General features: G+C 40.6%; 2 protein-coding genes across 6 annotated transcripts; one reads left to right on the plus strand and one right to left on the minus strand.

Moving 5' to 3' along the window:
• Window positions 1-2,515: 2,515 nt before the first annotated feature.
• GINM1 (glycoprotein integral membrane 1) lies at window positions 2,516-21,811 on the plus strand. 2 transcript variants are annotated; one of them, XM_034990989.1, is made up of 8 exons: window positions 2,516-2,684; window positions 7,584-7,643; window positions 7,813-7,909; window positions 15,909-16,060; window positions 16,740-16,896; window positions 17,468-17,601; window positions 18,960-19,123; window positions 21,108-21,811. In XM_034990989.1, exons 1-8 carry the CDS (start codon window positions 2,565-2,567, stop codon window positions 21,217-21,219), a joined length of 996 nt encoding a protein of 331 aa, XP_034846880.1. In that variant the 5' UTR covers window positions 2,516-2,564; the 3' UTR covers window positions 21,220-21,811. The 2 variants fall into 2 exon arrangements, with proteins under 2 accessions (XP_034846880.1, XP_034846881.1); XM_034990990.1 differs by having other exon boundaries at window positions 17,471-17,601.
• A 1,408-nt stretch (window positions 21,812-23,219) lies between these two features.
• KATNA1 (katanin catalytic subunit A1) lies at window positions 23,220-56,914 on the minus strand. Of its 4 annotated transcripts, none has more exons than XM_034990984.1 (12): window positions 56,632-56,701; window positions 55,121-55,179; window positions 46,770-46,944; window positions 43,875-44,032; window positions 37,952-38,132; window positions 31,999-32,120; window positions 30,634-30,739; window positions 29,395-29,553; window positions 26,189-26,315; window positions 25,536-25,670; window positions 24,906-25,032; window positions 23,220-23,575 (listed from the first exon to the last, which is right to left on the minus strand). In XM_034990984.1, the coding sequence occupies exons 3-12, from the start codon at window positions 46,929-46,931 to the stop codon at window positions 23,377-23,379; spliced, it is 1,476 nt and encodes a 491-aa protein (XP_034846875.1). In that variant the 5' UTR covers window positions 46,932-46,944; window positions 55,121-55,179; window positions 56,632-56,701; the 3' UTR covers window positions 23,220-23,376. The 4 variants fall into 4 exon arrangements, with proteins under 4 accessions (XP_034846875.1, XP_034846876.1, XP_034846879.1 ...); XM_034990985.1 differs by lacking the exon at window positions 56,632-56,701 and adding an exon at window positions 56,230-56,571; XM_034990988.1 differs by lacking the exon at window positions 55,121-55,179 and having other exon boundaries at window positions 56,632-56,914.
• Between the last annotated feature and the right edge of the window lie 7,180 nt (window positions 56,915-64,094).

The following is a 64,094-nucleotide window of genomic DNA, read 5'->3' on the forward strand; positions in this document are numbered from 1 at the left end:
ACACTTAACCAACTGAGCCACCCAGGCGCCGCCTCTTTTTGTTTTTTTTAAAGTAAGTTCTAGGCCCAATATGGGGCTTGAACTCACAACCCCAAGATTGAAAGTTACATGCTCTACCAAATGAACCAGTCAGGCACCCGTAATATTGCTCTTTGACTCTGTCTCTGACACAGAGCTTCTGAAACCCTTGTGATTTCCTGGGTGATAAGAGTGTCTTTTGTTCTACTGTGGTAACTCTGGGTGGGCTTCTGGCTGGCTCCTGGATGAGGGCTGGTCACCAGAAAGACCAAGATGTGACTAGAAGCTTAGAATTTTCAGCCCTGCCCCTCATACTCTTGAAATGGGACAAGGGCTGAAAATGGAGTTAATGATTGATGATGCCTCCATTAAAATCCCATAAGTACACGGTTCAGAGAGCTTCAAGGTTGGTGAACAGGGGGAGGTGCTAGGAATATGGTGTCCCTGGGGAGGGCATGGAAGCTCTGCCCCTTCCCACATACCTTACCCTATGCATCTCTTTCCATCTGGCTGTTCTATCTTTTATTATATCTATCTATAACAAACTGGCAAATATAAGTAAGTGTTTCCCTGAGTTCTATGAGTTGCTCTAGCAAATTAATCCAATCCAAGGAGGGGGTTATTGGAACCTATGCTCTGTAGCTGATTGGTCAAAAGCACAGGTAATAACCCGGGCTTGCAATTGGCATCTGAAGTGTGTGTGGGTGAGAGTAGGCGGGGGCTGTCTCAGGGGACTGATCCCTTATCCTGTGGGATCTGATGCAATCTCTAGGTAGATAATATCAGAATTGAATTAAATTGTGGGACACTTAGTTGGTGTGGCAGACAATTGCCTGTTGGTGTGTTCCTAAACTTCCAACAAACTCCAACTCTAGCAAGCTTCTTTACTGTTTTTTGTCCACAGCCTTCCTGGAGCTCAGAGCTAGCTATGGAGACAAAACACGTGGACGGATAATGGATAGTCAGACTATGGGGAGTGATCTGTTGGGAAACAGGCTACTTCACTTTCCCTGTCTACTTTTTCATATAAATGTACTTTAAAATCTTATACATATATTACTAATTCAAATTATGCAGATCCACATGTCATGTGTTCTGATCTCCAGATTCGTTTTTAATCCCAGAAGTCTGAAATAGAGTGAAAAACCAAGTGGTTGTAGTTGGAACCCAAGAGTGGTTGGGACTGCAGAAACCACGTGCAAGTTAATAATGTTGTTACATATCTCACAGTAGGCAAGGAGTTAGTTGAATGATTTTGTAGTACACCCTACAAAGATTTTATAATTACCCTAGCTAGAAAAGTATCCACGGGGAGAGGGGTTGATAAAGAAGAAGGGCTAAGAGAGAGACTTGTGTTCTTTCCATGTCCAAAGTTTTATTTTAAAAAAAGGTTAAATGTTTCTTATTCTGCCTTGAATGGCAATGTCCCCAAGTTCTCAATCAATATTCAATCCTATTAATCTGAAATGCCTGAATTTCTTGGCATTCTCTGCTTTAGATAGTTTCATAAAATATTTTTTAAAAAATATTAAAGGGGTGGGGCGCCTGGGTGGCTCAGTCGGTTAAGCGTCTGCCTTCGGCTCAGGTCATGATCCTGGAGTCCCGGGATCGAGTCCCGCATCGGGCTCCCTGCTCGGCAGGGAGTCTGCTTCGTCCTCTGACCCTATCCCCTCTCACGTGTTCTCTCTCTCTCATTCTCTCTCTCTCAAATAAATAAATAAAATCTTTAAAAAAAAAATATTAAAGGGGTAAGAAAAGTCTACCATCTTCATTTTGTAGATTAAGGAACTGACTAGAAAAGCCCCCAGAGCCCAGGTGGAGTGGTTTCCTGTTGAGTGTTGTTCCCATGGCGTCTCACAGTGATCCCCTGAATGTTGAACATTTGATGCGTGGTTGATCCTCAACCCTGGCACAGTAAATCACTTGGGGAACCACCGATGCCGAACAGCAGCCCAGACTAAATCAGACACTCGGGTGTCCCGTAAGACCCCAGAGTCAGTAATTTTTAAAACTGCCCAGGCAATTCCCATGCGCAGTCATGGGTGAGAACTACCGATTTAATAAAATTCCCCCTCTAAACGTGACATATTCTGTTTATAATGTATAGTTTTCTGCGATATTACCATTATTTTCATTTTATACATATGTAAAATATGTACACACAGAGATATAGCTATGTGCATACGTATACATACTAGTCTCCTTAGCGTATATACTGATTTTAAAAATAATGTCAATGAAAACATTTTCACTCCTTCGGATTGGCACTTCTCTCCAATCCAGACCGCCAGTCTAATGACCAAAGCCGACCTTCCCCCGCTTGACTCCACCCCCCGACGTTTCGCGGCGGCGCGCATGCGCAACCCGCTTTCCCCGGAGCCCCAGCCGTCCGCTGCCACCGGCTCCTTCCCGGGCCCGTCTCGCCTCCGCCCCGCCCCGTCCCCCAGGGTCCCACCCCCCGGTAGCCTAGCCCCGCCCCTGACACCGCCCCTCGGGCTGGCTCGGCCCTCAGCTCCCGGCTGTCTGCCGCCGCTGGCCTGTCCAAAATGGAGGGCTCTCCACCGGCACCGTTTGCCCTCCGGCTGCTCCTGCTCGCGGCGCTGCCGGCCGCCGGGTGGCTGATGACGGTTACCAATGAGCTGCCATTGCCGCCCCAAGCCCCGAAGGTAGGGCAAGGCGGGCGCGGCTCGGCCGCTCCTTCGCACGGACCCTCCCGGGAGGCCCGGGCCGGAGCCGTGGGACTTTGGCGTCCGCATCGACGCCTCTTGCCACCGGCCGGCGGGCCAGGGGCAGGGGTCCGGGTGCCCAAGAGAGGAGTGGGGCGAAGCATCCAAGGAAATGGGGGCAGCCTGGGAGAAGGCGGCGAGAGAGCGAAAAGGGTTACTTAATGTGTGGTTAAGCCTAGTGCGGCGAAACTTAGGGATTCTTAGGGCACTCCCAGCTGTTGCCAGCCGGAGGGGGTTTTGCCGTCGAAAGTACGCGATCACAAGTGCTCTCAGGCTTTTGTAATGGCGCCTTCCTGGGGTAGAGCCGGCACTGGGGCCAGGCAGCGTTCGGGAAAGGTGGAAGTGGCTGGGTGAAGAACAAGAGCGATTCCAGGCCACCTGTCTGCTCCCGCGGCGGCGGGAAGCGCTGCCTTCCCCACGGCGTGCAGGGCTCGGGGTGCGCCAACGCCGGGTCGTCGGGGCGGGAGAAGGAGAAGGGCTGGAGACCCGACACTTAACCCTGACGTCGTGCCTGTCTTTGGTGCATGTTAGGAGGAGTGGATCTTTAAGCGTGGCGGGACCAGCCTCGCCAGCATCCACTGGGAACCGGCTGGAAACGCACAAATCCGATGCCCTGGGGGTGGGGCCCAAAAATTTGTGTCAGCAAGCCCTCCAGGTGATTCTGAAGCTAGCTAAAGTTGGATAACCACTGCGCCCTTGTACTAGAGGGTATTTGGTTCTTCTCGCTTTTGCCGGGGAGTCATGCTTAAATAAACCAGTATTTGCCGTTCATCGATTGAATGTATGGTTGGGAAAAGTTTGAGGATTTTAAAAGAGGAGTTTTCCCAGAATGAAAAGAAACAATACAGGTATACTTTTTCTTACTGGTCAAGACTTGAATACTCTAAATTCAGGGGTGACTTACACCAAAAAAACACTTTAAAAAACCTTTTTTTTTTTTTTTTTTTTACTTTTAATGACATGACTCTCTCTGAGAACAAAAATAACGAGGATATCTCACTTTCAATTCTGCTGGGACATTTCAAGAAGGCACAACAATGCAAGCCATAAGAACCACTTGTATCTGAAATTTTATGGACCACAGTGCAACTGGTCAAAAATATGAATGTGATTGGTGAGCGCCAAGAGACCAAATAAAAATGAAATGATTCTTAAAGTTCTGGAACTCCATTGTTTTCCAAATTTTAAAGATTCATCATAATCACTTGTGAATCCAAGGATACTTAAATCTATAGTCTGAGAAAAATGCATTTTGACTGCAAGCTGAAAGTATACTGCGCTGTGAACTTAGCTCATCATTTCAGTTCTCCCTTTTTATGCCCTCCTTCCACTTTTGGAAAGTCCAGATCTAAACTCAGAATTTCATAGATGAAAGAAAGCTGAGCAGGGAGAGGGAGACTCTCATTCCTTGGAAATGGTTATATGGGAAGCTGAAGCCTCTTGATCTAAATTGTTCAGTGTTTTTTTTAAATTTTCCTTTCTTTTCTTTTCCTTTCTTTTTTTTAATGTTTAAGCCCCAGTTGGGGACTTGAACTCAAGACCCTGAGATCAAGACCTTAGCTGAGATCAGCAGTTGGACGCTTAACTGACTGAGCCACCCAAGTACCCCTATTTTGAAAATTTTCAAATGTACAGAACATTTGAAAGAATGTTATGGTGGTCACCACATTAGATGAGTGCCATCTAGTAGACTTTGGTGTAGTGATGGTGTTTGCTCTGTCCATTACGGTAGCCATCGGACTGCTGTGGTTAGTGAGTGCTTGAAATGTGGCTGACTAGGGAGACTGAGGAACTGGTTTTTAAACTTTTATTTATTTAATTTTAATTAATTTAAATGCAAATAACCACATGTGGTTATTGGATACCATATTGAATAGTGCAAACTTAGACCACCATTAATATTTTACTGTACTTACTTTATGCTTTTATCACCTATCTGTTCATGTGTTCATTTTTGTATCTAACCTGATCTGAATGTAAGAAAACAAAGTCAGGAAAATTCTCTCAGTGATGCAGATCTACTGGATTATAGGCATTTTTCTGTTTTGTTTACATGTGCAGTTGTTAGAAGTCAAGGTTACCCAGATTGTAAAATAATGCAAATTTTTATAGTACATTCTTCTAATATTAAAATAATTTGGTCACCAAAGAGAGGCATCCAGAGGACACATATTTGTAAATATTTATTTCATATATTTCCCTGAGACTTAATTCATTTATTATTATTATTTTTTAAGATTTTTATTTATTTAACAGAGAGAGAGAGAGATTGAGCACAAGTAGGCAGAGCGGCAGACAGAGGGAGAGGGAGAAGCAGGCTCTCTGCCGAACAGGGAGCCCGATGCGGGGCTCGATCCCAGGAGCCTGGGATCATGACCTGAGCCAAAGGCAGCCGCTTAACCGACTGAGCCACCCAGGCTCCCCGACTTTATTTATTTATTTTAAACGCGGTATCTATTACCTTTGTCCTTAGGAAGCCATGTGAACCAGCTGGGCATCTTGTGAGTGAAGGAGTTAGAGGAAAAATTGAAAATGGGTGGGTAGAAACTTCAGTTCTGCCACCCACTCTTTAAGTATCTGTCGTCCTGGCTCACAATCTTGAACTTCCAGTTCTGGTGGAGGTTCTCAGGTAGAGCAAGAAATATGACCTATCTCCGAACTTGGCCCCAGGAGGCAGTAAGGGATTAGGGTCTCCTCTGAAATGAAATCATTTCGAAAGAGCAAAAAAATTAATTGAATTTGGTTCCTGCAAAATACAGCAGGATAATATCTGTTAATTGTCTTTTACAAACCCCAGATTTTACTAGGCAAGTGATATATGTAAGTGCAGTAAATTACTAACAATATAGTGTATGTTCACTACTGAAATGCAGAAGCTAGGGAAAAGTTTCTTAGAATACGATCATTGGAGGGTTATCTCTGGCTGTTAGAAGAACAATAGAGTGTATAGTTAACAGATCCTCTAGTTTGAAAAGAGGAATTCTTGGCTGGAATTAGAACACAAAAAAAATATAACCACCAGTTTGATGACTTACTGAATGTTGGTTTGTTCTAGAGATGAGTGTACTGGTTCTAGCCTATGCTTAGTTCTAGATTAGGATGGACCAGGCTGATTCTTTTTTTTTTTTTTTAAAGATTTTATTTATTTATTTGACAGAGAGATAGCGAGAGCAGGAACACAAGCGGGGAGTGGGAGAGGGAGAAGCAGGGAGCCCGATGTGGGACCCGATCCTAGGACTCTGGGATCATGACCTGAGCCGAAGGCAGACGCGTAACGACTGAGCCACCCAGGCACCCGGACCAGGCTGATTCTGAAGCTTCATAGGCCCCCATGCAAGTTGGCAAGTGTCCCAAATGTATGGTATAGGCTTTCCATGCTTAGGGTCCTGTTCCTTGAGTAGAATCACTTCAACCTCATAAAATCACTTCAGTCTTATTCTCTCATTTGTTGGAAATATATAAAGTATTAGAGATAGTCACAGTGCCAAGAGATACACTTGTATATTATTTTGACTATGAATAATTTTCCTATTTTCTAAGTTAAGAATACCCCCCAGGAAAAAAAATATTTTTTTTATTCTAGGATAACAGTGTCTAACTGTGAATAAACATAGGGAAGGATTTGCTTTACAAATGACAAATTGTAATTCCTGTGAGTATTGGTGAATACTTCTTAAAATTGTGCTTTCTTCTCTTTAGAAAGCAGGTCATTAATAAACTTAAATATTTGAGTAACTGCTTTTGAGCATACCTTGAGAGGCACTAAAGCGGACCTGTGCACAGTATATACTTGTCCACAGACATTAGGGGACATATTTAAGAAGAAGGGTTAGAGCAGGGATGCCTGGCTGGCTCAGTTGGAGGAACATGCAGCTCTTGAGTTCGAGCCTTACACTGGGTGTAGAGATTACTAGGAAAAATAGAAAAATTTTAGGGGCACCTGGGTGGCTCAGTTGGTTAAGCGACTGCCTTTGGCTCAGGTCATGATCCTGGAGTCCCTGGATCGAGTCCCGCATCGGGCTCCCTGCTCGGCGGGGAGCCTGCTTCTCCCTCTAACCCTCCCCTCGTCATGTACTCTCTCTCTCTCTCTCATTCTCACTCTCTCAAATAAATAAATAAATCTTAAAAAAAAAAAAAAGAAAAAAGAAGAAGAAGAAGGGTTAGAGCAGTTTTGTTTATGAAAACAAAAAAATTGGAAAAGACTCAAATGTCCTTTGATAGTGGAACACATAAGTAAATTGGTAATCATTTGATGGGCTTTTATACAGCACTGTAAATAAATGTCTTTACCTGCAGGCATCAACAGTTTTAAATAAAAGAAGTTCTAGAAGAATACATACAAAATTGTATTATGTAAAGCTTAGAAACAGAGAAAACTAAACAACATATTGTTTAGAGAGAGACAAGCACGGTAAAATTATAAAGAAAAGCAAGAAATGATTAACGTGGAAGACAATATAGGGATTCCTTCTGAGGGGAGGGAGGGGAACAGGACAAAGAGGGTCACGCGGGGGACTTGTGAGGTGTAGACGATACTCAAGTTTTTAACCTAGGTAGTAGGTACGTGAGTGTTATTTTTTTTTAAACTACATTTGCATATTATATGCTCGTAAATGTGAAATATTTCATAATTAAGTGGAAGAAATACAGATTATGAAAAGTTGGAATTGTGAGGACCTAAAAAAGGCTGTAAAAATAAAAATGCTGGCTTTTAAAAAAATGTTCTTTAGATGTTATAAGCGGTTATACAATAAATATAGTTGAGGGGAAAAGAAAAAGAACTGAGCTGTTTTTACTTTGTGAAATGCATTACCTATCCACTTTATATATGTTTTGCAGGACAGCATCAGAATTAATGTAACTACCCTGAAAGGTGTTGGGGAAGTATCTAAAGAACAGGTTTGTCTGTTTTTGATTATGTTTTAATATATCACTTAGCGAAGTAGTAGGCAGCCTATGTTATTTTTCCCTGCACATCTAATTTAGTTAGATAATGTATTTTTGACATGAAGAATTTGTCATCATTTACAAACCATTGGAATTAATGTATATGCTGCTTTATTTTAAGGTTGTTCTTAACATAACCTATGAGAGTGGACAGGTATATGTAAATGACTTCCCTGTAAATAGTGGTGTAACCCGAATAAGCTGTCAGACTTTGATAGGTGAGTACTACTAAATTATTTCCATAATTGTTCCGTTTTTAGTAATACTAAACTCATGAAACACGGTTCTTTGATGTGATGTATTTCCATTTTAAAATAATAATGTACATCATTACTGGAATGTATAATAAAACTAATGTGTTTAAAGTTCAAATCCTACTTTATATTGGTTATTCCTGGCATATTCACATTTCTTTCTCATGAGATTGTCATTGACTGGAGCTGCATTTCTGGTAGGTTGATATCAATGTAAGAATGTACGGAGAGGTAATAAGTGGAGATTTACAAGTACGAGGCAAAATCTTGGAGGAGTGCTTATCACAGCTGTAAGAAAATAGAAAAATAAATTGTTGCTCTAATTCTCTAGTTTTCTGTTTCTTCTACCCTTATGTCCAGATAACATTTTTTTAACCTTTTAAAATCTTGAGTTGTTTAAAGACAAGCAAATATGTTATATGTTATGTTGTATCACAGTATTTGGAGGAAATAAAGAATATGAGAAATATGTATAGTATTCTTGTAACATATGCATTGAAGGCAGTAAATTTTTCTCTAAACAATTGTATTTTGTGCTTGATTTGTTACGTACTTTCATTGTCATTCAGTTCACAGTGTTTTCCAGTTATTTGTCTTGATAGTCTCTTGTCCTGTGGGTCATTTAGAAGTTAAGGTGCTTAATTTCCAAACATTTTGAAACTTCTGTTTTTATTGTTTCCACCTCTGTCATCAGAGGTGCACTGTGTGTAATTTTAACCCCTGAAATTAGAGACTTGCTTTGTGGCTTAGCAGATGGTCAGTTTTTTGTTTTTTTTTTTTTTTTTTAAGATTTTATTTATTTGATAGAGAGAGACACAGCGAGAGCAGGAACACAAGCAGGGGGAGTGGGAGGGGGAGAAGCAGGCTCCCCGCAGAGCAGGGAGTCCGATGCGGGGCTCGATCCCAGGACCCCGGGATCATGACCTGAGCCGAAGGCAGACGCTCAACGACTGAGCCACCCAGGCGCCCCCAGATGGTCAGTTTTAAGAAATGGTGATGTCCTTGTGTCCTTGAAAAGAAAGTACATCATATAATTACTTGGATATGATGTTCTATATATATCCAGTAAAATTTTTTGTTAATCATGTTGTTCAGTCTGTTAGAGAAGTACTCCTTTTCCTGTTTGTTTGCTTGTTCTATCAGTTATTGAGAATGGTATGTTAAATCTCTACTCTCTAGATTTGTCTGTTCTCCCGGCTTTGTCAATTTTTGCTTTCTATATTTTGACATAATATTACCAAATTCGTACAGATTTGAACTATTATGTCTTCCTTGTAGATTGATTTTTTTATCATTGTAATATGGCCTTCTTTATCTCTAGTGATATTTTTGCCTTAAAGTCAGCTTTATCTATATTATATTTTAACAGTAATTGCTTTTTGGCCAGGCACAAGTGGGAGGGAGGTGGACTGTTGTGTGGTATCTTTCCATTTTCTTTCAATCTTTCTGAGTCCTTATAATTAAGGTGAATCTGTTATAAGCAGCATATACTGGTGGGTCTTATTTTAAATCAGTCTGTCAATCTGTCTTTCATTTTGGATTTTGATTTATTTATATTAAATCTTTAATCTGAATCATTTGTTTCCTATTTGTGTCCCACCCCCCATTCCGTGTCCCTTTTTCTTCTCCTTTTGGCCCTCTTCTAGGTTATTTTTTCTTTCATCATTAGCCTCTATCTTGTTGGTTTTTATATTATTTTCCTATTTTTTTTTTTAAGATTTTATTTATTTATTTGACAGAGAGAGACACAGCGAGAGAGGGAACACAAGCAGGGGGAGTGGGAGAGGGAGAAGCAGGCTTCCCGCTAAGCAGAGAGCCCGATGCGGGGCTCGAACCCAGGACCCTGGGATCACGACCCGAGCTGAAGGCAGATGCTTAACGACTGAGCCACCCAGGCGCCCCTTTTCCTATTCTCTTAATGGTTACCTCTGAGATCAATAAACTAGTATTTTTATCACTTCCCAAACAAAGCAGGAACCTCAGAACATGAAAACTCCATTTATTCCCTTCCTACTTTTGTGTTGTTACTGTCCTACATTTTAACTCTCTGTGTTCTTAAATTCTAATATTACGTACATGCCTGTAATTATGTAACATAATTGTTCTTACTATATTGTGTAATCCAGTACTCATTTATGTTTACCTTAATGGTTGCCCTTTCCATCGCTCTTCATTCCTTTCTGAATGAAGAAATAAATTTAGGGGAACAAGAACCACAAAACCCACATCTGTCTAGAGGCACATAGACACTGAATGAACGTGTATGTGTGTGTTTCTTGTTCCCCTTGGGGCTTATCTTCCCCCTGCCTAAAAAATTCCCCTTAGTAGGGGATCAAGAAATCCATTTAGTGCAGATTTGTTAGCTGTGAAGTATGTGAGCTTTTGTTTAAAAACATCTTTACTTTGCCTTCATTTTAGGAGGATCTTTTTATTGGGTAGGGAAACAGGTTAGTACTTCCTAGGTTAGCATTTTTTTTTTTTTTTTTAAGATTTTATTTATTTGACAGAGAGAGAGAGACAGTGAGAGAGGGAACACAAGCCGGGGGAGTGGGAGAGGGAGAAGCAGGCTTCCCGTGGAGCAGGGAGCCCGATGCGGGGCTTGATCCCAGGGCCCTGGGATCATGACCTGAGCCGAAGGCAGACGCTTAATGACTGAGCCACCCAGGCGCCCCTAGGTTAGCATTTTAAAGACCAATTTCATGATCTTCTCACTTCTGTGGTTTCTTTTTGAGAGAGAGAGAGAGCACATGAGAAGGGGGAGGGTCAGAGGGAGAAGCAGACTCCCTGCTGAGCAGGGAGCCCGATGTGGGCCTCGATCCCGGGACTCCAGAACCATGACCTGAGCCGAAGGCAGTTGCTCAACCAACTGAGCCACCCAGGCGCCCCACTTCTGTGGTTTCTGTTGCGAGTCAGCGTCAGGCTTGTTGCTCCAGGGAGGATAAATTAAGGTTGGGTTTTTGTTTTTGTTTTTTTCGGTTGCCCTTAATATTTTTTTCTTAGTTTTTGGTTTTCAGTAGTTTCACTGTGATGTGCCCAGGTGTAGGGTTCTTTCATCTGTGACTTGATGCCTTCCTGGAAAAATTTTTGACCATTGTCTTTTCAAAAAGTGCCACAAGTCCTCTTTCTTATTCCCTTCTTGCTTTTCATTTACATGTATGTTTTCACAGGGTTCCATATAGATTTTACACTGTTTTCCGTTTTTTTTTTTTCTATCCTTTTTTTCTTTTCATCCTCCCCACACACGAATTCATCAGCTCTGCCTAACTGAGTTAATTTCATTTACTGGACTTTACTTCTAGGATGTCCATTTTATCTTCTAAAAAATTTTTTTTGAAGATTTCATTTATTTATTTGACAGAGAGATAGAGAGAGAGCACAGGTAGGCAGAGCGGCAGGCAGAGGGAGAAGCAGGCCTCCCGCCAAGCGGGGAGCCCAACGTGGGGCTCAATCCCAGGACCACGGGACCACAACCCAAGCCGAAGGCAGCCACCCAGGTGCCCCTCTTTTTTCTTTATTTTCCATCTTCTGCTCAGGCCCTGGATACTGGCCCAACTCTTTTTTATTTTATATTTTTAATTTTGATTTTAATAGCTTACACTTATCTGGTGAAATTCTCCATTTTATCATCTATTTTCTTTTTTTTAAGATTTATTTATTTATTTTAGAGAGAGCATGAACAGGGTGGGGGCAGAGGGAAGAGGGAGAGAATCTCAAACACACTCTGCACTGTGCATAAGCCCAGCAGTGGGGTGTTTGGTCCCACGGCCATGAGATCACCACCTGAGCCGAAACCAAGAGTCAGATACCCAACAGACTGCATCACCCAGGTGCCCCAATTTTTTTCTTTTTCTTTTTTTTTTTAGATTTTGTTTATTTGAGAGAGAGCATGAGCAGGGGACGGGGCAGAGGGAGAAGCAGACTCCCTACTGAGTGGGGAGCCTGACGTGGGGCTCGATCCCAGGACCCTGAGATCATTACCTGAGCCAAAGGCAGACACTTAACTGACTGAGCCATGCAGGTGCCCCATCATCTATTTGTCTTGAACCTATTACTTTCAGTAAATTTAAAGTTCATGTCTGCCCAGTCTAATTTTTTGAGCCCCTCTGGATCTGTTTTGTTTTGATTCTTCTCCTTCAATATATTATTTTTGAAATTGTGTATGAAAAGTTATAAAGTCTCTGGATAATATTACCTTACTCCAAAGAGGATTTACTTTATTTTAACCCCTGGCAGGCATGATAATAAGGGGCAGAATACCTTAATTTTTAAATCAAGGATTGGGCTGATTGAAGGCTGGATTCTCATCTTTGTAAAGCTTAGTCTATTTCTTATTAACTGTTATTCCTCAGATGTAGCTCATCATAGGTCCCAAGTGAAAACTTGGGGGTGTTTATGAGGGCCCCTCCTTTTGTGGTTCCCACAATCCCACTGTCATGAGCCTGCCAGAGGTTCTGCTTAACTTCTTCTTAGTGTCTTAGGTATAGGGTCAGTTTCTCAGCCTAGCCTGACTTACTAATCAGCGCATGTTTCGGGGCGGGGGATGGGGGGGGAAGATTGCATAGAATGTTCACTTCTATTCTTCCCTTCTCTCTAGGATCTTGTCACAAGTCCTAGATACCTTTGTAGCCATAATCTTTATTGTATGCCCCTCTACGTGGGACTGCCAAAATCTGCCCATTTAGCTCTGTTTAGCTTCTCTGCCTCTGAGGCATTACTTTCTATTGAGCTCTCCAGCTTCTCTACCTGTTCCGCTTGGGAATCAGTAAATGCCTTGGGAGGGCTCTGGCTGACTTTTTAGCTCTCCGCTGCCTCTAGACAGATGTGGGTTTTGAGTGTATATGTGTGTGTTTCTTTTTTTACATCTTTTCTAGTGGCTCTCGGCGAGAAGGTTGGTATACAACAAGCTAATTGTTCATAGCTAGGAAAAGAAGTGCCGTTATTGGTTTAAGTAATGATTCCATTGATGGCATATTCATTAGGAATTTGCCACGGAGTGTGACCTGGCTGCCCTCTGTATTACTGTATGTCAGTCACCTTGCTGGTCATCCCAGTTGTTGCATTGAGTTTCTTTGATGGCTGAAGTAAATGCCCATCCTATCAGTTACAACAATCTTCAAAACAAATACAACAACATGAAGTCTTCTTCTTAATGCTTTTAAAAACTTCTTCTTCTTTTTTTTTAAAGATTTTATTTATTTATTTGAGACAGAGAGAATGAGAGAGAGAGAGAGCATGAGAGGGGGAGGGTCAGAGGGAGAAGCAGACTCCCCGCCGAGCAGGGAGCCCGATGCGGGACTCGATCCCGGGACTCCAGGATCGTGACCTGAGCCGAAGGCAGTCGCTTAACCAACTGAGCCACCCAGGCGCCCTAAAAACTTCTTCTTTGTTAGGTGTATTAGTTAGTTGTTGCTATGTAACAGTTTAATTCTAAACTTAGTAGCTGACACCAGTATTATCTCATGGCTCCTGTAGATCAAGAACCCGAGCTTGGCTTAGCTGGGGAAGATCTGCTTCCTAGCTCAATCATGGTTGTTGACAGGATTTAGTTCTTGTGAACTGTTGGACTGAGGCCTCCATTCCTCGCAAGAGGTTGGCCGCAGGGCTCCCTCATTCCCTGGCCGCATGGACCTCTCTGGGGGCGTCTCACAACATGGCAGCCGGCGGTATCAGCGAGAGGGCGAGGGAGACTGCCGGTAGGAGCGAATACTCACAAGACAGGAGGCACAGCCTTTCTAATCTGATCACAGAAGTGACTTTCCATCACTTTCACTTTATTCTGTTTGTCAGGAATAAGTCACGAGGTCCAGCCCACACTTAGTGGGAGGGAATCACGCAAGGACATGAATTGCCGGAGTCAGGGGTCCTGGAGAGCCATTTTGAAAGCTGCCTACCGCAGTCAGGAAAGTCAGAATATCAAGGGCTTTTTTGGTTTTAATTTTATTTTATTCTCCATCAGGGGTGCCTGATTTGGGGGCTGAAGAGTCACCACTTTGATGTCTTTATATGACTGCATTTTCCCATCCGTTGAATCTCTTGTGGCCTAGTGCGCCAGCCTTTGGACAGACAGATAAGCTGACGAGGAGCCTACTGGTCTGTGAGCAAGACCAGTGGGCAACCAGGGAAAACGCTGAGCTGGACCACGGGAGAGGGGAAGTTTTACAGTTCGGAGCCGTAGAGGATGGGAGGGAGGTTAGGCAGACCGGAGAGAGAAGAGCAGCAAGTCCCCCCAGAAGGAGCCTGAAGAAGGAGCATTCAGAGAACTAGCCGATAAGTCAGAGGGATGCTGCTTGAAGGTGTTTGAGCAAGGCGGCTGTATCATCAGAACTCGGTTGCAGAAGACTAATCTGGCACCGTTACATGAATGCTGTGAAGGGGAGGGACTAAAGAAGGGAACAGTTAGGTAACTGTTATGATGGCAAGTAGATGATGAGCTACATATTGGATGGGGAGGTAGCGGGGACATGGAAATGACAAATACAAGAGAAGCTGGACTTGGAATGGCCCAAAGGAAGCAACTAACTGGATACAGGAAATGAGGGTGAAGAAATCAAATGTAACCTTGCAAGTCTGGAGAAGGGTGGATTCATTTACAGAAGCAAGGACGTCAAGGAGGAACGGTTTTGTGAAGACTTAGGTTGAACTAAAATGTTAGGTCACTTGGTTCTCAATGGAAATGTCTGTACCTGTTTACAAAGTTAGAAATGGTAGTCTGTACCCCCCAGAGATTTTGATTTATTGAGATTGAGATGAGGCTCTGGCCCCTGTACCATTCCCCAGCTGATTCTGACGCATTGGTCGGATTTAGAACCACTAGACCGGTGTTTGAATAGTACTGATAACTTCTGATGGCATATTTTTTTAAATTATGCATTTATAATTCTGGGCGGAATCACTACTGAACAAAAGGCATAGAACAGTAAACCCGATGCATACTGTCAAGGGGACGCCGCCTAGTCAAGGAGACAGGCTTATAAACAAAGAGCTACACTGCAAGAAAGTTAGTGCTTAAAAAAAGGCATGAACTCAGCGATATAGGGGTACAATAGCTAGAACTACTTAAGTAGGAGTTTATTAAAAATGGATGAGGAGCGAGTGAGTAGTAGAGAACATTCCAGATAAAGGGGAATAGCCCTATAAAGGCACAGAATCCATTTAAACAGCTGGATCTGTATGCAGAATATCCATCTGGGTTCCTTTTTGGCTAACAATCCTTATACGATAACATTTGAGGGACTAACGTTTGAGAAACTAAATGTTCCTTTTGCACTAGTTTCATTGATTTATCTTTTTGCGTAGTGTTTTCTGCCTCTGTAGGGTAGTCGCTGGCTCTGTGGATCAGCTGCACTGTCACACCCCTCCTCCACTGCTGGGTTTGGGGGGGATTCTTCGCTAGAGAGGGGTATGACCAGCAGCTAATCCTGCCCTGTTGTCCCTTAGTGGGGAGTGATTACAGGGCTGTCCCATCCTCTTCCCCATTCCTGCCCTCTCCAACAGCAACAGGTCACTTCCTGGAGAAAGAATTGAGAAAACAACTCCGTGTCCTTACTGCTTGGGCCCCTTGTATCCCTGGATTTTGTGAATGAGTGAAGGGATGAATGAATGGACTTACTTTACTATAACATGGGATTAGCTGTGTCTTCTGGCCTGCTTCTAGGTAGTTATGCCTTGTTCGTTCCTCCTTGACAAACTATCTAAAAGAATAGGAATGATGTTGCTAGCGTGGTAGTCTAAAGACCATCAAGCGTTTTTCCCTTTTCAAATGACCGTAAACATTGTGAAGATTTGTCAAGTTGTCTTTATTTTCATAAATTCTGTAACATCAGTGAAGTCGGAGATTAAGAAAGGCAAAGAAATTATTAACACAACTGTCTTGTTCCATGTAAATGTCATCAAAATAATCAAATTCAGTAATAGATTTGGTGGCATTTGTTTTGTTCAAAGCTGTCCCTTCTTTTTTTTATAGTGAAGAATGAAAATCTGGAAAATGTGGAGGAAAAAGAATATTTTGGAATTGTCAGTGTAAGGATTTTAGTTCATGAGTGGCCTATGACATCTGGTTCCAGTTTGCAACTAATTGTCATTCAAGAAGAGGTAGTAGAGATTGATGGAAAACAGGTAAGATAATATGATTATTAGTTGGGAATTAAACTCTAAAGATTTATGCTGGGTATTATGCATGTGTTATATTATTATATTATTTATTTCTGGCTTGATAAGGAAAAATGGTACCCTAATGTTGCCTGTATACAATCATTTAGAATTTTTTTTTTTTAAAGATTTTATTTATTTATTCATGAGAGACAGAGAGAGAGACAGAGGCAGAGGGAGAAGCAGGCTCCCCGCGGAGCAGGGAGCCCGATGCGGGACTCGATCCCAGGACCCTGGGATCATGACCTGAGCCAAAGGCAGACGCTTAACCGACTGAGCCACCCAGGCGTCCCAATCATTTAGAATTTTTTACTTGTTTTAACATTTGTTTAGCATTTGAATTCTTAATTTTTAAAAAAAACTGATTATATTTATACATGTTTGTATCACTTTAAAATATAAACATTAGTAAATAGAGCAATTGAGTGAAGGGAATGAAGTGGGATGGAGAGCAAGCTTATAACACTGAATGCTACAACACTCAGATTAAAGTTGCTAATTAAATGCCTCAAAGTGTGGGGAATACAGAGTGATTGTGAAGAGTGTAAGTTTTTTAGTTAAAGAGAACAAGGAGGAAAAGTTACGTTAGAGTCTTACGGCGTTGTGCCATTATTTAAAATAAAGAATAATTGTTTTTCTTTCATAGGCTCAACAAAAGGATGTCACTGAAATTGATATTTTAGTTAAGAACCAGGGAATACTCAGACATTCAAACTATACCCTACCTTTGGAGGAAAGCATGCTGTATTCTATTTCCCGAGACAGTGACATTTTTTTTACCCTTCCCAACCTCTCCAAAAAAGGTACTTTGAAAGACTGTCACTTAAAGTGTTAAGGAAATCATTTCTTTAGTGGATAGCTTCCTAACTGGAGTTAATGTGTTTGGAAGTAGGCTTCTTCCAGAAATGCTTTATAACACCACTATTACTTTATGTGTCCATTTAAGAACTTCCGGAACCTATCTTGAGTCTTAATAGAAAGTGATCAAAACAAAAAGTGATCAGTGATGACTGCTTGGTGACATTTTGTGGTAAATAGCTACCCTTACTCTGGGCAATCGTCACTAAATACACAATAAGAATATTGTTTAGGTTCATTTAGAGAAAGAAGTATTCGTTTTTTTCTATTGAAACATGGAACTTTTTGAAAATTTGACTTTCTGCTTTCTGTGTGATAGAATCATAACTGGTATAGCTTCCTATAACTGTCTGAGTTTATGGCATTTAAACATGAACAATCAAATGTTATTTTTTTCCTCCTACGGCAAAATATATTCTTAGTATCCTGCATGTGTTTGGCATAGTAACGTTAGAACTAGTAAGAGAGACAGGAGCATGTAGCTAGTGTTTTGGTAACGTGGCTCTTCCTTCTCAGTAGAAAGTGTCAGCTCACTGCAGACCACCAGCCAGTATCTTATCAGGAATGTGGAAACCACCGTAGATGAAGACGCTTTACCTGGCAAACTGCCTGAGACTCCTCTCAGAGCAGAGCCTCCATCTTCCTATAAGGTAAATCAGGTATTTGGGATTATCTTTATATTACAGACATTTGTGGAAGAAAATAGCATTCCAGATGAGGTGGAAACCATGAGGATTGGGAGTGTGAAACATCGTTATTAATAGTGGACTCATCGCTGTTGCAGTGTGAGCTTTTCAGGTTTTCCCATTTTCAAGTTTCATGTAATAATACAGTTAGATAATGATTATCAAGTCATTGGATTTCATTTTGCGGGGGGCTTTTCAGTTCCAGGGTCATTCCCATATTCCCGTTTATTGCTTCTGTGACTGGTACCTGGCGCATGCGCGTGCTCACGCACGGTACCCTCGGGATCTTCACGGGGACCGAGCGCCGGTGGTGAAGGTGAAGGGTGTACTTTAAGGAGTCGGACCGCGTGGGTTTGAATTCTGGTTCTGCCACGTACTAGTTGTGTGATCTTGGACAAGTTCTGAGTCTCTCTAACCTCAGTTTCTTTATCTGTACAATGGGGCATCCACTTTAATCGGTAAAATCATGCAGTTGTTACCAGGATTAAATAAACTGGGTGCAAATGTAAGTGTGTATTTCTACCTATTAAGTATTCCTGTATTACTAAGGGCATGATATGGCTGCCTGGAAATATATTCGTGGTTCAGACTGAGTATCTTGATACCTCTAGCTAGGCCTCTTACTTGAAATAATTTCTATTTAAGTGAGCAAGGTCTGTGGTTAGTCTCAAAGGATTCCAGAGGCTGCTTTTAAGTTCCCACTGAAGGTTGGGATTGCTTATTTGGGGTTGCTGGAGAAACTCTGGTCACTTTTTGCTGCCTGAACGCCAGCGCCCTCACCCTGCCCACCTGCCTCCCTTGGAGCGAGGCCTCCCACGCCATCCGTGCGCCTTAGTGTCTCCTCTGACTCTCTAACTACAACAACATGTTTTGTGCACAGTGAATTCCCCATCTGGGCCAAAAGCCACAAACAGACGTTTGTCTTTCTCTTCTGCTGTTGTCCTCCAACTATTAGAAACCCACGGTTGCCCAAATTTGGTCTGTTTTGCGTAGACTAGCCGAACCTCTTACCATGTAGCAATAACTTCCACTTAATTTATAGACAATGGTATAAATAATTGTAAAGAATAACAAAGTAACATTCCTATGCCTGTATTATTAGAACATAATTTTTAAGATTGTAAATAATTTTATCAAGGTACATTTTAAAATAAAATGCACCCATTTAAAATGTACAGTTATTGGTAAATGTAGGCACCCATGTAACCAGCATCACAGTCAAGATACAGAATTTTATCATCACCTAAAACTGGAACATGATTTTTAAAGTCTCTTAGAGATCGAATGATACTTGGCTTGTCTAATCAAAACTCCTTTTTTAGGTGATGTGTCAGTGGATGGAAAAATTCAGAAAAGATCTGTGTCGGTTCTGGAGCAGTGTTTTTCCAGTATTCTTTATGTTTCTCAACGTCATGGTGGTTGGAATTATGGGAGCAGCTATGGCAATAACCATCTTAAAGGTGCTCTTCCCAGTTTGTGAATACAAGTAAGTAATTATTGTTTTAGAAACAGCATTAGTGTTTTTATTTTTTTTAAAAAAGCCAGGTTTGTTGAGTGATAGCAAAGTGATGGTACAAAGCTCCCAAGGAGGGAGGGGACCGAGAGGGTTGCCCCAGCATTCGTGGTTTTTTTTTAAGATTTTATTTATTTATTTGAGAGAGAGAGAGTGAGCAAGAGAGAGCAGAGCCGGGGGAGGGGCAGAGGGAGAAGCAGACTCCCCGCCGAGCAGGGAGCCCGATGCGGGACTCGATCCCAGGACCCTGGGGTCATGACCTGAGCCGAAGGCAGACGCTTAACCATCTGAGCCACCCAGGTGCCCCTTGATTTTTTTAACCATAAGAAATTATTTCATAAATGTAAAAGCGAATTTATTGTTAGCATTTTTACAAGTTACAACAGTCAGGGGGCACCTGGTCGACTCACTTGGTGGAACATGCAGCTCATGATCTTGGGGTCATTAGTGGGAGCACCACGTTGGCAGTAGAGTTTACTCAGAAGAAAAAAAAAAAGCAGCTAAATAGTCATTTTAGTAGTCTTGATAGAAGTAAATCTCACACAGCGAGCCAGTTTTTGGCTTAAATTATATTGTACTATGTTGGAAAAGCCATAGGATTTATAGGAAAAAAGACCCAATTCAAACATTCACTTTTCCACTTGCTTGTCGTGAGGTCTTTGAAACTCCCATTTCTTCATGTGTAACATTGAACTAATTCCTCCCTTAAAGGGTTTGTTAAAAGGCCATCATGCAAGCAGAGAGCCTGCGGAGTAAAGAAATACTAGTATCCTTCTCACCTTTTAGTTTGGTTTCCCCTGAAGAATTCCCATTTCCCGTTTCTTTCTGAAAATGAAAATTCTGGAACTTAATAGTTTCTTCCTTTTTCCTTTGACTTCCAGGAAGCTCAGGACCTTTTTTAACTTTATTAGGTAAATCTGCCTAGAAAACCACTTTTTTTTATAGTTCTTTTACCAAATGTTTTGTTACGGGCTTCTCTTTGGGAAGAGACGCAGTGTAAAATTAAAAACCAGATTTGCAGTATACTTTTATCAATGGCAGTTGTACTAAGGATTGGTAGTAAAAGATTACGTCAGTACAGAAATATAGAGAGCAATTAACTTAAAATACCTCTTCATTTCCCTGAATCGGAACGTTACCTTATTATAAACCAAATTCCCACATACATTCGTGTTATTTCTGGACTCTTCTTCATGCCGTGCCGCTAGCACGGTTTTAATCACTGTACTGCTTTAAGAAAACCGGGCAACTGTCTCTTCTCCCTATTGTTCTTTTTAAAAAATGTTACAGCTGTTCTTGGGCGCCTGGGTGGCTCAGTCATTGAGCGTCTGCCTTCAGTTCAGGTCATGGTCCCAGGGTCCTGGGATCGAGCCCCACATCGGGCTCCCTGCTTCTCCCTCTCCCACTCCCCCTGCTTGTGTTCCTGCTCTCGCTACCTCTGTCTCTGTCAAATAAATAAATAAAATCCTTAAAAAAATACTTAAAAAAAAAATGTTGCAGCTGTTCTTGCTATACTCCCCTGTGAACTTTTAGAATCAGCTTGGTCAGTTCTATAAACAACTTGACTTCTGTTGACATCTTTTTTTTTTTAAAGATTTTATTTATTTATTTGAGACAGAGAGCATGAGAGGGGGGAGGGTCAGAGGGAGAAGCAGACTCCCCGCCGAGCAGGGAGCCCGATGCGGGACTCGATCCCGGGACTCCAGGATCATGACCTGAGCCGAAGGCAGTCGCTTAACCGACTGAGCCACCCAGGCGCCCCGACTTCTGTTGACATCTTGATTGGGATGAGACTGAACTTGCAAAACAGGTCTTGGATCCAATCCAGAGACCTCCTCCTTGGTCAGATACTTAAGTAACAGAAGGGAAAATACTGCCTAAAGATCCTTGAGGTAGCCTTGTCTTACTATCAAACTGTAGACAGAGGAAATATTTAATTTCTATTTTTATATTTCAGAGGAATTCTTCAATTGGATAAAGTAAGTGTTATACCTGTCACAGCTATCAACTTATTTCCGGATAATCCTGAGAAAAGAGCAGAAAACCTTGAAGATAAAGCATGTGTTTAAAACACCATCTCAAATCATGGACTCTGAATTAGTCTTTTGGCTCTAAATTTGCCACTTGAATAGAATTTTCTTTAAATCGCTAAGAATCTGTTTATACACTAGGGAAATTGCTGAACTCCTAAAACTGCCTAAAACTTGACCTTGAAGTGACAGGTTAAAGTTCACCTTATTCTATAACAGGGCTGGCTATTCAGATGATGAATTAAGGGAAATTTAAATGAAGTAGAAGAGAAGATGTGAAGAAACTTCAAAATTACCAAAAAAAAAAAAAAAAGGGCCGGACAAAATGCCACGTGCCAATATTTTTCAAGGTGCCTTTGTAAGGGAAATTCTGTCCACTTAATTACTATAATATATGAGACTTTATGAAAAGCACTTTATGAAATTCTAATTTAAAAGCTCAAGAATTTAACATATTTTTTTATTCAGTAAAATGTGCCTTTATATTAAGTATGTGACTCAGTATAAAATCACTGAAGTGTATCATGATCTGATTGTATCCTGAACCAAGACTACTTACCTGAATGCACCAGGATTTAAAAATAGTAGTGACATGTTTTCACTCTAAAATAAACTTTTTGAGGAAACAGTATAGAGTTTTGGTATAAAAACATTTCCCAGGCAAGAACTGCTTCTGTGTTTAAGAGCTCCTTTCACATACCCTGGCTGAAACCAGGGCTCAGATGAGTTAAGGAGTCCATCCGTCAGTGTCCTGGAATTTGACCGTGCCCTTGCTCTCGTGGTTCTTAGTGCTATTTACCCTTCAGCAGTGTTTGGTCTTTTTTTTAACCATCACTCACACTGACATCTATTTTATGTGATCTAGTACATAAAATACCTTTATTCCAAGTGGTAGATATTTCCTATTATTAATTTTTTATTGCAACTCATCATTTTAAACGTATCGTTCAAGAAAGTAATGACTGGTTTTTAAAACCACCTTAAGCAGGGAGGGGGGGCAAAAGTAAAACCCCCTTAGAGTTAGGCTAAATAGGTATGTATGTATGGGGGAAGGATGACAGGTAGCAGAGTGAAGAAGTGAGGTTTCATTTTGCCTGTTTTTAATAAGGAAAACAGCCCTGTGAAACACACTTTCTCCATATTATAGAAGAATAAATAATAGCAGGAGATTCAGTTTGATCCTCACATCACCCAGCTAGTAACACTTTATGTCCTTCCTCTGTCCTTTAAGATGCTAGAAATCTCCAGTTCTGACTCCAAGGGTCAGGGTCTACTGCATCCATTAAGTTTACAGAGGCTCCAGTGAGGAGGATCCTGCAGGGGGCTACGTGGCCCATTGCACAGTGTGGGCTTCAGCAGAGTCCTGTCCTGCCTTCCCTCCCTACCAGTGAGACCTGGGACCGTGGCATGCTGCTCTTTTCTATGGTTGGGATGATACAGTAAGTTATTTTTTAAAAAATCCTAAATGGGTATCTTACCTATAAGGTCTTATACCATTAACTTTCATTTATTAACTTACCGTTGCACCATTACTTTCATTATGCTTTGTATCCACGAGTGAACGGGTTCATGAGTTTCATTCATTCGAGCACAGTGAGCAGCACTGGCTTATGAGCATCTGCTTGCCTACAGGGCAGCCTCGTATGTAGGCAGAATAAGGTCAAGCAAGAGTGTATATATGTATGTATTTTTTTTTTCTTTTTAAGTGCATTATAAAATGAAGGGTCTTTAAAGCTCTCCCAGGAAGAGCAGGGAAGCTACTGTAACCCCAAGCAGGGAGGCACAACGGGGGCATGGTTTGTGCATCAATTGGCTACTTGTGTAAAAATGTTCGGGAATTTTCAGTTATCCACTGGCACCCAAGGAGCTAGAGCCAGTCTTACTCCCTAGAAGGAATGGCAGCTGGACAGTGGAAGAGAAGATGCTGTACTCAGAAGTGCACATAAAGACACTTTTGCAAGCTAAGTAATCGCACCTGCGCTGCAAACAACGTGGGCAGTGAGAGAGAAATGGGGTAATACTCAAAACAAATTTGCTTTCAGCTTTAAAAAATTGCCTTTATTCAGAATCACACTTTTTTTAAATCTTACCATTATCAAAGTTTAAAAAAAATATAGCACTCAGTGCAATGAAATACTACATTTAATTATTACTCAAACACTTAAGGCAGGCTTCTCACAGTTTACATGTGAGAATTTAGCATGATCCAAACTCAAATATCCACTTCTCATATCTTTCAATGTCTGCAGCAGAAACGGACTTAGAGACCTTTTTTAAAGCCATTTCAAAATCCTCCATAGTTGTAGGCATGTGCATTTCTTCTCTTGAAAGATTTCGGATTTCCTCTGGGGTCAAACCTTCAATACGCCTTCTCATTGCCATCAAGGATGCATCCCTAGGTTAATGAAAACACACACACGAAGTGTTATTTTGATTGAATAAAAACCCGTGAACAGAAAATCTTTTCAGTATGTGTTATTTTGTAATTATCCGACCACAGATACTTAGTACTGCACAGAATCTTTTATCAGAATACAAGGCCTGGGGCGCCTGGGTGGTTCAGTTGGTTAAGCAACTGCCTTCGGCTCAGGTCATGATCCTGGAGTCCCGGGATCGAGTCCCACATCGGGCTCCCTGCTCAGCGGGGAGTCTGCTTCTCCCTCTGCTTCTCCCTCCCCCTTCTCATGCTCTATCTCATTCTCATTCTCTCTCTCAAATAAATAAAATCTTAAGGAAAAAAAAAGAGAATACAGAGCCTCTTTGGAGTTGTTTTTTAGCAGTTAAATCTTCCATGATGAATTAAGGATATTAATCAATTTAAGTAACTGATACTGAGGTAAGGAGCCCAAGAAAGAGTAAAGGTGTAATAAAGAAGCTAGCAATTGAATCATTGTAAGTGTCCAATAAAATGAAGACTGAACAACATCAGAGAGACAGGAGAGAACCAGAGAAAAACTATTTTCTACACGTGTAGGAAAAACTAAATGATCAAGTTAGCATGTTTCAGCTTTCCCCTCTGTATTAGTTTTGTCTTTTGGGGGGTTTTTTTTTGGGGGGGGGGTTGTGTTTTTTGTTTTTAAAGAAGAAACTTTACACTCAAGGACCTCTCCTTTCACCAAATTTCATCTTTAATAACAGGCACCATTTATGCAGAGGGACAGCAACCTGCAGCTGCTTTCCATTCACACACATTCTGACGCCCACAAGCCTGTGTAGTATGCTTACTTTACAACGAGTACCTTGCTAATAAACATATGAACTAATACTCAGGACAAAACCTACTTGAATCAACTGGATTAGAGACTGTCTTTTTTCTTTTTTACTCCTGTTCCTATCATATTTAGGACACTTGTACTGAAAGAGATTGTACTCTCCTGGAGTATGCCCAATCCATTTCACATTTCTTAGTAAAAAGTATACTGAATAAGTAGACCCAACATTTTTTTAATCCAAGACAATTACTGATTTTCGATATTCTACCAATTGTTCTAACATTAGCTTCTTGAACTTGCAGCTTTCAAATGCACTGCAGACTGTTCAGTGACATGCAAGATACCCAAGTTCTTACCAGCACCTTATCACATAAACTTCATACCAAAACTCGTGTCGCTGACTAGAGATTCTAATGTGGGTCTTTATTCTTCACCCATCTTACTAATTCAGCACAAAACTTCGTAACAGAAGTTTATACCCACAAAACCCTATGCTTTCAAAATAATTCATACCTGCACACATTGGTAATGTCTGCACCTGAATAACCTTCCATATTTTCTGCTATGCTTGCAAGGTCAACATCATCAGCCAATTCCAGTTCACGTAGATTTATTCGTAACAGCTCCTCCCTGCCTTTTGCTAATCATGGAAACAAATTTAAAAATGTAAGCCTTCAACATAAACATACTGTTATTTTTTTCTCAAGTCTACTTTGTATGAGAAGTTGTTTTCCAATTCTTAGAGCTCATTTGCTTAAAAATTTAAGAGCCCTTCTAAATTTAAAATTTCCTGGTACCAGGTGACTCAGTCAGCTGAGTGTCTGCCTTCAGCTTGGGTCATGGTCTCCGGTCCTGGGATCAAGCCCCGCGTCGGGATCCCTGCTTGGCGGGGAGTCTGCTTCTCCCTCTCCCCCTGCTTGTGCACTCGCTCTCTGTCTCAAATAAATAAATAATCTTAAAAAAAAAAATTTCTGGTACCAAGGCTTTCAGGTTCTAGATATAGCCAAATCAGTTAATATAAGGAAAGACATCCTACATTTGTCTCTCTAAAGGAAAGTTAATTACTACCAAATTTTAAAATCTCTAAGCAAAACTACCTAAGAGTTAACATGAGCTTTCAGACAAGATTCAAATGCAGATAACCTGATGGTAATGGAATATAGATTCTTTTTTCAAGACGTCGTCTTAATGCCTCATCAATATCCCAGGGAAAATTAGTAGCTGCCAGAACCATAACCATTTTGGAAGGGTCATCATTTTCAGAAGCACCTCCAACACCTAAAAAAAAAGGGAGAGGAGAATGTAAAAAGACAGGAAGTCAGAGTATAGAAAATAAAGCTCAACTACTTAAAAGATCATCATATATTTAGCACTAAATTGCAAAGTAGTGTAATTGTTAAGCTTCCCTAGGACTTCTAAAGCTAAATGGTACATATATGAATTTGTGGCCCAAGAAAAGTAAATTTTAATATGCAAAAAAATAGGACTCAAAATAGATTTATTCAAAAGACCAGCTCAGCTTAACTACATACCAATTTCTAAAATTTTTCAAAAGCATACATATTCCTAAGGCAAATTTATTTGCATTTATTTCAGTTTCATTGCTGAACATAAGAAATCCGAGCATATGCCCATGAGTGCTCTATGAACAGCCATTATTTCTGGCATGTCCCCACAGTCCGTGTCCCCAGTATACTGTCGATCTCCAGGACCTACTTGCCAGCCCTCTCTAGTTGGCAGGAGCTGTGTGGCTTAGCCCTAGGAGTAGCGCTTAGTCAATGCAGACACATGCATACCATCCATTTGAACCAGCAGCTCGGCTTTCACCCTTCTGCTTGCTTCGTGCTCCTCAGAAGTCCCTCTGCGACTACAAATGGAATCTATCTCATCGATAAATATGGTGGCTGGAGAGTAAAATCGAGCCTAAATAAAGAAACCATGTAACACCAGGTTTTTATTTCATTTTTATTTCACTTAAAAAATAATCTACAGCAATTAGAAAAGAGCCCAGGAGCCTACCACACCACATCTCTCTCTGGTCCTAATATTGGGAAAAGATAAACTGGAGCAGCTACAAGACAGCTTCTAATGGAAACTTACCATAGCCTTAAATATTACATGGCAGGTGATATCTGTTTATTCGTGAGTGATATAAATACAGAATTATCATGTATGCTACAACAATAAGGTCAACAATGGTGGGAAAATATTTACAGATATTGGTAAGTGTTCTACAGTTCTAGAAAAAAAATTGGTTTCAGAGAATCAGTACCTTAAATAAAATCATATAGATTCCTTCTAAGAAATCTTATTAAATTGCCATTGTTCATTTGACATTGTCATTGACAATGACAATACAGTAACTAAAGAAGTTCACAGTTAATCTTTTTTATTTTTATTTTATTTTTTTTAAAGATTTTATTTATTTTTTTGACAGAGAGAGACACAGTCAGAGAGGGAACACAAGCAGGGGGAGTGGGAGAGGGAGAAGCAGGCTTCCCGCGGAGCAAGGAGCCCGATGCGGGACTCGATCCCAGGACCCCGGGATCATGACCTGAGCCGAAGGCAGACACTTAACCGACTGAGCCACTCAGGCGCCCCAATCTTTTTTATTTTTAAAGATTTATAGTGAGAGAGCAAGAGTGACGAGGGGGACAGAGAGGTAGAGAAGCAGACTCCCCCTCTGAGCACAGAGCCCAGTGTGGGGCTCAATCTCACAACCCTGAGATCATGACCTGAGCCAAAATGGAGAGTCGGACGCCTAACTGATTGAGTCACCCAGGCGCCCCTATAGTTAATTATTTTTAAATGAAATATCCAACGAGGGCTAATTTCTTGGGGATTACCAATAAAGACAATAAAAACAAGGCTTAAGGCACTCATGGCTATAGTGGCCACCACATAAAATCAAAGCCAACGCACAGGTAAACAGAGAGGCAAAGGTCAAAGAGACATCCCCCAAAACATCTGAATTGTTAGATCCTGTTAGGTCTAAGAAGCTGGAACATAACTTCTGAAAATTCCTACTTACGTGACCCAATATATTATTCTTTTGGTTTAAACTCATTTGATTAGGTTTCTGATACTTGAAAATTCTTGACAATACAACAAAAATTATACCATTAAGTTTTGGTATGTGTTTGTTACCATGTCATGAGAAAAATCCTGGACAGACTTATATTTAAGTGGCATTATTTAAAATACAGCCCTTGAAGAAAAAAAAAGAAGAAAATACAGGCCTTGAGACATGTTTGCTTTGAGGGATTCTGGGGAATGGGCCTGGGCCCTCGGGGAGAGGCAAGTCATCTACAGAGCAGCCAAAACAAGATGTGAGAGGCTGTACAACTTCACTCCTGGGGAGAGTCCATAGGATGAACAGGAAAAAAAAAATTAAGCCAGTTTTAATTTGAGTTTTAAATATGAGCCCTAATCAAAAGTTCCAAAGGCAGAAGTTCCAAACTGGCCTATGACTGAGCCCCTACTCAGTAGTAGGCAACTCAAAGTCACAGACTCCAGAGAAGCAGGCACATATTTAAAGATGGCTAACATGAGGGAAGCTGGTAAAAAACAAGCCGTTTGATATGCCTTCATAAATCTCACCATAAAAAATAATGTAAATTAGCACTCTGTAAGAGGCTTCCCCGCACAGAATGGTCATTTTTCTTGAATATAAACTCTCCATTAGAAAATATATCAAATAATTCTGAAACAGAACAGCTAATATCTATTAGCCCCTGTGAGTCAGACTCTGTAGTAAGCAATTCACATGCATTAGCTCGTTTCACCATCCGAACATTACAGAGGTATCTCCTGTATTACGCTCATCCTCTTACAGAGAAAGCAACTGAGGATCAGGAAATATGCCCACAGTTAGCCAGCTAAGAAAGTGACAAGAGATGTGGGATCTGAAGCCGGGTGACCTGACCCTAAAGACTCCATACTTAGCCATTCATTCTATTTACCTTACATCTTTAAAAAGCCTAGATATTCTGGAATCCTGGCAATAGAATTCTTTCTCCCTGAAGCAAAGGGCAAACTAATTTTCCAAACTCACTTAAGAGGTTCTCCACTAGATTCCCCTACTGCAGTATAAACTACTGATCAACTATTAAGAACCTGTTCGAATTTGCATCCTGCCATATGAATTATCAAACTTGAAGGAGAAAAGGGGAATTGAAACAGGGAGAATCCTTTACAGAAAATGAAAATGGATAACCTGAAATTGTATGGGTTTTCATTTGCTTGTTTTGTTTTATTCTGAGTCTAGGAAGTAAGATCTAGTATCATATTAACATGGTCATCTAAGGTTTTGTCCACGATGGGAGTCTTTAGAGTTAAGAATGCCAAGTCACTGTCCATATAATAAGCATAACTCTGTCCTGATACATATAACTACACTATTTCTTAAATGAGGCAAGACTGAAACAATCAGTGAAGCTTACCAGGGTCTGAAGTCTAAAAAGCTGTTGAAATTAATCCAAACACTCTTACTACGAACTTGTTGAATTATGATTCCTTCTACTGATACTCAGATTAGTGGGAGTTGAAGAAGGAAAAAAGGAACTCAAAGTAACAAGTAAAGGAGTAGCAATCCAAAGTCTGGATCATTAAACTCAAGGTATTCAGCATAGTTAATAGATTGGAGGTGATCTCAATTCCGTAACTACTTGATTTTCACTGTTCCACATTACGGTCACAACACTGAATTTACCATATTATAAATAAGCCTACTGATTTAAAAAACATAATAATTTCAAACTCCCAGGATCCTAACCTGGAATGATCCCATAATGTGAGCATGCCCATAAGCCAAGAGAGATGGCTCTTCCTCTAGAGGAAAGGAAACAGAAAAACTCCAGCTACTCATGTGCTTCGAGGGCACGGGACTCACACTCTGGGCGCAGTGCCATCCTGCCTAGCTTTTCTACACACTGGAGATAGTACGACTCACTTCCTCCCTGCTTAGAGGTAGAGCATCATCAGAGTGGTCTCAAACATTCACCATTTCGAACAGAAGACGAACAAGCTTCTCAGACTCCCCTCTGTATTTGGAAGTCAGAGTTGACGAAGACACATTGAAGAATGTTGTCTTGCATTCCGTAGCTACTGCTTTAGCAAGGAGGGTCTTTCCTGTGCCAGGTGGGCCAACCATCAACACTCCCTGTAGGGAAAAGAATAACATAAGTGAAAGATTTTTTTTTTTTCTTTAAGATTTTATTTACTTATTTGAGAGAGAGAGAGAGCACGAGAGTGGGGAGCGGGAGAGGGAGAAGCAGACTCCCCGCTGAGCAAGGAGCCCGATGCGGGACTCGATCCCGGGACTCCAGGATCATGACCTGAGCTGAAGGCAGTCGCCCAACTGAGCCACCCAGGCGCCCCATAAGTGAAAGATTTACCTGCCACTGTTCTAATTCACAAGAATTCCATTACTAAGAATTAATTTTCAACTAACATATAATATTAAGATAAATAAAAAATAAACAAAAGGATACTTTATCACCAAATTACTTTTTCATTATAAAAGGTAACCACATTATTAAAAATTTGGAACTCAGAAATGAGAAAAATATAATCAATGTTATAACACTGACATTATAATAATCATACCCTAACACAGGTACCAATATTATTTGGATATATTTCCTGCTAGTCTTTAGGTCAAACAAATTAGTTTTTTTGTTACAAACTTTGTTACTCAAAGAATGTCCAGAATTTTGTAGCTTGCTTCTCACTTAATAAGTACAGAGTTAGCCATTGGCACATTTTCTAAATCCAAGAAAGTTTCTTTCAGTCTCTTTTCAGATCAGCTCACGACTTTTTTAAAAAGTACCCATTTAATGCAGACAGGTCTCAATTTCTTAAGGACAACTGCAAGAAGTAGAGGATACAAGTTCTGTAGCAGATACACCAAATGGAGAAGTTCTGCATTAGGCAACTTGTTCTTATTTGCAAATACGAGCTCATTCTAAATCAACTTTCCAAAGGTCACACTATACCTATTTCTTATTCTGGGAACCTTGCAATAAGCTTTTGGTCTAAATAAAATTTGGAGTAACATATTTTTTAATTTAAAATTTTCCTTAAAATAAAATAAAAATAAAATAAAAATAAAATAAAATAAAATAAAATTTTCCTTACCTAATTCTATCCTCTCACTCCCCTGAGTAAGATAAATACTGGTTTTCTATAGCAATGTACTTGCCATTCACTTTGACAACACCATTAACAACAATAAACTTACTTTCCATGGTCTCCTAATGCCCTTAAAGAATTCTGGCATCCACATTGGTAACACCACAGCTTCCTTAAGCAACTTTTTAGCTTCTACTAAGTCAGCAATATCATCCCTGAAAGAGGAGATATTTCATCAGTACCCTCTCAGATGACATATTTAACTGTGTGCAGTCATCCTTACAAACCAAAAGCAGCATGGCTTACACTGCCACCAGACTGCGAAGCCCCTGCCTGGGCGCGGTGAGCCGGCACACTGTGATGAGGCCTGCCACACCAGCCAGTCTACATGGAGCACAATCGGAATCTTCAATTCTTGGCAATAATGATTTCCAACTTGGTGAATGAGACCACTGGTCTATAGGCACCCAAGTATTTATCATGCCGTCTCATTTTAAATTCCTGCCCCTGTGATGCTCATCCCATAAACTCCATGATTTAAAAACAATGAGCCCATTAAAAAAAAAAAAAAAAGTACAAAAAAGGGCATAAAGCAGAGACAAGGCTACAGTATTGCTGCTTTGCCCCCAACCCTATTAAGAGGTAGACACCAAGGATAGAGTATCATAGAGACTACTATGAAGTCATCACCAACCACTAGAAAACTCTTACTGCTATTACTATTACTGGCATATGTGGCATTTTCATGAAAATATATGTTCACTGTGTAAGTACCAAATACCAAAAAATATTTTTAAAATATCCCCAAAAGCATACCTAAAAATCGTTAAGATTTTAATGAAAAATATTTAACAGAATGTACCTAACTTTGTGAGAAAGGGGGCCTCTTATTTTTTTAATTTTTTTTTGAAAGGGAGCTTTTAGAATTCAGAGTGATAATTACAGTTCTTCGATTAGATATAATAAGTCAAGTTGAGAATCACTGCTCAAAGTCAGAAAATACAAGCAACATCCATGGGATAAACTATAGATAACAAGCAACAATGGGGCACCTGATTGGCTCATCAGTCAACAGAGCATTGCAACTCCTGATCTTGGTTGGGGTTGTGAGTTCAAGCCCCACTTCAAGCACAGAGCTTACATAAGAACAAAAACCAAAAGCAAACAATGCACATGTGTAAGAATCCCTGCCATTTCACCATTAGAGGATGTCCCCAAAAGAAGATGAAATTTCTGTGATCTTTAGATTTTTTTTATTTAATAGAAACTTATGTATCATTTGTTACTTTATTAAATAAAAAGCTCAGACAAAAATTTGGTATAGCCTGAACCAAGTCCTGGGTTCACACTGCATGCACTCTCGTTCCATCTCCAAGGACTGATCTTCAGTGCATTTACTGAAAAAGTAATGGTTCCCTTTGCTTTTCCTAAAAGCATTATCAACACCCAATTATCTTGTTATGATATAACTTACCATCGAACATTGGGATTCTGAGAAATTATATCTCTTTCCAAAGCTTCTACTAAGTCCTTATCATATCCAGTACTATCAAATTTACTTGTCTCTGGGTCGGTAACTGCAGCAGGTGATTTGTTCTACATCGGGAGAAAAACACAAGAGCTTCTGATTGACTCAAAGATTATACTCAGAAACACAGACTGGACTCCAGTGATATTTTTAGAAGAGCTAATATAATAGTACAAGTAATGAGAGAGTCAAAGACTATTAAAGTCACTGTTCTATACCAACATCAGAATGAGTTATTACAGTTTCATATTCAACTTTTAATTTTACATAAAAAGTATGACAAAAGTGTTAAAGAAAAACAAAAATATTATGCATACGAATTGGTGAGAATCAAAAAAATCAACACTGAGATGAACTGTGGTTACTGGTGAGTATCAGATATGTGTGGCATTTATCTCAAAACTTTAGAGGAGATAAGGTTAAAGACAGATGGTTTATGTAGCTAAGATTACAGCTCACTTTTTTTGTTTTTTAAAGATTTAGTTAATTTATTTGAGAGCGAGAGTGAGAGAGCGCACGTTGAGTTGAGGGAAGAGCAGAGGGAAAGGCAAAGAATCTCAAGCAAACTCGACGCTGAGCACAGAGTCCCATGCAGGGCTCCATCTCACAACCCCGAGGTTGCAACCTGAGCCAAAACCAAGAGTCAGACGCTTAACCGACTGAGCCACCCAGGCGTCCCATCTACGGCTCACTCTTAACTACCTACCCAGCCCTCATCAATGCTCCTAAAATTTTCCTTTTTTCACTGTTCCCACCCCACTGCAAAAGAGACTTCTCAGTTCCCTGGTGCAATTCCCTCCCACCCTCTGTGACGGCAACCTTTAGGACCACAGTTCCAAAGCCCTGTACTAAAGTACTCCAGGATACGACGGCAAACTGACAGAGCACTGCAGGGTATTTTACATTTTTTAGTGAAACCCAGCATTATCTGTTGAACACTGGGTGAATTACCAGCTCCAGGTAGTTCCGTTTCTACATTAAAACTGCTACATTCCTGGGCGTCTGGGTGGCTCAGTCATTAAGCGTCTGCCTTCAGCTTAGGTCATGATCCCAGGGTCCTGGGATCGAGCCCCACATCGGGCTCCCTGTTCAGCGGGAAGCCTGCTTCTCCCTCTCCCATTCCCCCTGCTGTTCCCTCTCTCGCTGTGTCTCTCTCTGTCAAATAAATAAATAAAATGTTTAAAAAAAACAAAACAAAACAAAAAACCCTGCTACATTCCTTTCAATAATGCCACATTTTTGTGAAGCTGGGTTTCTGGCAGTTTCTGTGATAAAAGAAATAGTGGGAAAAATCAAGGTGAAAGAGGAATCAGAGTGAAATATCCACTCTGCCTCCAAAGTCTGAGAAACTGAGCAGTGCCCAACATGCGCTGTTAGGACACAGCAAAGTTGTCTGAACCTAACTTCTTCACCAATGGATGGGTATTCTTTTGGTCCTTGAGGTGCTGTGAAAACATACAGACACTCATGAATTTTATAAGGCAAGAAAATTTATGAAGCTCTGCATTAATTAAGGTAAACAGTCATTTACTTGGTCTTGTACTAGAATTCTTACCCTGTCTCATTAACATTGTTTTGCCCATACATGATTTGTCAGTGGTGCTATCTAAAGTAGATATTAACATCTATGCTTAACCAATATTTATATATTCAAAGTCTTAAACTAGATGGTCAAAAAAGCGTCTGTCTTACAATATACATATTCACTATCCAATGCGAACATAAAAAATTCAAGGAAGGTATTGTGCAGCCTTTAGGAGAAGGTTGGGGCACCTGGCTGGCTCAGACAGAAGAGCATGAGACTCTTGATCTCAGGGTCATGAGTTCAAGCCCCATGTTGGATGTAGACATTACCTAAAAACAAAAAACAAACAAAAAAACCCACAACTTTAAAAAAATAAATAAATAAGGGGTGCCTGGGTGGCTCAGTCGGTAAACAATAAAACAAAGAACTAGTTCCTTGAAAACGTGAATGAAAATGACAAACCTCTAGCAACACTGAAAATGAAAAAAACAGACAACACCTATTATTAATGTCAAGAATGACCTACAGAGGCGCCTGGGTGGCTCAGTCGGTTAAGCGTCTGCCTTTGGCTCGGGTCACGATCCCAGGGACCTGGAATCAAGCCCCACATTGGGCTCCCTGCTTAGTGGGAAGCCTTTTCCCTCTCCCACTCCCCCTGCTTGTGTTCCCTCTCTTGCTGTCTCTCTCTCTGTCAAATAAATAAATAAAATATTTTAAAAAAAAACCAAAAACTTTAAAAAAATAAATAAGGAGCAGCTGGGTGGCTCAGTTGGTTAAGCATCTGCCTCCAGCTTGGGTCATGATCCCAGGGTCCTGGGATCGAGCCCCGCGTGGGACTCCCTGCTCAGCAAGGAGCCTGCTTCCCTTCCTCTCCCTCTGCCTGCCGCTTTGCCTACTTGTGCTCTCTGTCAAATAAGTAAACTTTAAGAAAGAAAAGAAAAAAGAAAAGAAAAGCAGGAAGGAAGGAAGGAAAGAAAGAAAGAGATGGTTATCTTTAAGTATTTATGCAAATGTTATTCATTCACAAATATTTACCAAGAACCCATTCTGTGCTAGCAGCTGCGGGGGCAGAAAGAAGACACTGTCCCTGATTAGTGGGAACTCACACTGTGAGCCTAGGAAGACACAGATAGAAAAGCACTTTCTAGTTGTTTTCTTTCCTCCCACAGAACACAGTGCTGAAGGGATGTCTGTAGACAAAGCAAAATGAATTTAAGCTAGGCAGAAAGGAGAAACATAATAGGTCAGCCAAAGGGAGCTATGGAATTTCAAGTGTCGACGTTTTTGATAGGATTTTATGTAATTAGCTGAAATAGTACAATTTCTTTGAAGCACATACTGACTCAATAACCTGCTCTGAGTAAAAATGCTAACAACTACTAGTAGGTGAAACAGCAGGAGAAGGGCTAAAAAGAACACAGCCTCCTTCTTGTGCTCAAAATAATGTTAAAGATGAACCAATTACCCAGGAGATAAATACCCAGGTTTAAAACCAGTTATTGTAAAAGCTGGCAACATTATAAACCCAAAATCCAAATCCTTAATCTCAGGAAACAGAGTTGCTGGAGTGGGGGGGGTGTGGGAGGGCTAGGGTGGCTGGGTGATAGACATTGGGGAGGACATGTGCTATGGTGAGCGCTGTGAATTGTGTAAGACCGATGAATCACAGACCTGTACCTCTGAAACAAATAATACATTATATGTTAAAAAAAGAAGAAGATAGTAGGAAGGGAAAAATGAAGGGGGGTAAATCAGAGGGGGAGATGAACCATGAGAGACTATGGACTCTGAAAACAAACTGAGGGTTCTAGAGGGGAAGGGAGTGGGGAGATGGGTTGGCTTGGTGATGGGTATTAAAGAGGGCACGTCTGCATGGAGCACTGGGTGTTATGCACAAACAATGAATCATGGAACACTACATCTAAAACTAATGATGTAATGTATGGTGATTAACATAACATAAAAAAAGAGGAAAAAAAAAGAATTCTGTTCTTTCTAGTCATCAGTTACTACCACTGTTAAGCATCTAATTATTCTATAATTACCTGAAATATATTAATCTGGTCTCCCCAAGTACAATTTCTCAACAATGGGTACATATTTTCAAGACACACTAGCTGACTCGGGAAGAAAACCTATTTTATACATTTGTTCTCTGGCTGTCCTATACCCCTCACTCAAAGTCCTGAGGATTTTAGCAATTAAGCAGTCTACACTAAGCAGAGACACAGACAAGACCTCCTCTTATTGCAGCTAATCTTATGTTTATTTAGTATACTTTCTTCTCTTACTCTTTCTTGAAACAATAGAGAACCAAAGAGTGGTGGAAACACAATACGTTTTAAAACTGAAGGCTAAAATACTTTCACTGATAAACAAGAACTTTTTTCTTAAGTGAGTTTCCTTTTAAGGGATTTATTTTTGTCTTGATTTTAACCCAATATTTCTACTTTTGCACTGTATCCATTAAGGACCATTTTGAATGTAGTCGCCAACATCTGAAATATCTCATTAAACTTTTGAAAAAATGCAATAATAAAACTATTTAAGCAACAGTAAATACAGTAAAATCTCAGTTACCTGGAATGTGTGGGAAATAGTAACAGCTAACACTCACGAAGTATGTGTTGGGGGCCAGAAAAGATTATTGCACTTATCCTACGAAAACTCTAGGAGACAGGTGTTAAAATAATTCTATATATGAGGAAATAAAACTTTGGAAGACCAAACGGCTTATGGTAACACAGAGCAGAGTTGGTGCTTCAATGCAAGTCTACCTGTATCTAAAGCCCATGCTCTTAATCGTCATGCCATATTTTTGAAAAGCTTTGTATTTTCCTGCCTTACCAGCAAGATCATATTAATTTAAAATCTCTTGGACAACTGATTTGTTGATTGCTACTGTGCCAGAAAACGAGGAGGTACTCAGAGAATGATGAGTACATGTCAAAAAAGACATAGTGATCTAGTTTCAAAGGTCACCCCTTCAAATCTTAAACAATTTAAGCATCAAAAAGATAGCAACAGATTATAATTCACTGAATCAAATAAGAATCCATGACTCCATACTGATAACATTAAATAAAGAGAAAGAGATGAAGTTTTTCCTTACAGCAGGATGCCAATTAATGTAGAAGAAATAATAGCATTAGAAAATCATGATTTTTTAGGGGCGCCTGGGTGGCTCAGTTGGTTGAGCGACTGCCTTCGGCTCAGGTCATGATCCTGGAGTCCCTGGATTGAGTCCCGCATCGGGCTCCCTGCACAGCGGGGAGTCTGCTTCTCCCTCTGACCTTCTTCCCTCTCATGCTCTCTCTCATTCTCTCTGTCTCAAATAAATAAATAAAATCTTTAAAAAAAAAAAAAAAAAGAAAATCATGATTTTTTAACTGCCCCAGGAATAACTGATTTAGGCAAGCATCACTGAATGCTAAAACAAGTAGATAAAATTTTGATGAGAAATAGGATATTTACAGTCTCAAGGTATCTCCCCCCAAATTAATATAAAGGGAGAAAGAGTAACTTTATAGTGGAAAGCCCAGGCAGACACCACCCTAACGAAGCACTCCAATTTATCACAAGTCACAGAACCAATAAACATCCTGTGTCTTCTTATACACTGTGAAGAACAAGACTTCCCTTCCATGGTATTCCTGCCCAAAATGCATACCCTTAATCTAATCACAAGGAAACATCAGAAAAGCCCAAACTGAGAGGCATTCTACAAAACAACTGGCCTGTACTCTTCAAAAATACCAAAGACCAAAAAAGAGAAAGGCTGAGAAAGTTTTCACATTAGAGAGATGAAAGAAACATGACAACCAAATGTAATGTATACTTCCCTACTGCGTCCTGGCATGGGGGCACAATGAGCTACGTATGTCAGCACTGGGATAACTAGCTGAATTTTATGAGGGTCTATGGATTGATACAACACTGTATCACTGTAAAATGTATGGCTTTTGACAACTGTATTGTGTTTATGTAAAAGAATGTCCAAGTACCTAGGAAATACACTCTAAAGTATTTAAGGGTAAAAGGGCATGATATCTACAATTTACTCTCAATGCTGCAGGAAAAAAATGTATATAGAAAGTAGAAGATAAAGCAAAAGGGGCAAAATATTAATAATTGGTAAAACTGGGTAAATTTATACTGTTCTTGCAACCTGTCTGCAAGTCTGGAATTATTTCAAGATATAAAGATACAAAAAATACTCCAAAATATCTGTTTAATAGTGAGTGGGAAAAATCCCAGTCTAGGTGGAATCTAAGGTTCTAAGGTCATTTCAATGACTAAAAATTATTAAAATTTATACAGTCTTCATTTTTATGGTTAATAAATATTTCATTTATGAAAACCAGTAACATTTACCTTTTCCTCTCTTCCTTTACTCTGTTCTTTCTTTTCCCGACAACGAACAGCTTTCCCTCTGTCGTTGTGAAGATTGTGTGCAGAAGAACGGTGAACTCTGACGGTTGTACTTGGACGGTTACCGTGTGGCTTAGGGTCACTGTACTGAGGAGACTGGCGTTTTCTAGGTCCCGGTGAGGGTCTAATTAGACACAAGATCATGAAAATCATAATGAACTGGAGGTGGTCCAAAAACAGACGTACACATATCATGTGTAAGTTAGAGTCTATGAACTAAAGAGGCAATAACGGAACACAAGATAGCACTGAACGAACAAGTCACTGAAATCTAAGATCTGCTGTTTATATCTGACACAGCGGTCTGTGGTGATTTAACGAGAAGAATGGACTGCAGTACGGTTATATGGTAGAAATAATAGAAGGCAAGTGATCATCACCTCTCTTTTGAGAAGAAATCACTGGTGTACATCAAGGATGAATGACAACTTAGTCTGATTCTTAGAAACTGAAAAGACAGCAATTATCAAAGAGAGTTTTATCAAATGAACCAGAACACAGCACAGGTACAGGATTCACATTTATCCACTGGTACATGTGCAAGCTGAAACTATTTTATTTAGAATATATCATAGTTCTCATATTTTAATTAATAAAATTAAATCATTTTCCCCGCTTAAAACACTGACATAACCACTGGCTGAGGACAGTCACAAGAAGTGATGTAGAGCGCTTTACGTTTACACACATCACCTCATGTCATCTTTATTTCTGCGGCAGGACTCGGACCTCTCAAATATTTCTCAGGCTCCTCGACTTGGCTGGGGCCATTAAAGTGAAAAATAAAAAAGGTAAAAGAGGCCTATCCTCAAATACCTCCAGTATAGTTAAGAAAAAGGTATGTAAAACTAGGCAAGTATGCCAGAAAATGTAAAAGAGACCAAGTGCTACAACCTCTAGAGGACAGCAAATAAACTGGACCTGGAAACACAGGAGATGAACTAAACAAGAGGGTATAACTGCAGACAAGAAAATCAGTGTAGAAAAGCAAAAAAATCAAAATGAGCTTCACCTACATAAAGGTTTATAAAGACACTAACTATAGACAATGGTGAGCATTCAGGGAGGGTACTAGACAGAGAAGGTGGTTCGGTAAGTAGAAAATCTCAATACTAGTTCAAGAGGCTTAGCTTTTAGCTAACTGCTGGCTGCAAAGGTTTTAGAAAGATGGGTCCAGTGCTGAGTAAGATACACCGATAAAGGAAACAGAAAGCCAGGGGATATTTGCAGGTTACAAATGTTATGGAGGCCTGAGATGAGTGCCTGGCCTAAGGCAATGAGCAATGGAAGTCCGAGAGATACACTATCAAAAAAGATACTCCTAGACATGGGAAGTTGAGAATGAGGATCTGGGGGGGGCCTGGGTGGCTCAGTCGGTTAAGCGACTGCCTTCGGCTCAGGTCACGAACCCAGGGTCCTGGGATTGAGCCCCGCATGGGCTCACTGATCGACGGGGGGCTTGCTTCTCCCTCTGCCGCTTCCCCTGCTTGTGTTCCTGCTCTCGCTATCTCTCTCTCTGTCAAATAAAATCTTTAAAAAAAAATAAAAATAATAAAAATAAAATCTTAAAAAAAAATAATGAGGATTTGGCAGAATGATAAAGACAAAAAGGAATGATGGGGGTTTGATTTTCGATTTAGACATCTGGATAGCCAAGTAGAGATATTCTTTTAAAATATGTATTCCCCTCTTACTAGAAAAATAATATAAAACAGACACTGAGATATAATCAAGTATAAGAATAAAAGTCACCTGTAACCCCATTACCCAGAGTTAGCCACTTAACATATTAGTCTATTTTCTTGTAGCTGTCTTTCATTTAAACAGAACTGAAACTGTTATATATACATGCATTCATATTTATCTCTGATCCTATCATAAGGCATTTCCTGTATCATTACCTCATAAATGGCTTTTAATGACTAGATGGCAGTTACATGTAAAATATGCCACATTTTATCCACTTCTTACTGTTAGGTATTCATTTCTCCAAAAACTAATTTACTGAAATATTATTATTGATTATTCTATGCACTGGGGATAAAAAAATTTCAAGTAAGTTTAATAAAACCTTTACCCTTAGGGACTTACATCCGTGTGTGTATATATGTGTGTGGAGAGGAGGCTTCAATGAAGACATAAACAGTATATCATATGATGTTATGTGCAGTCTAGAAAAATAAAGAAGGGTAGGAGCTCCCATTGGGGGAGCGGGGGTATTTCAGGTAGGGTGGTTGGAGATGGCCTTTCTAACATTTAAGGTGAGACCTGAAGGAAACGAGAGAACAAGTCATCAAACATCTGAGCTGAAGGAAAGGCAAGTGCAAAGAACTGAAGTATCTGTGTGTTTGACTTGCTCGAGGAGGAAGAGAGTTGTAAGAACTCAGGTTCTAGAGGTGGTGTGGAACCGGACCGCATGTGCTGTTGAAGGATATGATGAAAACTTTGGGTTTTATTGTGAGATGAGATATCTGAGGGATGCTAAATGGCTTTTAAAAGACATTTTTAAATAATCACATTTAATAGCTTTGAAGCTATTTCTAATCTTTGCTCTAAAAGGCTCAGTGAACCTCCTTGTACAAACATTTCTGTGCATGAGCATAGAGGAGACTGAATCTGTTCTTTAAATGGGACTAAAATCTAGCTGATGACAAGGTTAGAATCACTAACAGTTCAACAAAGAGTAGGTTCTCATAAGCATGAGTACAAATGAAGACTACCAAAACAAAAAGTTTTGAGGGCTATCTAGTTGAGGAAGCAAGTAAAATAAACTACAGGAATAAGCAAAGACGCAGCAAAGAAAGTCAAAGAGGAGAACTTTACAGTTAATAGTGATCCATCCAAGGCATTTAAGATAAGGGACAAAAAAAGATACTGAAGAAAGCAAAAAGCAATCAGAACGGAAACTAGGACTCATCATAATAGAATTTCTTAGATGAAGAGGCTCATGTAATTCAATTTCCTACCACTCCCAAGAGAGAATCCTCCTGCCTCTGCTTGTTAGATTGAGGTGACCAAATAACTCATTAAATTTGAGATGAACTAAATTTTCATTGGGCACATGTATTCATCGGAAAGTTCTTACCAATAAGTGAGAAAGGAGTTACAGGGCTGTTATGGACTGAATGTTTGTGTCCCCCAAAATTCATTATGTTAAATCCCTCATCCCCAGTGAGACCATTTAGAGTAAGGGAGTACTTAAAGTTAGGGGCACCTGGATGGCTCAGTCAGTAAAGCATGTGACTCTTGATCTCGGGTGGTGAGTTCAAGCCCCATGTTGGGCATGGAGCCTACTTAAAAATAAATAAATAAGGGGAGGGGGGTGGGAGGATGGGTTAGCCTGGTGGTGGGTACTGAGGAGGGCACATTCTGCATGGAGCACTGGGTGTTATGCACCAACAATGAATCATGGAACACTTCATCTAAAACTAATGATGTAATGTATGGGGATTAACATAAGAATAAAAAAATTATAATAAATAAATAAATAAATAAATAAATGAAATAAAGTTAAATAAGGCCTTGATCTGAGGACTTTGTTCTTGTGAGAGACACCAGGGAGCTTGATTATTCCCAAAGACAGAGACAAGGCAGCTGTCTGTTTGGAAGAGTCCTCAGGAACCAAACTAGCTAGCACCTTGATCTTGGACCTTTAGCCTCCAGAACTGTGAGAAATAAAGACATAAATTTCTGGGGCACCTGGGTGGCTCAGTCGTTAAGTGTCTGCCTTTGGCTCAGGTCATGATCCCAGGGTCCTGGGATCGAGCCTCGCATCCGGCTCCCTGCTCGGCGGGAAGCCTGCTTCTCCCTCTCCCACTCCCTCTGCTTGTGTTCCCTCTCTTGCTGTCTCTCTGTCAAATAAATAAATAAAAATCTTTAAAAAAAAAAAAAGGAATAAAGTATTTTTCAATTAAAAAACGTGTTTTTTAGATATAATCCTATTATACACTTAATAGATTACAGTATAGTGTAAATAACTTCTATGTGCACACTGGGAAACCAAAATACTTACTTGACTTTGTTTACTGTGATACTTTATTGTGGTGGTCTGGACCTGAACCTACAATATCTCCTAGGTATGCCTGTGTTGTGTCAGACTCTCTGGGAGTGGAAACCTTGAATCCACATTTTAATAAGTGCCCCAAGAGATCTTTAGGTATACTAGAGTTTGAGAATAACTGGTATGGCAGAGAATGCCAGCTTTGTAATCAAATATATCTGTGTTCAAATTCTAGCTCCACCAGTTATTAGCTTTGTGATAATGGGGGAAAGTTACCTAGCTTCACTGTACATCAAACTATCTTATCTGAAATATAAAGAACACATGACTTATTTGAAAGGCTAACTGTGAATAAATGAAATAACATGTGTAGCCTCTAATGTGCTTAGGACACATGAGCACTCAATATCTAGCACCTATCATAAAATACAATCAAGAATTGAGAGTTACAGGGGCGTCTGGCTGGCTCAGTCGGTTAAGCGTCTGCCTTTGGCTCAGGTCATGATCTCAGGGTCCTGGGATCGAGCCCCGCATCGGGCTCCCTGCTCAGCAGGGAATTGCTTCTCCCTCTCCCGCTCCCCCTGCTTGTGTTTCTGCTCTCGCTCTCTCTCTCAAATAAATAAATAAAATCTTTAAAAAAAAAAAAAAGAATTGAGAGTTACAAATGACAATGTGAAACTGAAAAACATCTGAACAATGTCTTCCTTAGTGCAAGGTTCTCAAACTGATTAGGGGGCAAAGGACCTGCAAGTCAGTGTTTTTTGTATAATGCTATTATACACTCACATGTTTAAGTCCACAATACAAACTAGGAAATCTATTACGTGAGTGGAATAGACAAGTAACATCCATCTGATCCCTGTCAGTAAAAAATATGCAGTGAAACTAAGCACTACTGGCTGTGTAGAGAATTTCAGTAAATATCACTTTCACTAATTGTTCATTTGCCAGCTCCAGGTAATAAGAAGCGGAGGGAAAAAGTGCCGAAGACAAACCTAAAATATGGGTGGTCTGGTTGGCTCAGCTGGTTAAGCGACTGCCTTCAGCTCAGGTCATGATCCCGGAGTCCTGGGATCAAGTCCCGCATCGGGCTCCCTGCTCAGCGGGGAGTCTGCTTTTCCCTCTGACCCTCTCCCCTCTCATGCTCTCTCTCAAATAAATAAATCTTTAAAAAAAAAAACAAAAACCTTAAAACAGAGAACATTTTATCCTTTTCTTCCTGTGAATTAAAAAGCTCATTTTTCATTTTAACAATTTTGATGAACAGCAGTATTCTGTGATAGCCTGTTTGAGAACCAGTGTTTTAATCTAACTCCCTCACTTTACGTTAGAAAAATCTGAAGCCTAGAGAGGTTACTTTTTTTTTTTTTAAGATTTTATTTATTTGATAGAGACAGCGAGAGCGGGAACACAGCGGGAGTGGGAGAGGGAGACGCAGGCTTCCCGCTGAGCAGGGAGCCCGATGCGAGTTCGATCCCAGGACACTGGGATCATGACCTGAGATGAAGGGAGACTCTTAGCAACTGAGCCACCCTGGCGCCCAAAAGGTTACATATTTTTTCCAAAACTACAGATAGTGGCAAAGAGAGATCGAGAGCTCAGATATTTCAATTCCCAGCTCCTTCTATAAGATAATGTTGTCTCCACTACTGCAAGCTCATTCACAAAAGCATATTTTTGGGTTATTTCCACCTAAGTTTAATTTATCAATATGGGTCATAGTTACATGATATACAACATAAGAGTTCTAAAAGGTATTCAGTAAAAAACCTCCCGTTCCTGTCTCTCGGCCACCCAGCGCTCCTAGATATAGCCAAAGCTATTAGTTTCCTGGGCTAATCTGTTTCTTAAAAGGTCTCGACTTACCTTCGTTCAACAGGTACAGGCAAGGACCAGACTTCCCCTTCAGAGGCTGGAAGCTCATGTTGTGCAGCTTTCAGTGGAGTGTTGTCTAGCTTAAAGCTCTCCAGTGTTTTCATAATATCCTTAACATGTTTAGCTTCCACATTTATTTCCTGCCAAACCTGGTTTCAAAGGAGAATATGGCTCTTTAAATATTGGTAACCAATAAATCACTGCCAAGATTAAACCAGGGCCATTTATTAGAGATGTTGGAAACTTCTAGTTTGACATCAGTTATCCCATAAATCACGCCAAAATATTGCTGAAATTTTAAGGATGGTTCATTAAGTTTTTGTTTTCAATTGCAAGAGAAAATGAATTAAATATTCTGACCAATTAAACCATGTTACTAACTTACGGTTCGTATTCAAACTGCATAATATATTGAAGTTAGCTTTAACTTTCTTTTCGGAACTTTTGATAAAAATAATCCTTTTGTAAATTGCTTCTTTGATGTTTTTTATGCTATGTTACTGGACTTTTAAAATGGTGATGAGAGGGGCGCCTGGGTGGCTCAGTCGTTAAGCGTCTGCCTTCGGCTCAGGTCATGATCTCAGGGTCCTGGGATCGAGCCCCACATCGGGCTCTGCTCGGTGGAGAGCCTGCTTCTCCCTCTCCCACTCCCCCCGCTTGTGTTCCCTCTCTCACTGTGTCTCTCTCTGTCAAATAAATAAAATCTTTAAAAAAAAAAAAATGGTGATGAGAATGCATTAATTTCATAGATCATTAATGGACTGAAACCCACAGTTTGAAAAATATGGCTTCATATGACAAATGGCCCAAATCACATATAGCCAAGATTTTTTTTTAAGCATTCTTGACTCAATTTATAAATAATATATATAAAATATTGAAAAAAAGTTGGTAATGTTTGGTTTTAAAACTAAATGATTTAAGTATCTTTACAAGAAAAGTGTAGACTTTTGGGGTGCCTGGGTGGCTCAGTCAGTTGTGTCCCACTCTCTCGGTTTTGGCTCAGGTCATGATCTCATGTTGTGGGATAGAGCCCTGTGTTGGGCTCTGTGCTCAGCAGGGAGTCTGCTTCCCCTCTTCCTCTGCCCCCCCTCCCCTGCTCATGTGTGCACTCTACTCTCTAAAAATAAATGAACAGGGGTGCCTGGGTGGCTTAGTTGGTTGAGCGTCAGGCTCTGGATTTTGGCTCAGGTCATGATCTCAGGGCTGTGAGATTGAGCCCCACGTCTGGCTCCAACTAAGCCACCCAGGCATTCAGCAGGGAGTCTGCTTGAGATTCTTTCTCCCTCTGCCCCTCTCCCTCCTGCCCACCCCCTGCCTCAAATAAATAAATAAATCTTAAAGAAAAAAAAGCTTAGGGGCGCCTGGGTGGCTCAGTCGTTAAGCGTCTGCCTTCGGCTCAGGTCATGATGCCAGGGTGCTGGGATGGAGCCCCGCATCGGGCTCCCTGCTCGGCAGGAAGCCTGCTTCTCCCTCTCCCACTCCCCCTGCTTGTGTTCCCTCTCTCGCTGTCTCTCTGTAAAATAAATAAAATCTTTAAAAAAAAAAAAGAAAAAGAGGGCGCCTGGGGGCTCAGTCGTTAAGCGTCTTCCTTCGGCTCAGGTCATGATCTCAGGATCCTGGGATCAAGTCCCACATCGGGCTCCCTGCTCGGCGGGAAGCCTGCTTCTCCCTCCCCCACTCCCCCTGCTTACGTTCCCTCTCTCACTGTGTCTCTCTCTGTCAAATAAATAAATAAAATCTTTAAAAAAAAAAGAAAAAGAAAAAGAAAAAGAAAAAAAAGCTTAGACTTTTAAAATAAAAGTCTCCAGCCCACAGGGGCGCCTGAGTGGCTCAGTCAGTTAAGTGTCCAACTCTTGATCTCAGCTCAGGTTTTGATCTCAGGTTGTGAGTTCAAGCCCCACCTTGGGCTCCATGATGGGTGTGTAGCCTACTTGAAAAAAAAGTCTCCAACCAATGAACATAAATCTTTCAGTGACAAATTTAAGACTCTTTATGAAATAAAATACTTTCCTCTTCTGGTAATGGAAGGGATATGCAGAGGCAGATTAAGGAAAAAGGTTTAAGTTCAAAGAGGTAGGATATTTCTCTCAAAGAAATTAAGTACAAAAATGGAATACTATCAAAAAAGCAGTTTAGCAGAATCTGTGGGATAACGTTCTACTGAGAAGAACAGCTCAAAAAGACTATTAAATTCTGTAACTTTTTTTTTTAAGGATTTTATATATTTATTTGACAGAGAGAGAGACAGCGAGAGTGGGAACACAACCAGGAGTGGGAAAGGGAGAAGCAGGCTTCCCGTGGAGCAGGGAGCCCGATGCGGGGCTCGATCCCAGGACCCTGGGACCATGACCTGAGCCGAAAGCAGACGCTTAATGGCTGAACCACCCAGGTGCCCCAAATTCTGTAACATTTCTTTCCTCTGTGATGTAGCTGAAACTTGTTAGAAATGCCACCTTCAAGTGGACTTGTAAGTTCTACACTTTCCATCTCCCCAGTGACTAACATTCCTCATATGGGATTCAAATATGGTCTGCTTTAGAATATTCTACAGAAAATACTGTAGCCATGAGATTCAGCTGTCATCTGCAGTTTCAATAATGGCTTAATAAAGTCAATTCTGATTTTAACAGGTAAAAAAATGTGATATAGAAAAATATGTCAAAACCATTTTTTTTAATCTATTAGATTCCAACAACTAAAACTGAGTAGAACTCACAATACTGATGACAGTGAATATGGACTATTACTAATATAACAAATCAAATTTCAAGTAACATTATATACAAATCCACGTAACGTGTATGGTTATACACTCTTCACGTGTAACTGCAAAGGACAGTGACGATCTCTTTAAGTCTTCTGAGTACTGAGTACAAGTCTCACCTGTTGCCATTTCTGCTGGAGATAGGTATCTTTGACCGAGTACAGATACTTGTTCATCTGGTCAAGAACGCCCTGATAATACACCATCGCAGAGTCATAGTTGCCCAGCAGCGCATACTCACGGGCCAATTTTACATTCTCACTAATCATAACAAGACTCATGCTCAATCGTAAGCTAAAAAAAAAAAAAGAAAGAAAGAAAGAAAGAAATATTATATGTCTCCTAAAAGTAAGTATACAAAGACCTTCTCTAAAGTATACTTTGCAGGGCTCCTTCAAGAAGCTCACAATCACACACACTTTCCATCTCCATTTGCTCAAGCATTTTCTCCTCCTTCAAAGAAAGTTCTTGGTTCCCACAAGCAAACCCCACCCAGCTCAGAGGGCAGTTCTCCCAGCATGTCTACCCTCTGAACTTCTCAATCTAAAATAAACTCTCCCCCTTCTAAAACCCCCTGGCGCTGTACCTGGACCTTTCACTCAAGGCACCGGTCTACTCTGAATTATAGTTACTCATCTATATGCATCCTATCTCTACCTAGAGAGCAGGATTTATATCTGAAAGGTATGAGACTGTATGCTCAGTGCATGACACACAAATCTTTTTTTTTTTTTTAAGATTTTATTAATTTTTTGACAGAGACAGCAAGAGAGGGAACACAAGCAGGGGAAGTGGGGGGAGAAGCAGGCTTCCCACTGAGCAGAGAGCCCGATGCGGGGCTCCACCCCAGGACCCTGGGATCATGACCTGAGCCGAAGGCAGACGCTTAACTACTGAGCCACCTAGGCGCCCCATGACACACAAGTCTTACTGAGCATCTGAAGAACAAATGCACCATGTCAGATACAGTTTCTGGAAGGCAGTGTGGAACAGCAGAAAGCACATGCGTTTCAAAGTAAGAAATTCTTTGTTAGAATTATAATTCTGCTACCCTGGTCAAGTCCCTTAACTTTTCTAAGCTTCGGTTTTTCAATATGTAAAACTGAGATAGTAACTACTTCCAAGACTTGCACTACAAGGAATAAATGACTATTTAAAGTACCTAGCATACTACTTGGCAAATAATAGCATGTCAATAAATGCTAACTGCATCCTCCCTGGAACTTGCTATATATGAGAACCAAGCACAGTCTTTGTATTAGTAGGATATGGATATATGGATGTGGATCTAAAGCATCAGAAGTAGGCACTTGATAAATGTCAGCTCTATTGATGTTGACAATTACTATTATTTATTAACTGTACATAGCATGGTGTAGTTGAAAGTCTGAAAGATCTGCATATTTTTGAGAGAGCAATAAGTTAGGGTCGTGGCTTTCAAAATAAAAAGAAATTTGAAACACATGGTGAAAGAAATGCTCAGTTAATATGAAGTTTCAAGGTGGTGGAACTAAAAAATGAAGGAATCGTGAAAAGATCACAGGAAAGCTGAGAAGAGATAGATGCATGAAGGAAAAATTAAGGATCATTTTTTTTTTACTCCTTTTGTTTGTCAGTGGGATATTCAAACAGATGTATCTCATAGATGAACAGAGAAAACTTCAACGTGGGGACCTCTCTACCTAGCTTAATTTAATCTAGCCAGAGGCATTTCCTAAAACTGTGGTTTTTGACACCTCCCTCCCTCACCATGCACCTATGGTTAAGGTCAAGTGATGCAACAGAGTTTAAGTCCCACAGAGACCACTACGGCTCTTATGTTTTTTATTATTTAAATCCTTCGTTCAGGGAGGAGGTTTTCTGTGAAAAAGCATGCCAAGCAAACTTCTTGAGTTTAATTTAATGTAGATTGTTTAGCTGGCACACAGAGCAGGCCAACCAGGAATATCTAACACTATGTGTTACACACAGGACCAAAAAGATTTTCTACCAAACAGACAAAAGATTGTCTACAAATAGACAAGAGAAGGTAATCATATCCACACAGCCCAGAATTAGAGGACTGCATAAATCAAGATTAATGGGAAATGCTGGCGGGCAGAAGAGTTACAAACCAGCACTGCTATCCATACCAGAGCACAAGAGGGAGGGTACTATGCTCCTCAGGACAGAGATTAGAGAAGATGGGATCACAACCTCAATGGAGAAGCAGAGATGTCAAAATCACACCAACAGCCTCAGGCTTCTGTTCTCGGCCAGTCCTTGGCAGTTCTCATTTCTAACCAGCTAAAGGTACAACTGCTGCACCTCTACCCAGTTAGGTTTGATTAATACATGTCATGTATATTTATTATGATCTTTAAACCCAAACATCTTGAATCTCAGTATCAGGTTCAATTCCTAAGTACAAGGCAAGCCAGGAAGCCAAGATAGCGACTGGCCCCCTTCCCGAAAACCAATCCTAGAAGAGCCACAGTTGATTCGTAGAAGGTTGATGGATCCTAGAACTGAATATAAAGTTCAGAAAAACACTGAAATAATAGATGGTGATTTGGGTCCTAGTGTGTGGGAAAGTACAAGGCAGCTCAGAGGGAAATAGGGCCAGGTTAGAGTTTCTAACTGTGCCTTTTCTGAGGTCTGTTGTCCTGCCATCCTTGCTCACCCTCCCCACACTTTCCACTGCAGGACAGAGAAGCAGCAGTGCAAGCCCAGTCCCTGATGGAGATAGCAGGATACATCACGGCAAAGCCAGGCCTGGACAGAGTGGGGAGCTGATAAAAACAGAGGTCAACAGGACAGCTCTTGTGAGTGGTCTCCTGCTGCCACTCTCCCACTCAGGTTAGGCTAGATGGGAACAACTGAGAAAGACAGTTCTGAGGAAGATCAGTTCCCAGGCTGAGAATCCCTTATGGCACACAATCGGCACATCAGGAAGCGATGAGGGGTGGTTGAAGATGACTGCAGATTCACCACACCCCACCACCATAAGAAAGTGTGATAATAATTGAGCTAAGCTGTCAATTCAGGAAGCTAGAAAAAGACTAACAAAGCAGACTGAAAAGCACAAGAAGGAAGGAGCTAAAGGGCCAAATTTAAATAAAAACTAAAGGGCACCTGGCTGGCTCAGTTGGTGTAGCATTTGACTCTTGATCTCAGGGATGTGCTTTCAAGCCCCCCGTTGGGTGTGGAGATTATTTACAAATAAAATCTTACAAAAAGAAAGAAAAGAGAAAGAAAACCCCAAAACACTGGAAAAGACTAAAAAAATCAAACTATGGGTCATTTAAAAATTGAGAAACAAATCTTGGCAAAACTGATAAAGGAAAAGAAAAAAGAACATGCAGGGATGCCTGGGTGGCTCAGCATCTGCCTTCGGCTCAGGTCATGACTCCAGGGAACTGGGACTGAACCCCACCTTGGCCTCCCTGCTCCGAGGGAAGCCTGCTTCTCCCTCCCCCACTCCCCCGCTTGTGTTCCCTCTCTCGCTGTCTCTGTCAAAAATAAATAAAATCTTAAAAAAAAAAAAAAAAAAGAACATGCAAATAAACAAAACAGAATGAAAAAGAGAAAATAGATGGATCTGAGTTGAAAGAAAATGAAATTTTGGGGGCACCTGGGTGGCTCATTGGGTTAAGCGACTGCCTTTGGCTCAGGTCATGACCCTGGGGTCCCAGGATCAAGCCCCGCATCGCATCGCATCAGGTTCCCTGTTCCGAAGGGGTCCTGCTTCTTCTCCTTCTGTCTGCCGCTCTCCTGCTTATGCTGTCAAATAAATAAAATCTTAAAAAAAAAAGATAAAAAAAATTTTTTTAAGATTTTATTTATTTATATGAGAGAGACAATGAGGGGGGAAGGATCAGAAGGAGAAGACTTCCCGCTGAGCGGGGAGCCTGGTATAGGACTCTGGGACTCTGTATGTATGTAGGATACTGGGACTCTAGGATCATGACCTGAGCTGAAGGCACACACTTAACCAACTGAGCCGCCAGGTGCCGGAAATTTTTTTCTCCTTTAAAAATTTTTCTTCTCTTATTTCCTAGAAAATGGAGTTTTAATGAAAGACCTCTACCTTTGAAAGGCTTCAGGTCCAGAGGATTTTTTATAGGTGGGTTCTACCTACCTTCTAAACAGAAAGTAATTCTAATCACATAAAAGTTGACTGAGAAAACAAGGGAAAAACTGACCAACTCTTTTTAGGAGGCTGGGCTCACCTCAATTTAAATTGAATAAGAACAATATAAAGCCCGTTTTGCTTATGAACATATAGATGTGGAAATCCAAAATAGGAGCTAAATTTTTCAAAGGACACACACACTCTCTCTGATCAAGAATATTTACTGCAGAGGGGTGCCTAGGTGGCTCAGTAGGTTGAGTGTCCACCTCTTGGTTTCACAGCTCAGGTCATGATCTGGGGATGCTGGGGTGAGCTCCTGAGCTCCGCAGGGAGTCTGCTTGGGGTCCTCTCCCTCCCTTGCCCCTCCCCTGTCCTCTCTAGGATAAATGAATAAATCTTAAAAAAAAAAAAAAAAGATTTACTGCAGGAATGCAAGGATAATTTAAGATCAGAAAATCCATCCTTGGGCGCCTGGGTGGCTCAGTTGGTTAAGCGACTGCTTTCAGCTCAGGTCATGATCCAGGGTCCTGGGATCGAGTCCCGCATCGGGCTCCCTGCTCTGCGGGGAGCCTGCTTCTCCCTCTCCCACTCCCCCTGCTTACGTTCCCTCTCTCGCTGTGTCTCTCTCTGTCAAATAAATAAATAAAACCTTTAAAAAAAAAAAAAAAGAAAATCCATCCTTATAATTCCCCATACTAATGGACAAAAGGACTTCATATAGAAACAAGTAAAGAGCATAAAGGACAATTCAAGAAAAAGAAAAGCCAAATGGCTAAAAGTACAGATACTATTAACAGATAAATGCAAATGAAAGCAATCAGAGACCCTCTTATACATTCACCAGATTAAAAACAAATTAGTAACTCCAATAATACTAAGTCTTGGCAAGGATTTGGGAAAAAGGAAACCCTCACATACAATTTGTAGACATAAACTGGTATAGTTATTTTGGAGAGCAATCTGGCAGTCCTTAGAGAAGTTGCATATGCATATATCCTATGACCCAGCAATCCCACTCTTCTGTAAATATTCCAGAGAAAGTCTCACACAGATCCACAGAGACTTGTTTTGGAATGTTAATGACAGAACTGTTTGAGAAATGAAGGAGTTGGAGGTAATCAATCTAGTTCCTGCTAGAGAAATGGGTAAGAAAATGTGCTGGAGGGGTGCCTGCGTGGCTCAGTCGGTTGAGCCTCTGCCTTTGGCTCAGGTCATGATCATCTCAGGGTCCTGGGATCAAGCCCTGCATTGGGCTCCCTGCTCGGTGGGGAGTCTGCTTCTCCCTCTCCCTCTGCCATTCCCCCACTGCTTGTGCTTGCTCTCTCTCTCCCCCTTTCTGTCAAATAAATAAATAAAATCTTAAAAAAAAAAAAAGAAAGAAAAGAAAATGTGCTGGATGCATACTCTGGAATACCATGAAGAAGATGGAAGCAATTAACAAAATTTACAAATAGCAACATGCACAGATCATCGAAAAACAGGGTTGGGTAAAAAAAAAAAAAAAAAAAGCCTCAGATACAGAACAAGATCTAGATTACAATACCATTTTATAAATTCAAAAAATACATATGCTATACAAAACACTCTTTTGTCAGGGATATACACACATCCAAAAACACATTAAATATATTAGAGTGCCTTGGAGGATTAAGATACAGAAATAAAAGTGGAGAAAGAGGATGAAGGGTAAGGAAGAAACAATAAATACTACAGAAGAAGGGTCTTCTATCAATATACAATTAGAGACCGCCTCTAAGATGGCTCTCAGTAGCCTCTGCCCCCTCGTTTCCATACCCTTGTGAAATCACCTTCACTTGAATGTGAATTTGTAACAAACAGAATATGCAAAAATAACAGAATGCCATTTCTGAGATTAGACTGCCTCTTGCTGGTCTGCTCTAAGCTGCCTGTGCAGAGGCTCACGTGGCAAAGAACTGAGGGAGGCTCCAGGCCAAAAGCCAGAGAGGAACTGAGGCAGTCAATCCAATAGTCCAGAGGAGCTGAATCCTGCCATAACCATGTGAGGGAGCCTGGAAGCCGATCCTTCCTCAGTTGAGTCCTCAGTCGACTGCAGCCCTGACTGATACCTTGATTACAGCCTGTGAAAGACCGTGAATCACAAGCACCCAGCTATGCCAAGCCCACAGCCTGACCAAAGAAACTGAGAGAAATGTTTGTTGTTTCCAGCCACTAAGTTTTAGAGTAATTTGTTATGAAGCAATACAGCTATGAACTGAGGTTTGTAAGTTACTCAAGATTGAGCATTTGAGGTCCAAAAGAAAAAAAACCCATGACCTACATAGTGATTCCATGGAGTCATGACCACTGATAATATTCCATCTTAATAAAAGCTCCATGGCCAGGGAGCATGGCTCCCTGTTATCTACTGATAAACCCCCAGCACCTGGAACCATGCCTGGCACACAGCAAATATTCAAACAATCTTTGAATGAAGAATGCCAGGTTTTTGTTTGAACTACTAAGATTTCTTATCTTTGTCTAGTTCCTGACCCTCACTCAGCACTCTCACATTCCTTGATCCTCAACTCATCCCTACCAGAACTGTGACTGCTTCTGCCCCAAGGCTCTAAATGCCCTATAGTGACACCTAGTCTGGGAAACAATGTTAGAAGAGTACAGCTGGGGTCAGGTGCTGCCAGTATACAGTGTATCTAGATGAGCCTGGATAGCAAGACTCTGTTGTCTTCTCCCTTCTCTTCCTCTTTTCCTCAACTGACTCCCTCCAGATCTTTCTTCCCATCCCCTCTACTAAAAAAAATCTAAATCAAGTTGCTACTGATATATAGGTGTCCCCCCTACTTTTTTTTAAGGATCATGATTCAATGTCCCACAATGCATAGAGTTCACTCCAGGCCTTCTTTGAAGGTTCTATGTTACGAATACTTCTTTCCAGTCAGATAAAATTCCTTAGCATCCAATGAATTGACATTTTCTAACAAAAAGAAATACAAAGTCAATCCAAGGCCACCTGAAAAATGACCTGAAAAATTTTTGATTATCAAAGAAACAATGTGTTTACTGAAAAATAGTATCAAAATACCCTTAGTTGACTAAATGTGAGACAGAAATAAATTTTCCTATTCTTCTAGTAGTGGTCTCTAAGACAGCTTTCTTTTCAAATGAGTATCAACACTGCAAATTTACGAGACTCCAATTTTCAAGAATATATTCTTATCATTGCTAAAACTACACTGCAGGAGTACAAAAATGAGGTCTACCTGGCACAATATCTGGCAATTTTTGAAGAAATGAATATATTGGAGAAAAGCCTATAGTCAAATTTTAACCACCATGAACAGTAAAAAGCATCTACTGGTTCAATTAATAGAACACTTATAAACATGATATTGCCCCAAAACTCAGATTCTTGATTAGACAGATTACTAAAGAGAAAAATAACCATATGTGATGCCTACTTTATCTCACAGCAAGCATTTCCTTTACATTATCCTGTCAGAACCAATGTTTTGCTTACACAGCTTATATATTCATTTTCACTAATGACTAAATCAATTTTTTTAAGCTAAGTAAGGTGCAACACGAAATTTTAATTCAAGTAACAGAGTCAAAAACTTTAGACAATAAAAAATATTACAGCAAAATTTCTAGCAAGCTTAATAGTTGCTGTGGTGTGGAATCTCTACAAAGAGACTTAGGGTATCTTTTTCTCCTCCAGAATTAAGGAAAAGAAGTGATTAAAGAGACAGAAAAAGAATAGGCAATAGATCCAAACATCTGAGGTTCTAAGATTCCTACGCTCTCCAATATGGGGCCTTCCCTATTCCACACCTAAAAAGGATACCGTATCCACTTAATTTTTTAAGGAGTTAGACTGGGTTCCACTAATATTTCAGTTTTTACTGTAATGTGCATAGGTCATTCATTCAAGAAGTATTTACAGAGCACCTACTCAGTTGCAAGGAATTGCACTGAAGACAAAAATAAGAATTAAGCCTTTAAATCCTTGAAGTTTAGTAGAAGGGACATCATTTGATCTATCCTAGGTGTATTTTCTTCACTTAGGAGGAGGAAACAAGCATACCATAGTATTAAGCACAGGCAATCAACACCTATGTTAAAAACACTTATCTGTAAAACTAATGTCCTAAAACAAAAACAGATGAACCTCAATCATACATTTTCTTGAAGGCATTTCAATAAATCGAGTGTAACTTTAAAAGTGACAATACACTGTTAAGCAGTGTTCAGAATGTTCATCTCTGGGATACGAAAACAACTATAATGCTAATTTACAGTCAGTCACTACTGATTATAAATACATACAATAAATGAGTGACCCATGACCAATTACAGCATGGAATACATTCTTCTTACCTTTATAATCACTGTATAATAAATTCTCAAGAAGCATGGGAAAGTTATCAAAAGAATGCCTGCTCAGGAAAAAAAAGAATACATATATCTGTATTTGGTAAACTTTCTGTTTACCCTGAACAAAACAAAAATAAATCAGTGAATATAACAAGTAAAATGTAATTCAAAATCCATGTTCAAGCCGTACCAGTAAACACTACAAGCAAAATCTATTTAGCATATAATCAACATTGACCACATTGATTTGATACATTATCTTTTTAACCAATCATGTACCTAAAAAGAAAAACCTAAACCATTGTTGCAAACAGAAATTCAACAATGCTGTTAGTACAGCAAATTTTACAAGATTCTCTAATTCCTAGTATTTGTCAGAACTGGGACACCACTTTCAAAATAAAATGCAGAATCTGTTCTATAATATGCCAAGTACTGAATCTGTAAAATGTAAAAGCTTCTTGAACAACCAAAGCCATAGAGGAGCTTTACATAGCTTTCCACAGTCTAGGAATGTTGGAAATTGAGCAGCACTGCCTTTTTTTTTAAAGCATGATACAGTGATAGTAATAGTAATACAAAATAAAGAGTTCTGACTCGATTCCTGTGTGAGAACTCACTGATTACAAAAATCATCTCCTTTGGAAAAGACAACAGGGCTGCACATTGAGACATTTAGTCCTGTGAACTTTACAAGAATCTTCTTGACACCGTGGTGTTCTATCATTGTGGCAAAGATTCTAAAACATTAGGCATGTTTTCAGCAGTAACTAAAGGTCTGATTTCAAAGAGGAACACATAAATGAATGCTTTCAAGAGAGAAGGATGCAAAGTTGTGCTGTTGGAATTTAGTAACTGATATAAAATGGCACTTCGCAGTCAAAAGAAAAAATTATTTTTGATTAAATAAGGGCTGAGACTATCCACTGCAAGGTACTTAAGGATCCACGTTTATCTCTAACTTCGTCACCACATACTATACGGTATGAAACAAATGTTTCGAGGGATACATATTTTTAAAAGGTATCAACTCTAAACCAAAAGGGCCAAAAACCTCCCAGAGGACGCCCAGCACCAGAATAAAGAAACATCCTCAACAATATCACACCTACCTAACAAAATGTAAGAAAAGAAGCTGCATCCCATTTCAAGGCTTTCGAGGTTTTTCAGGGCTGAGAATATGGGGCGGGGGCGTGGACGAATTCGGGAGAGAACTGCTCAAAAAAGCGAAGAAATAAAGAGAGATGTGTTTTTCCGACCAGAGACTTCTCTAATGACACAGGCCTGGAAAGGGGATCGCCAGGAACCCCCGAAAGTCCCAGGCTGGACAGGATTCCTCAGGTAGGGGACCCGTCACCTGAGCTACAGGTGTCAGCGACAACAGCGAGGACCTAAGACCTCGGCGCAGGCAAGGGCAGGCTCATGGCAGGATACGCAGACGGCTCTCCTTGCCGGCCCCGAATCTCGCCAAGCTGGCCACGGGGGCCGGGGTTCCCCGGAGCGTGAACACTCACCTGTGGCTGCCGAGGATCCTTGGGAAACCGCCCACCGCCAGGCGGAGGGGAACGGCCGTGCGTGGCTCAGGGCGGCTAGGAAGTAGGGCCCTGCCCAGCCCCAACCACTGGGCTCCGTGCTCACGGCCCCAGGACGGCGGTGGCCAACCGTCACCAGCCCCCACTGCTGCTTCAGCTCGCCGAGAATTTGAAGGCAAACCCGTCAGGGTCACTTCCGGTGCCGGGGCTGGCCTCGGCGACTCCAGCGCACGCGGGGCGACGCCCCGGGAGCGAGGACGCCGGGAGGCGTGCGCGCGCCGGGCGCCAGGCACCGGGCGGGGAGCTGGGCGGGGTTGGCTGGGACGCGCCTGCGCAGTCCGCACCGCCTCCTGGCGGCGGTCGGGGCGGAGAAGAGGGATGGTAGGGGTTTAAATTATTATCACGTATCGTACCTTGGTAACTTTTTCCAAAGTTCTCGCTCACTTTTCCTCCCATTTGATTTTTACCGCACTCCTCAGAGATTAGAAAGTCAGAGTGTCTATTTTACAGGTGAGAGTCAAGGGCCAAAAATCTGTTTATGACAAATCCAAATACGCAGAATTCGACTGAGGCTCTTGTCACGACATAAGATGAATAAAACAGGGAATGGGTGAACAAAGATATTCGGACAAGCTGCTAGTGGAGTTTTATTTTCTTGGTCATCGTTTTAATACAGCCAGACAACACACAATACTATGTTGTTTCAGGATTTACAGATACGGACTCCACAATACGATTGGCCATGCTTCTTCCTCCAGTCTCAATCTCCATCCTCTTCCTCCACCTAAGCTGGAATGAGGCACTAGACACGTTTTCCTTAGGGAGTGCATGGTAATTAAACTTCTAACCTTAAGTCATCAATTTAACACAGATTTATATAAAGGCAATTCAAGGGAAATACATCAATTTAGTCCACAAATATTGAACTACTATGCTGTTGACACTGTTGTAGGCATTGAGTATATATATAGCAATCAAAAAAATTTAACGTCTCATGGAGCTCAAAGTCTTGTAAAATTCTCACCTAAGTAGAAAATAGTTTTACTAGGGTGGCTAGGAACTCCATTGTAATGGAGCAAAGGAAATTGTAATTAGTATATCTTTAAAAAAAAATTTGGGGGGTGGTACAGATTAATTACCCTAGTTAGCCTGAATCAACCTTCACCTTTTATATATGTGCAAAGGCATGCTGAATTATAAAGCCCATTTGTACTCTTAAAACTTCTTAAAACAGAGGTGCCTGAGTGGCTCAGTGGTTAAGCAGCCAACTCTCTTGGTTTTGGCTCAGGTCATTGGTTAAGCAGCCAACTCCCTTGGTTTTGGCTCAGGTCATGATCTCAGGGTCCTGGGATGGAGCCCGATTCTCTCTCTCCCTTTGTCCCTCTTCCCCCGCCCCCGCCCGCACTCACTCTCTCTCTACATATATCTTAAAACAAAACAAAACGAAACAAAAACTTCTCAAAACAAAATACATATTATATAATTGCATTTATATGAAATTCTAGAATGAGCAAATCTAATCTATAGCAACAAAAAGCTCGCTTGAGGCTGGATTTAAGGGTGGGAGGAGGGAGGAAAAGAATTAGACTTCAGAGAGGCATGAGGAAAGGTTTTGAGGTGATGGAAATGTTACATATCTCAATTAGGGTAGGGGCTGCACAAATGTATATATTTATTAAAAAACTCTTCGAAGAGAACACATAAAATGGATGCATTTTATTGTGCATAAATCATACCTCAATGAAGTTGATTTTTAAAAATTTTATTATGTTATGTTAATCACCATACATTACATCATTAGCTTTTGATGTAGTGTTCCATGATTCATTGTTTGCATATAACACCCAGTGCTCCATTCAAGACGTGCCCTCTTTAATACCTATCACCTGGCTAACCCATCCCCCCACTCCCCTCCCCTCTAGAACCCTCAGTTTGTTTCTCAGAGTCCAGAGTCTCTCATGGTTTGTCTCCCCCTCCGATTTCCCCCCCTTCATTTTACCCTTCCTACATCTTCTTTTTTTGAACATATAATGTATTACTCATTTCAGAGGTACAGGTCTGTGATTCAACAGTCTTACACAATTCACAGTGCTCACCATAGCACATACCCTCCTCAATGTCTATCACCCAGCCACACTATCCCTCCCACCCCCCACCCCTCCAGCAACCTTCAGTTTGTTTCCTGAGATTAAGAATTTCTCGTATCAGTGAGATCATATGATACATTTTTAAAGTAAAAAACCTGAAAAGAGCGGCTTACATTCACTAGTTCAGTTTCTTCACTAGTTGTCCAGTTAGGGAAGACTATGCTAAGCTGTAGTAGCCCTAAATCAGAGGTTTCAAACAACAGGATTTTTTTTTTATATGAGTATAAACCCCCTTATACCAAAAAAGAACTCTGAGTTTACCAAAGGGGCTATAAACTCATGCCCCTTTGAACACTTTTTTTTTCTCATTTACTCTATATGTTCATAGCAGAGTGAATGCAGGCACTGGGACCCTTGGCCATGGGGAAAAATAGGGTGGGGGGGGAGTAACTTGCACAACTTCTGCCTGGATATGATACATGCCAGTTCTGCCCACATCTCATTGGCCAGAGCAAGTCATGTGACCAAGCCTGACTTCAAAGGGACAAGGATGTGCAACTGCAGTCTGCTCTGAAGGAGAGACAGTATTTGTATACCACACTCCTGACTACTACACTAGCCATTTCTTCTTTTACAGGGTAGCTTCTACAACCACCAGCCTTCTGAAGCGATTGTGTCCAAACTGGGAGTCAGAAAATTATTATTATTATTATTATATTATATATTTTTTCCTAGTGAGTAGTCAGATTACTTTGGCAGAATGATAGGGCACATGAAGGGATATTACGGAAAAAGAAGTAGAAAGGTAGGTGCCAAAAAAGGGTGTAAACTTTATTCAATAGGCAAAAAAGGAGCCAATGAAAGTTTTCAAATGAAAGCATAAGTGACACAGCAAATAGGGAGATTAATTTGGCAGCTGTGAGTAGGAAGATTTGAAGGGGAGGAAGAAGAGATTGGGAGACTGTTGTAAGAGGTGTAGTGACCTCTGGAATTACACAGAAGATAAAGATATTTCTAGAAAAAATAAATACATTAAATCATTTTTTAATGTAAATTTTTATTATTTACTGTTTTATCTATTAAATTTAAATTTTAAAAATTTATGTTTCATCAGAGAAATCTAAAAGGACTTTCAGGACCAATTTATTAATTTTACTCACCTGGTCAGTTGTATCTGGCAATCCTTGCCTACATCTTCAAACATTTGAGCCATCTCTTAGAATACAGAGTATGTATAAGATGAGAAAATTCTAACCATGATTAAGAATCTGTTGAATTTTTAGATTATGTGGCAATATTTGCAGTAACAAACAGGGGCAGATCCCCAGCGTTGTTCACTAAGCTTTTCTTCCTAAATAATAGCTTCCATCACTGTCCTGCTACTGCCAGACTGCTGGATACTACGGGAAAAAAAAAAAAGAAATCACACCACCATGAAGATTGATGCACCACAATTATGTAACTTCCAACCCACCTGAAATACACTTTTCTGCATGTTCTGCCTCAGTTCTCTCCTACTCGCTTCACATCAGTTATTTCAAACTTTCACCACTTTCCTCAAGCCAACTTCTACCCATTTCCGCCCTTTCAGCAAATCACGATGTCTCCACCAGAGGAGAAAATGGAAGCTATCAGATTGAAATTCCCTCAACTTGCTCCCTGTGGCAGAGACTACCATCTGGCCACCAAATACTCATTTTCTTTACTCAGTAACAGAACCAAGCTTGATGGAATTGGACCATCTGGAATGCAGACTACATTTCCAGACTCTCATGCAGTTAGGTGTGGCCATGGATCTGACTTCTGGCCAGTGGAAGTGTTATATAGAACTCTTAGGAAGACACCTTAAAGGGAGAGGTCCTGAAACTCTCCCTTACCCCCTTCTCACCATCCCCTCTTTTTACCAGGTGAGAACAGGGAACAGATGGATAGAAATAAGCAGCCAGCTGCTGATGTCAGTCACTTATAGGATATAAGCCATATGATGAAGGTAGCAGAATTGAACAGACGAAGTGTGGGCTGACTTTGTGGAGCTGCCATACCTGCTGTGGACTGCCAACTCCAGATACTGTATGTCTAAGCAGTGATTGGGTTTTGGGTTTTATATGCAGTTAAACCTAATCACAATGCTTGTACCCTCCAATTTACACATGCCTCTGCTTCACACTTGCCCTTTGGCTTTTGCCTCCCGTTTCAATGAAAGCTTAGTTTCCTTTGTCTACGCTCAGGTCCTCCACTTGAACTTAAAAGATTTTGGTTTTATTGCCACTTTATGTATTTATATTTATATGGTTCAAAATTCAAATGATACAAAAGGCTATATGGTGAGAAGTCTACTTTCTTGCCAACCTTGAAATCCAGTTCCCATCCCCAGAGATAATCAATGACATCAAATTCATTAATTATCTTCCAGAGATACTTTTATTCTACATGCAATTAAATAATGCAATTTATTGGCCCTCTCATGGGTTTTCTCATATTCTGCCAGTTTATGTCTTCAATCAAAGGACATTCCCTTTTGGTTCTTACACCCTTTATTTTCCTACTGGGATTTCCTATCTTTACATTTGTTATGAGAATATTTTTCTTTACATCATTGTGCATAGTTTTTTTTTATGATTTTATTTATTTATTTGAGGGGGGGAGAGCACAGAGGGAGAGGGAGAGGGAGAGGGGAGAAGCAGACTGCCCGCTGAGCAGAGAGCCCGATGTGGGACTTAATCTCAGGACCCTGAGCTCATGACCTGAGCTGAAGGCAGACACTTACCCAACTGAGCCACCCAGGCGCCCCATCACTGTGCGAAGTTTTAAGAGCCATTGTACTCTGCCAATTCCAGATGTTGGAATAGGCTCTTGGGGTTGATCTCCACTGTTTTTTCTTTTGAGAATAGGTCATATTTTTTTGTATTTCTTTGTATGACAGGTAATTTTGAAGTGTATCCTTGATATTGGATATGTTATGTTATACTCTGGTTTAAATCTGTGATAGATCCCTGGAGGTGTTTTTTAGTTTGTTTTGTTGTTAAGCAGGCAATGAACTTGATTTGATTTGCTTTCTGTTGGGCAGCACCTCAAATGCCAGTTTAATTCTTTTGTTCTTAGGATGCCTGGATTCTTCCCCACAGATGTGTGGCAATGATTCAGCTAGAGATTTGGGGCTTTCTCAGGCAAGATATCATGAAAATTAGATACTCAGGGCGCCTGGGTGGCTCAGTTGTTAAGCGTCTGCCTTCGGCTCAGGTCATGATCCCAGGGTCCTGGGATCGAGTCCCACATCGGGCTCCCTGCTTGGCGGGAAGCCTGCTTCTCCCACTCCCCTGCTTGCGTTCTCTCTCTCTCTCTCTCTGTTGAAAAATAAAAATAAAAATAAAAATCAGAAAGAAAGAAAGAAAGAAAGAAAGAAAGAAAGAAAGAAAGAAAGAAAGAAAGAAAGAAAGAAAGAAAGAAAGAAAATTAGATACTCATCTAGTGCCATTCCGCTCTTTCAAGGGTTGACTTCCATTCAGAATCTGCCTGCTCTTGGTTCCACTCAGTATCTTTAGGTGGCTGTTTTTGTATTTTCCCCAGAGTTTATAATAGTTCTATGGGGTAAAGTCAATCCATTAGGAGCTTACTTGATCACAGTAGAAGCAGAATCCAGTTATCTTTCAGGTACATCATTTGGATGTTACTTTAGCTAATAAACTTGAAGGACCAGAATGAAATCAAAGAGTACAGTTAGAAAGTTATTGCAGTAATTCAGGCAAGAGCTGATGAGGGCCTCAACCAGAGTAGTAACAATGGGGCCGAAGATGATGAATTAGAGAAAAATGCACAAGGTAACGTAACTGAGTTTCATGACTGATTGCATGGGAGATGATCAAAGTACAAAATGACCTCCTTAAATTGTTTTGCAAATCAGATTATACACTAATATAAATTCTATACTAATTAGGGTGTAAGTTCAGCAACAGTAACCAATGGGAGATTTTATATGCAGGTGCACACATGCACACATACACACACACAGAGTTTTGTTTTCCCTTTTTCTAACATTCTGCAGTTTATCAGTCCAGCCTGGACAGACAGCCCCACACCACAATATCTTTCAGGTAACCAGGTGTTTTTTTTTTTTTTTTTTTAAGATTTTATTTATTTATGAGAGAGAGAACACGAGTGGGAGGGGGGTGGAGAGGGACAAGCAGACTCCCCGCTGAGTGGGGAGCCTGAGGCAGGGCTGAATCACAGGACCCTGAGATCATGACCTGAGCTGTAGTCAGACGGTTAACTGACTAAGCCACCCAGGCGCCCTCAGATAACTATATTCTACTCATTTTGTTGATCCACCACCACTAAGGTGTTTCCCTAGTTTTCATGGTCAATATAAAGTCACCACTCTGTCCATGTTCCATCCTGTGGGGAAGAGGGAAAGAGCACGTGGAGGGCAAGCAATATCAACCTTAAGTGTATATCACATATGCTCGCATCCCAAGGGCCAAGATTTAGTCATGTGGCTACACCTAATTACAAGGGAATATGAGAAACATGGGCTCTAGCAGGGCAGTCAAAATTTGGACAGGGATGGGGGCTCTATTCACAAAAGAATTAGAGGATGGACGCTGGGGAACAAGAGCAGCTAATGTCATTAGTCAACCACTCTGGGAACTAAGTACTCATGAGAACTGCCTTTTCACCACAGAAGAAATTTAACCCTTCTCCAGGGCAAACAAGTCGAAGTTCCACCCAGATTCTGAATCTGGCAGTATGTCTAGGATCTCTGAATCTTAAGTAGGAAGCAGGAGAGATGAGGTATTAGGGACGACAATAACTGCCTATGTTTCAGACATAAATTTGACAGCTTTCCTCTACCCTTCACACACATAAGCAGATACATTTTTTTGTGTGTTTCGTTTTGGCATAACAAAATAGAGTCACAAGCATGCCAAATGTGGGTCTACAGTGTAGTATAATGAATCACAGGAATAATGCAACTTGCATCAGCTATACAACGGCTTCATGTAGACCAAGTATAATTTTATAAGGAAGTGCAAACAAGAGGAAAAAGGAAACTAAGAATGATGGTAATGCTTGAAAAAGGAAAAGCAATACAAAACTAAAAATGTGTTCATCCATGTGAAGTTGATTTAAGATAGAGCATCAATATATATATTTTCTCTGTCATGTGATAAAGGATTGTAAATGAACGAAAACAGATTAGCCAGCAACTACATATTTTAAAATTTTAAAGCAGACTCAAGGGGTGCCTGAGTGGCTCAGTCGTTAAGCGTCTGCCTTCAGCTCAGGTCATGGTCCCAGGGTCCTGGGATCGAGCTCCGCACTGGGCTCCCTGCTTAGCAGGGAGCCTGCTTCTCCCTCTCC

Source organism: Mirounga leonina, unplaced genomic scaffold (assembly GCF_011800145.1).
Source record: "Mirounga leonina isolate KUSES-001 unplaced genomic scaffold, KU_Mleo_1.0 Mir_53, whole genome shotgun sequence".
NCBI lineage: Eukaryota > Metazoa > Chordata > Mammalia > Carnivora > Phocidae > Mirounga > Mirounga leonina.

Excerpts from the sequence above, each read along its gene's own strand:
- GINM1 (XM_034990989.1), top strand. The coding sequence starts at position 2,565 with ATGGAGGGCTCTCCACCGGCACCGTTTGCCCTCCGGCTGCTCCTGCTC. Across the intron at positions 2,685-7,583 it reads TGCCGCCCCAAGCCCCGAAG|GACAGCATCAGAATTAATGT; the intron begins GTAGGGCAAGGC and ends TATGTTTTGCAG. Across the intron at positions 17,602-18,959 it reads AGCCTCCATCTTCCTATAAG|GTGATGTGTCAGTGGATGGA; the intron begins GTAAATCAGGTA and ends CTCCTTTTTTAG.
- KATNA1 (XM_034990988.1), bottom strand. The coding sequence starts at position 46,931 with ATGAGTCTTGTTATGATTAGTGAGAATGTAAAATTGGCCCGTGAGTAT. Across the intron at positions 32,121-37,951 it reads GTAAAGGAAGAGAGGAAAAG|AACAAATCACCTGCTGCAGT; the intron begins GTAAATGTTACT and ends CTCCCGATGTAG. Across the intron at positions 25,033-25,535 it reads CTATATTCCATTACCATCAG|CAAAAGGCAGGGAGGAGCTG; the intron begins GTTATCTGCATT and ends TTCCATGATTAG.